The 71,927-nt window shown below is 34.8% G+C and overlaps 1 long non-coding RNA gene across 1 annotated transcript; it reads right to left on the reverse strand.

The window, feature by feature from the left end:
* Nucleotides 1–9,106: 9,106 nt before the first annotated feature.
* On the reverse strand, nucleotides 9,107–39,492 carry LOC102014821. Its single transcript, XR_261675.1, has 4 exons — nucleotides 39,377–39,492; nucleotides 38,893–39,099; nucleotides 14,722–14,919; nucleotides 9,107–9,355 (listed from the first exon to the last, which is right to left on the reverse strand). It is a non-coding gene; the product is annotated as an uncharacterized LOC102014821 (long non-coding RNA).
* Nucleotides 39,493–71,927: the final 32,435 nt, after the last annotated feature.

Genomic DNA, 71,927 nt, shown 5'->3' on the forward strand with positions numbered 1-71,927 from the left:
ATTTTGTTAGTAGTAAAAGGAGAACAGAGTTTTAGGGAATGCTTAGTATTTGTCTAAATTAATTCTAAAATTTTCCCTTAAGACTAATTGTCTAAAATTATTATAGGTGAATTAAAAACTTGAGTTTTATAAATGTACAGCTATTACCTCAGTAATGAATCACAACTTCCCAAAGTCAATTAGTGTTTTTAAAAAATACATAAAATAATGCAAAATTTATCAGATTCTTAATATTCAGAGTTGAAGAAAAAGTACAAATAATTGATATAATCTTGTTGAGTCTACAAATGTAATAGTGAAAAAACATGTTCATAATGCTATGTTTCATTGTGGATAACACATTTTCAATAGCATCTCATTTTATTCATATGATTGGTTTACTTTAGGGGTCACACGACTTAATTGTCTTTTTTTTTTTTAAAAAAAATATAACTCAGCATAGTTATATGGATTTTTTGCCATTTTAACATTATTGTAAAATTCTGTAATAATTCATCTAACTATTGAATTAATTAAAGCTGCTTTGTTTTCCACTTTTTCCTGTAGAGAATGTATTTCTTTACAGAGAGAAATTGAAAAACCACCTTATAGCTTGGTAACTACTTAGAATTCAAAAAAGACTTTCACCTCTGGTGTATAGCTTCAATAATATCAAGTACTGTTTTGATTTCCTACTTGTACATGATTAGATTCACAATTATTAATTTCTTCTTCAATGACAAAAGAAAACCATCTGTGACTCAATTTTCACCCACATTTTGTCCAGTGATTTAACTCCATCAAATAGATTATTTTTTAGGGGGTCTGATAATAGTAAAGAACTCTTTAAAAATAACCTTGCAAAGTACAACTCTATTAAGGCAGGAGAATTGTTCTACCAAGGGCTTCAGGAAAGATTCTTGTTCTCTTATCCCCACTCAGTTCTCTGGATGTTAGTTTAAAATGTGCAGAATATGCCACTAGAAAATAGGAGATTGTTTTGCTCCTGCAAGATAATGAGCCAATCCTTGGCTTTGGATCCAGATATCTGCATCAATGATTTTCCTTTAGGCACATAAGGAGGTTCTATACATTCCTAACTGTTCTTACATGAATCAAAGTCTCCGTTATTCTATGGTTATCTAGGAGGTTGGTGTCCTCCTTTGGCTACCTAGGAGGTGGGAGGGAAATATATTCTTTACTGAGATGTTTTAGTCAGACACCCGCATGGATCCTTGCTTTAGTAGACAAGGGAGTAAAAGATAAAGTAAATATTTAAAGAAGAAAAACATTAATTGCTAACATAGAGGAAAAATAGAAAAGGATTCTAATTTAGAGAGGTGGAAAGGAAGCATTCTGTTACATGGGTTCCAACTGGTTTACCCACACAGATGGGAAGCCAAGTTCCAAGCATTAGTTGGTGGGTTAAAATCTCAATCATGAGTTCTCTCCTACTGTTATAGTACTGGATTCCTTCTGTTGAAGAATGCTTCAATTTCTAGGAAAGAATAATCTCTCTCTGAGGAGTCTCAATCACGTGGGGCTCTACTTTGTCTGGAATACAGGTGATCACAAGTTTGGGGTAGCTGTTATCAGACACTAAATTTGCTAATGATCAAGTGGTCCTGGAATTGTCAGGCTCTAGGACTGTGGGTGATAGATTATCTTACTAAATTTATTGGTATGATTTAGATATATATAATGATCACATTCATCATAAGGAATTTACACCTATACATGATGTATCTTGGGTTTTTCTTATTTTTTTTCCTATTATACTGCCCTCCCTTCAACTTCTCTTCCCCTCCTTATTTACAAAGCTTTGTTTGCGTTTTACCCTTCTCAACTTTTATTTCCCCTTCTTTCCTTGTCCCTCCCCTCTCCCTAGTTTCTCTTTCCTTTTGAACAATTTATTCCTATTTCATATTATCTGTTACATATATGTAGTTCTTATTGACACTTTCAGTTTTCACACTAGGGAGACAATGCAATATTTACACAAGTGTGTCCTATTTATTTCACTTCAGAGTATGGTCTCAAGGTCCACCCATTTAGTTATAAATATCTTCTTTCTTTGGGAAAGAATTCTTTTGGAATTCTTTGGAAAGCCATTCTTTCCAGAGGGAGATGGAATCTCATCTTTGTTTTAATTTGTATCTCTTGAATAACCAATGAAGTTGAACATTTTTTCATGTGTTTATTTGTCATTTATACTCCTTCATCTGAGAAGTGTTAATGCATTTCAGATGCCCATTTTTTTAATTGGGTCTTTAAATTTTGGAGGTATGATATTTTCAATTCTTTATGTGTTCTACATATTAGTTCCTTGATAAGCAACTGATTCATAATGTCTTTCCCACTCTGAGGGTTGTCTTTTAGCTATGTTGGTGATTTCTTTTGCTGCACAAAAGTTTTTAGTAAGATAGGTTTACCTTTGTTGAGTCTTTGTAGTGCATCCCCCGCAATCCGGGTTTTGTTCATGAAGTCTTTGCCTATACCTATGTCTTCAAGAGTTCTATCTAGTTTCTCTTCCAGCAGATTTAGCATTTCCTGTTTTAATATTTAGACTTTGGATCTATTTTAATTTTAGTTTAGTGCATGGTGATAAGCATGGATCTAGTTTTATTCTTTGACATGTGGAAAGCCAGTTTTTCCAGTACCATTTATTAAAGACAACACCTTTCTCCCTCTGAAGGTGTTAAGCTCCTTTGTCAAATGTAAGCTGGGCTGAGTGTGCTTGAAGTTGTTTCTGCATCTTCTAATTTGTCTCATGTATCTTCAGGGAATTTTTTTTTTTTTTTGCCAGTATCCTGTTGTTTTCTCACAGTAGCTCTGTCTCATAACTCCAAGTCAGTGATTATGATGCCCCTGCTTGCCTTGTTGCTCAGAATTGGTTTTGCTATTCTAGGTCTCCTCTGGTTCCAAATGAATTTTAGGATTGTTTTCTCTAGTTCTATGAAGTATGCTAATGGTATTTTGATTGGGATTGCATTAAATCTGTACAACAATTTTGGGAGTATGACCATTTTCACAAGGCTGGTTCTTCCTATCTAATAAAGTAAAAGATCTCTACACTAAAAACTACAGTACTCTGAATAAAGAGACTGAAGAGGCTATCCAAAAATGGAAAAATGCTTTGTTTTTGAGTCATCCAGACTAAGATATTTTGTGTAGTGCACTGAGTAGAGTAAGAGGCCATTTTAACAAGTATCATGTTCCCTTTTAATTAATTCTCACAGGCACTCCTTATTCATTCTATTCTTACTCTTTGTTTTCCCTAATCACTAACACTCAATATGAGGTTGTTTACAAAATGACAAACATTAGCATATATAATTCTAAAGAGAATTATTCATAGTTAAAAGATTTAAAGTGAAACTTCTGTCATTCTGTGGTATTGTTTCTCCAGGGAATAAAAAGACCTTTCCTTTACAGAGTGCCTACAACTTTGTACAACTAATGAAGGAAAACACCAGCATTTTTTATATTATAGTTTATCTCGCTAATGAAATAAAATTGCAAAGAAATAAATTATCATCTCCTGTCCCCCATTCCACAATTAAAACCTTAAGTATAACCTAGGTATGCATAGAAAATTATTTGTAGGTATGTTGTGGCTTGTGTTTAGATGTCCTCCCAAAGTCCCAGGCAGCCATGTTGGGAGGAGCTCTTCAGAGGTGGCTGAATCTAGTGTGCAATTGTTTTGAGTGCAATGCGGAGATTAAGGGTGGTGGAATTAAGGGTAGGTGATTGCTGGATCAGTCTACTAATTAGATTGACACCTCCCTAATCCAGGTAGACTGGATGCTATATAAGAGACAGAAAGGTGAGTCTTGTTCAAGCTCTTGTTGCTTTTGCTGTCTTCAGCTGCCATAAGGTGTTGCTCTCTCGGCCATGTGCCACTCTGCCTTGGAGCCAGCCAATTATGGAATGAAATTGCTACAAATTGTGAGCAAAATAAACCTTTCTCTGTTTAACTTTGGGTATCAGGTTTCTTTCTCTCAGCACCAAGAAAAGTAACTAAGATCGTATGATTAAAATAAGGATTTCTAGGCAGGTGCAATCCTGCCTTTTCATTTGCCTTTGGAAATCTGAGAAATAGGACAATTGGATCTTGGACACATTTAGTTTTGATCCTTCTTTCATAGGAGATTTAGTATAAATGAATCTTTATTATAATTTCTACTTGAAATTACCTAAATTGCTAAGAGCAGAGAGTCAGATCTTACTTCCTCTATTAGGTTTTAACATTTGTAATATTAAGTTATGTTTCACAGGACTATAAATCTAACTTCTAATGACAGTTGTACTGTTTCACATTTCAACTCTGATTCTAGCTACAGTATAACCAGTATGTAACACATTTGCATGAGAAGACAATCTACAGGCCCAAATGGATATTTACATTAAGTTTAATAAGCCAAGAATACAAAATTACATTGGAAATAACATGGGCATTAAAGCATAAGAGAAGATGCAGAATTTTTTAACGTAACTTTCCTGGTCGAAAATGTCTATAATAGCAGAAAGAGAGGATATGAAAAGGTGAGAATTCTAACTGCCAAAAAAATTGTACAATTGAAGCTGTTCCCTTCCATATCTGTGATGTTCCATTTGTGAACAATCATCTTTTTATATTTGGAGCTCACGTTGTCATTCCACAATAAGGACATAAGTTACCACATCTATCTATCTATCTATCTGTCTACCTATCTATAATCTATCATCTATCTATCAACTTTCTATCATATACTAATTTCTATTTTTTTCTTGTTTTTATAATGAAAGCTAATGTTCATTTATTTTCCTGCTCATCTTTATACTGTACATTTATATATGACTAGTTATGTATTATGATTAAACCCTATACTTTCTAAAAATTTTTGATGTAGTTCCCTTGCCTACCCCTAAGAACTCCTTTAAAATTACAATAGCATTCACCAAAATGTATCATTAGAAATATAATTTGATACACATAATATAGTCTAAACAAAAGCAACAAATTTTTAGAAAGTAGTCTTTCTAAATAATATATCACTGAAAAAATTTAATCTTAAAGAGACAAGGTAGCACTGAAGAAAAAATTTAACAGTGAACATTTCAAGTTTGACACATTTCTAAAGGAGAAGTGTTGCTGATTTGTACTTTCAGCACTCCTCAGATGTGTCAATAGCAGGTTTCCAACTATACCTATGAGGTACATCAAATTTAAAACTAATTTAGGAAACCATTATTTAAAACAATTTCAACCTACCATAATTATAAAAGTATGAAACTGGAATTCAAAGTTTAGATAAAGATTCATCACTACACTATATCTAAAGTACTAAGGTGATCATTTTCTCTGTGAGAAAACTGGCTAATAGTCTAGAAGAGATATCAATAACTTATATGCCAGGGGAAAACTATATAGCAATATTTATTCTAAGTAAATTAAAATATTTAATGTAAAAATAAAAAACATAAATAATTAGATAGGAATATTAATACATTGATTAAATCTGAAAATGAGCTTTGCAATCATCATATAAAGTGTAAAAATTTAAATAGATTAATAAATGTTATTTTGTACAAATTAAATTTTGAAATCAATTTTTATAAGACTACAAATACTGAATGCATTAAATTCACACTACAAAGCACAATACATTCATGATGTGTTAGAAACAAAGTTTTTGTATTATAAGATTAATGATATTGTAAATTAGAAGTAAAAAGACTACTGATCCACTATTATATTTTAGTATTGTTAAACAACTTACAAAATAAAGAATATTTAAAGGTCATTATGAGAACATATTCATTTTTTGCTAGTAATAAAACAGTTGCAAATTGAACATTAGAAGTCCTTTTCCTCTGGGCAGATGTTTATGCTAATGCTTAATGCTGATTAATATGCATGGAAAGAGTCACTTGTCCTTGCAACAGGCTCTCACTATGTAGATCCAGGTCATGAACTCACTATATTGCTTATATTGGCCTTCAACTGGCAATTTGTGGCTCAGCCTTCTGAGTGCTAGAATGGCAGACCAGTGCTATACATTCAGCTTGTAAGTAAACACTTTTGTATATGTACATAGAGTACAGTATTTGTACAGAGAAGGATATATTTATATATTTAATTTATTATTTTATGCATAAAATTTTATATAGAGTATGCTAAGGGGGTACTTACAAAGTAATGAGTGTAATGTCATCAGCATTATTCCCATAACTGGATAACCTTAAAAGTAATTTTTTATCACCAATCTTTGGGTTCATTAAAGGGGATCTATTGGGCATTCCTTATAAGCGAGACCCAGAAATAAAAGTAGTATTTTCTGTGATTTGAGGAAACTTAAAATTAGTATTTGTGTGCATGTGCATATGTGTGTGTGTATGTGTGTGTGATAGAGAAGAATATAACATTATACTCAATTATGTTCGATAAATGTCTGCAATAAAATGAATGTATGCTTTAGGAAGAATTAATTTAAAAATAAAAAATTCTAACAGCCTATTTGACTCATAAAGTTTTTATTTAATGGCTTTGCTATTGTTTTGCCTATTTTTTATGATGTCCTAAATTCTCCATCACTGTGTGTAGGATGCAGTCTGCAAGATGCTACAGAAATACCTGCACTTCCTTCCCATTCTGAATATGGCTGCTAAGGTATTCCCATTTCACACAAAAGCTATGAGAGATATTTCACTGCAAAATACACTCTCAAAAACTAGTGGAGAATGTGACTTGTGAGATAACAACCACTATTTCCCCACAGTGGTTCATGCTTATTTAACACGCTCACACATAAAACTCCAGTGGTCCCAGAGATAAGAGATTTATACTCAACAATATTGCCTTCTCTACAAGGTTCTTACAGCTTCCAGGACTGCTAAATACTCAATCTGCCTATAGAACATTTCAACTTTAAAACCACACTGATGGCTAAAATGCCTGGGGAAACTGTGTCACTTCAGCAAAGTCAGAGAAAGGAGAGAGGATCTGGTGATTTATTAATATTCCACTTGTCCAACAGGTCAATGAAGAAATGCAGAACGCCAGTAAAGAGCTAACCACCATACTTTCATTAATTTCCTACAAGAATAATTCATTGGATAATTCACAAGCATAAGAATCAGGATCAGATGAATATCTGGTAGGGAGAAGGAAATTTGTAAGGAATAAATAAGTAAGCAAACATGGCATTCTTAGGCCGTAGAAACTATTACAAAACCAAAGACAGTAGTAATTTAATTTGACAACTAGTTTACCCTTGGCCCAGTAGACATACTTTCTTCACTAATAAATGGCAGTGATGGGTAAGATTTCAAGATTCTCATGCAGAAATATAGCGTAATAATACCTTGTGATAATAAAGTAGTTTGGGGGGCATGTTGCCCTGTATTTGTAGAAATTACCTTTGAGTGGATGACAGATGAGAACAGGGCTTAGTAACAGAATGAGTGGGCAACGCTGAGTATCTTTATTTGCCTCGGTGTTGAGCCTCTGCCCTCTACCTTGGTCCGCCTTCCGGTTAATGCGGATTGCATCATAGTGGTCTCTTGCTCCTGGCGTTCAGGTAGATACAGTCCTGGTCAGCCCTCTCGGATGAGTGGCAGAAGCATCGTGGTCAGTGGCTTTGACCCGACTCCCTCCCTGCCGGGATACAGAAGCCAGGTACGTTCTTCAGATAGACATCACAGACTCAAATTCATCGGGGTTTCTTTCAGCTACTGTTCTACCTCTCCTACATCTCTAAAGCAAGTGTATTAATACAGCTTCTAGTAGCCCCAGGCCACGTGCTATTGTGCTTTTCTTTTCAGACCAAGGTTGTTAATACATGAGTAGTTTTTTCTAAATGAAAGCCTCAGTATTCAGCTTTAATTGCACTGTGTGACAAGTAAGTGAGATTTGAGTTGTAGTTTGACAGTCAGGCTCTGGAAGGTTCAGCACACCGCCCTGCAGTGCTAAGTATTCTCTCAGCTTTTTTTTTAACCAATGTAAATTATCTATTCCAGAAACCTCTATAAATCGTTATTTCTGTTTTGTAAGTTTTCCCAGTGTGGGTTCTCTAGGGTGGCAAGCAGCTCTGCTCCCCGTGGTCATTCAGCCACTCAATTTTTTTTTTTTTCCCCGCGCTTGATCTTCATTCATTTAGCTTGACCTTCATGTACGATGTCCTATCTCTCTAGCGTACTGCCCTTCACCATGCAGGAAGTCCCACGAAAGCATGCCTAATGTCGTGTGACTAAGGCTAATGTGCTGTGTACAGCTGAAAGCTACATTTCTTTAGTGAAGCCCGATGTAGAAGTGTAGGCATGTGCCCTGTGCCGTCACACGGAATTGCACCCTTACAAGGCCCACAGGCTTGGTTTGATGTTTTTCTGTCACGTTTTGAATTTCTTTTTACTTTTTTGTCTTGAAATTTTGTTAGTGACACTTCATGGAACCGCATATGCACGTGAGAAGAGGAGATGAAAATAACTGGTGTACACGCGCATGTTCTCCTCAGCTGCTCCATTCAGATAGAGCCGTCACAACACTCCATGAGCAGTTATTTTGGATCCTTGATGTGTTCTGTATCAGCAAAACTCAAGTCACTTCTAAATAAAGTGAGGCTGAGGGAACACAGGTGTTAACTGACCAGGGAAGCAAAACTTTTCATTACAACCAGAACTTCATTGCAACCAGAATTTCATTTCAATGCAGACTGAGTGTAATATTTCAAGCAGCAGAACAACCAACAAGCGCTGCTTCAACCTTTCTCACTGTGTTACTTGTTTGCATTCTCTTACCCTGAAAATTAACAAGTGTCAGCAAACAAGAAAGGAATGGCCCTGGAGTCACTCCATTTCCCTCTTTTCTTACTCTTTATCAAGACAAGATAGAGCTTACTGGTGGAATATATGCATATCAGAAATGAGATTAATAAAAACAGTTAATTTTGTGAAGTGTTTTCGCAGTTCTTTTTTTTTATTGTTGTTGTTGTTTTCCTGTACCGGGAATAGAACTCACCACCTTGCAGCTAGCCAGGCAGACACTGTGCCGCTGAACTACATCCCCAGCCCTTGTTTTTGCAGTTCTTAATCAAAGGAAACACTAATACATACAAGGAATTGTGTATTTTCTATTGTTATTTGTAAGAGTAAGTGCTCTTACCTTTCCATAGAAAGCGATAGGAACAAAATAAATATCAACAATAAAATTTATATTAATAATTAACAATTGTTTGACAGTATTAATTTAGCAAATAGAACATTTCTCTAATAAATCAAAACAGGTATTACACTGCTAACTTCAATGCAGCTTCATGTTTTGGTCACGGAACACCCTCCATGCCCCTCCTCTCCTATGTGCATCTTACAATGGACTCCACAAAAGATGTAGCCAGGCCTGAAGGACAACATAGTAATATCACTTAGAATGCACAGAAACCTAACAAATAAATACATATTATATTGCATACATATTATAAACCTAACAAATAAATACATATTATATTGCATACCATCTGGACATATTTGATGCTGCAAAAATCTAGACCTCAGAGTTTAATTAAGAAATACCAGCCACTACTGGAAGAGTTCACTAAAATGCGTTTGTTAAATTATTCTAAAATGTCATAAGTGTGGTACAAGATTCTTCACTTAAATTTTTTGAAAATGTGTATGATCATAATTCAGTAACTGGACCGATTACATATGCATCAGTTTCTAACATATTTGTCATTATGCTCTCGACCTAATGAATCCTGTTTCCTCTTTCAACATAAATGAAAAAGAAAACAGGCTGCTGTCAACCCACAGGCAAGTGAGATGCACGTGGAGCAATGAAACCTCCACGCATCTCTTGCCTTCAGTACAAATGTGTGACTAGGCTGTGCAGTGAAGAATCTTTGCCATGGTATTATTTCAGCAAAGTGCTAAAGACTGCTTTCTTATTCACAACCACATACTCTTTTAAGGACAGCATAAAAGTCCTTCTAAGTCAAGGGCCAAGCTTTGTGTTTGTTATGTTTTTCTTTATAAAAAGTATTTTGCACTTACTAAACATTCCCAAAATTCACTTGGTATTTACTGTCAAAAAGCTATTTTTTTTGTTTCTGAGGTTTTCAACAAACAATGTCAGTCTCAGCTGAGGAAAAATACAACTCACAAAAAATTTTTTAGAAAAATGAATGTCCTCTATAAGCATTCACACATACACATGTGTATTACGTGAAAAATTTTCACATTTTATTAAAGAATGGAGAATTTTATTTCTTTATACTATGATGGGTTTAAATTATTGTTTTAGTCTGATATCAGGGGAGACATTCCAATTCCCAAGCTTTGACATCTGTGCTCTTTGCAAACCTTTGCCCAATGTTTTTATTAACTCAATTTAATAGAACCTTTTTTATGGTGACCTTAAGAATTTAATAACTCCTCGATGCGAGGACAATACCACCTGCAGGCTCCACCGGGATTAAAATGTGAGAGTTCAATATGTCCGCTGGAACACATTAAAGAACAGAAGAGTGGAGGAGGAAGCAGCTTCACAAATCAGTCACTTTCCTGTAACTGACAGGCACTGCTACTCTTTATGATGGTCAGTCGTGGACATGTGTAAAAATTTTGGTGGTTGCTAAGGTAATATGCAGCTCCCTTGCAGTTTCTCAATAATACTAATCTAACTTTGATCATGTCAGATATACTAGCAATCATCCATTCCAAAGTGTCTCTCCACTTGACAGACATTCTGCATATTTTACAGATACGATCGATATGTTATTAGTCAACAACCTGACACTGGCCTGTGAATTAATCCTTTTCTGTCAACCTAGCAGTTTCTAGTCTTTTTGTAACCTCATTCCCTCAGTATAGATGGGACCTGGCTTAATCCAATTAAGATAAAATTAACTTTTCTTCCTTGTGGTACTCTCCGTCTATGTGAATTCAAATCTCTGAGGACAGCTGCTCCAAGCAAATAATTTTATGCTTGACCTTTTATGTGCAAGATTAAAGTGGTATAGATGTATGCATGGGAACTCAATGAGCTGTCTCTCCATTTTCACCCTCCTTTAACTTGCCAGTAGTGCTGGAAAAATTTGAAATGAACACAGAGGATTACTAAATGACAGTGATATATTTATTTGGGTTGCAAAAGGAACTCGGTCACTAGCTTGTTATTTAGTATATATGGTATCTTTGTCTTTTTGAAAGGTAAATTAATAATGTGGATTGACAGTACTATGGGAGTTATTGTAGATTTGACAAGTAAATAATGCTTTAACAATCTGTAATATGCAAAATTAATCTTGTATACTCCTGATATTCATGTGATACAATGCCATTACCAGCTTTAAAAAAAAAAATGACAACTGGAAACATTATTTCTCTACCCATGAAGGCATCAAATCTAGGCTTTTTCTGTTATGTGATCAGTACAAAGATTAGGTTAAGATAATGGAGCAATCTCTTAAGGACTCAGTATGCATACCTTTGAGGCGCATGACTGTCATGTTTTAAAGATTACAGACCTAGTCATCTTCAGGTTAGCACTGGAAAGGAGTTTGTCCCCTTGGCAAAATTGTTTCCATTTTCTTTCTTTCTTTTTTTTTTTTTTTTGGTTTTTCTCCAGTACCAGGAACCGAACTCACGCTTGCCAGGCAGGCGCTTTGCCGCTGAGCTAAATCCCCAGCCCCTGTTTCTGTTTTCTATCCTTCCTCTCCTCCACTAGCCTACTCTTCTCCTATCTGTCAACTGCCTTTGGTCTCTAACTTCTTTTAAGGCATTTGCAGAGATCTTACTTTTCCTCTCCAAATAAATCTCATTCTGAAGAAAAGATAAATGACAAATCATCTCCACTGCTGCGTGAATTTAAAGAAGTATATTGTCTCTTCCCAGATTTATGACAGTGAAGGTCCTGGACACTGCAACAGGGCAGTGAAATATTGGTAAGAAAGCAGTGGAATCCCTTTTCCTGCACAAACACCCTTTGCTGGCTTTTGATTACTTCTGACTACATCTGGGAATAACCATAAGTAGCAACAATTGCACTGTCAGAGACCAAGAACAATGGCAGACAAAAACTAAAGAAATGCATTGTTTTATATTTTTGATAAATTAGTAAGCATTTATGCATTTGTCACACTGTCTTCATTAGCAGAACACTGATATCATTGAAATTCCCTGTACTACCCTCTGTAACCCAAGTTTCTGCCGTATAAGTGATACTGTTCCCGTGTATCTCATTTCAGTGATTTTCCTCACTCATGTACTTGCTAAATAAGGGGAAAGCAAGCATTTTTACTGGCCAGATATTCATCACTTTCTTTAATAATTCTTCTTTGTTGTATCACAGTCTTTCCATCTGAGACTCTTATTTTATCTTTTCTTTAGTCTAAATCTATTTTTTCAGAATTTCTTACATAAAACATGTAGTAGTAGAAAAGTTTTTGTTTTAATTTTTATTATTTTGTTGACATGCTAGTCTACTTTGGAAAAGTTTGATTTGAAAGTCATTTTCTCTAAGGCCGCTAAAGGTAACTTATCTTGGCAATTTGGTTTCTATCACTGCGGTTGAAATTTCCTTCAATGTCTTTTGTTCACTTAGAGATAATCAACATTTTCCTTCTAAATTGTGACAAAATCTATTGCCTATCTACATTTCCATAACTGATATTTATTTTATTTAGTTTATTTGAAATTCCTTAGGATGCCCACCTACACTTTTTCTCATTAGTTCTACAATATTTATTTTTGTCTTTAAAGATTCAATTCTGTAGTACCCTCAAAAATTTGTAATTTCTTATCTACTGCATTAATCTGTTTACTAGAGTGTTTTCACAGCAGTTTCTTCTGCAGGTATCTGGAAGCTTTTGGGAACCTCAGCCACATGTAAATCATCAGTGCTGACTAAGGAGCAGGGTAGTCCTGTGCTAGCATTTGAGAGGGATTGTCCTTGCAGTATCCTGTTTCCTCTAGGAATTGAACAGACTTACTTCACCCTTAGGTGCTGTTTGAGTCTCATGATGGGTTTGCTATGAAGTGAAATAGTACAGAGTGATTTCTGCTACATTAAGAGTGGAATGTAACCAACAACCAACTCACTTTGATGAGGCAATTTTCCTCCAGAGACCTAGGAACTACTCTGATGGAGATTCTTGTTTTTTTTTTTTCCCAGTATTGGGAATCAAACTCACAACCTTGCGCTTGCCAGGCAGGTGCTGTGCCGCTGAGCTAAATCCCCAGCCCCTGATGGTGATTCTTGATAATCTAAAAACAAAGCATGAGTTTTGTGACTGAAGAAGGACCCTAGGAATTGTGTCTGTGTGTCTTGGACGTTTCTGATGTTTGCCTGTACTTTCTTCCTCCTTTTGTAGCATATTATCTTGTCATTTATTGGAGCCTTATGGGTGAGTATCCCCTATGGAGGATTATGAATCTCTTCATTTGCTCACCCTGTGGAACAGCAAGATGGATATTTGTCAGATCTTCGGAGAGCAAAAGCGACTTTCAGAACACGCTTGCCTCCTGCCCACCCTTCCAATTCTCCTACTTGTTTTTAACTATTAGAATTTCCTATTTTCCTGTAAGATCAGCTTTCCATTTAAAAGTATTTTAAATACTTTATTGAGTAGTTTTAGGTGCTTCTGTAAGAAATCTTTTAGGATGTCTAATATGCCTCATTGCCTGTAATGAAGCCAGTGAAAGTTAGTATAGAAAGATAGAAATTCTAATTAAAGGACATACTACTTTTTATCTTGTAAGAATATTAAGAATTGGTTTCTATGAGGAACTTCCAAATTTCATCCTGCATATCACCCCTAGCACCAATACCATAGACACACACATGCACATGTACACATACACACATATGTACACACACATATCCCTACTTACCCATGTTTTCCCCCAAATGTAATCAGAGATCAAAACTGCCAGTCCCAACTAGGCTATCCTTGCCTTGCTTGCTATTACAGAGTAGCCACCAAGCAGGAGATTAGTGAGGTATAATCTCCTGCATGACCCTGGCCATCAGCATAGAAAGGACCAGCTATTAATTACTGCTAAAGTTTATTTATTTTCTTTTATTTTGGTACCAGGAATTGAACTCACGACCTCACACTTTCCAGGCAGGTGCTTGTTTCACTGTGTTAAATCCCCACCCCTGCTAAAGTTTATTTTACAGCTTGGTTATATTTGGGAGGACATATGTGATACTGTGTATTTGTGTATGTTTGATTTGTGTAGTGAAGAAATAATTCTTAAACATTAAAAATATTCAGAGCTCACAAGCTTTCCAAAATATTTGCCTCACCTTTCTGATGTATTTCATATCATATGTCATTCTACTATTTAAATGTACTTTGTTTTCTTTAGATTTAACCCATACAATATGATAATCAGCTACAAAAACAAACAAACAAAAAACCACTAAGAGGTATCTGTCCTTTCCATCTCTATGTCAATTGATGACTAGATCAGCTTTTTCTCTGATAACAGGTTTTAGTATGAAAGGATCAGGAAAAGAATGAGGACTCTGGTACACTGAAAGAAGTGGTAAGGGATGATGTGTGTACCAGTCCAGTACAGGGTGGATAAGAAGAACCCAGCTTACCCAAGTACCACAGGGAGGCTGGCCGAAGGCATTTAGTTCTGGCTGAATGTTCCTTAATAAACTATGAAAAGAAGCATCAGAGGTCCAGCTGACGTTTTTCTTTGGCAGGCTGTGTCTCTCTGGCAGGAACAAAAGGAAGGTACCTCACTGCTTACCTGCGCACTACCTGCTTGCTTCCTTTTAATTGGCGCCTGCCCCTTGTTCAGGTGCTGGGCGGCAGAGGCGTGGTGCGTGCTCTGCAGCTGGGTAGTTGTGACCAGACGGTCACCTTCAAAAGATTCTAAGCTTCATTTCTGAGCGTAGGACATTTTAGTTGGTTTCATTTGTCGAAAACCAACAAGTAATCCTTTCACCTGCAAGAAGATAAAAGACAGTTTCACATAGAGAAATCATCCAGGGGCCCAAACAAGAAGACAGCTGGAGATAGGCTATTTAAAAATCTGTTCTGCTGATTCTGATAACTTAAAAGAAGAAGAAGAAAAAATTGTGTAGAGCTCTGAGAGGTTGAAATAAGGCATAGAATATGGGACTTTCTTCTTTGGATCTGTGACCTTCTCCTTAGTTGAAGAGATTTTTTTTCATAAGTAACATGTTATGGTTAACTAAAAATATAAAAACTAAGAAAAATTCAAGAATTGAAACAGGAAATACCTCAGTGTAATACTCTTTAAAATAGAAAATTCTGTCGTTTTAAGTAATATTTACATTTAAAATAAAATTCTGTTGACATGAATGTTTTCATTTAGTGCTTAATGGTGATATGGTTAGTGAAATATATCCATTAGTAGACATTCACAATTATAAATACCACATAAGACTGTTCCATTTAATATACCTGAACTAATAGCTTACATAAAGTTGAAAGCTAAAAGATTTCTTTTAATGGCTTACAAAAGTTTTTCTAGCCACCCTAAACACATTCAGCCACCTGATCTTTGAAAAAGGAACCAGATAAATTCACAGGAAGAAAGATAGTCTCTCTAATAAATGGTTCTGGAGGGCCAGGGATATAGATCAACAGCACAGTGCCTGCCTAGCAAGTGCGAGGTCGTGAGTTCAAGTCCTGGAACCTGAAAGAAAGAGAGAGAGAAAGAGAGGGAAAAAGAGGCAGAGAGAGAGAGAGAGACAGAGAGAGAGACAGACAGAGAGAGAGAGAGAGAGAGAGACAGAGAGAGACAGAGAGAGACAGAGAGAGACAGAGAGAGAGAAAGGAAGGAGAAATAAATGGCTCTGGGAAAACTGGCTTTTCAAATTCTGAAGACTAAAACTAGACCCATGTATAGCAGTATGTACTAAACTAAAGTTAAAATGAATCAAAGATCTAAATATTATAATAGAAACACTAAATTTACTAGAAGTAAAAATAGATAGAAATCTCCAAGACGTGTGTGTAGGTAGAGACTTCATGAACAAAACCAAGACTGAAAGGGAAATGCTACAAAGAATCAATGAATGCGATCACATTTTATTAAGAAGCTTTCACAACTAAAGAAATCATCACCGAGGTGAAAAGACAACCCACAGAGTGGAAAGTTGTAGTCAGTTGTCTCTCAGACAAAGGACTTATATCTAGAATACATAAAGAAGTGAAAAAAAATCCGATCCCCCAAATGCAAAGACCCAATATGAAAATGGGCATCTGAGATGTATACACACTTCTCAAATGAAGAAATACAAATGGCAAATAAATACATGAAAAAATGTTCAACATCATTGGTCATTCAAGAAATGCAAATTGAAGCAACACTGTGGTTCCATCTCACCCGGAAAGAATGCCTGCCATCATGAAATCAACCAATAAAAATAGGAACTTTTCTCCACTTTTTGTGGGAGTGTAGACTGGCGCAAACATTGTGGAAATCAGTGTTGCAATTCCTTACAAAACCAGGAATAGAGGTTCGATTTGACTCAGCTATTCCCCTTGTGGTATCTTCCCAGAAGAATTAAAACATCATACCACAGAGATATATGCACACCCAAGTTTACAGCAGGACAATTTGTAATAGCGAACTCTTGGAAACAACCAGAATGCCCATCAAATGAGGAATGGATAAAAAGACGTGGTATTTGTACACATTGCAATAGTAGTCAAACATGTAGATGGATAAACTGGACACTTTTATAGGTAAATGGATGTAGCTAGAGACCATACTCATAAATGAAAAATATCAGACCCATATGTGTAAATATCATATTGTTTCACTACTGTGAGAAATTGAACAAATAAATAAGATTAAAAATGTACAATAGATATTGTGAACTTTGAAGAAACTGTTCAAAAGAAAGGACAAACTGATGGAGTAAAGGGAAAAGGAAGAAAGAGAAAAAGAAAAACTATATTTATGCACAAGATAGTTCATGTAGTTATACAGCTAGTTTATCTCAGTTCATTGAAAAGAAAGGTTTGTGCTGACAATGTTTGGATAGATATCATGCCTATGTTATGCTCTTTGAATAACTACTGTGAAGACAGTGATGCACAATGTATTGATTGTTGTAACTCTCCTACTAAACTGTTTTGCAACTCCACTTGACTGTTATTTTTATTTTTTCCTCTTTAATAATAATTATTTTTAAAAATCCAAAAGTATTTTCTTTTTTAACTTGTAGATTATATAATAACCTTAAATGTTAGACATCTTTTCTTTAAGCTTCTCTTAAAAACCTATCATTTATTTTTGTGAATTGTGAATATTAGACTGTAAATTAATTTTAGTAAACAATTAATAGGTTGCATGTCCTCGTGTAAGGTTAGAGTTAGGGTGAAATTTCTCCCAGTTACTTATTCAGTTTTTTTGGGAATGGGAGACAAGGGGGCACTAGAACTTTACTATTTTGGCCTCAAATCTGTTATCATTTCCCATATGAAATTCTATATCTCATTGAAGTCTTCAAGACCTGGGATCAAAGTATCCAAATCACATGCCAGTTACTTTTGTCTTGACCTCTGAAGCAAGTTTGTAGCATTTACTACTTTCATGTTCTTTTTATTTAAAATGGATGCAGTGATTGTATTGAATTCATAGAGTACATTGCAGGAATCATTGACAGAGTTTGTGTCAAACAAATAATGTGAGTGACTCGCATAAGTTAAAGCATAGTATTATCAGCAAATATAAATTATTACTATTATTATTGCCACTCCTACTACTGCTACAATTATATAAGAACCCTCAATAATCTATGAACTGATTGAAAAAGAATACCAGAAAGAAACATTTAGAAATTTGACCTGAAATATCTATTTGTCCCTTTTAGGACAAAAAGACATTTAATTTAGTCTGTGAACAATTACAAACTGTTTCTAAAAGTTCTAAGGATAAAGACATAACTCATATTTTCTTCTACATATATTATATAAATATGGATTTTATTATTTATTCAAATTATTTTGCATTAAGGAAAATAACTTTTAAACTGTAACTTGGGAGTGTAATAGTTGTTGACTGTATTGTATAAATGCAATCATGCAACAACTATTATTAACAACTAGTGGAGTACTTGTTTTCCTATTTTACAAGATTTAGAATTTTATCACACAGATCAAGGAAATATTTTTTTGAATTTAAAATGGATGATAAATGTAATTTTATAACTGTTTTTACATATATAGATAGATCTTGTAATGCTTATTATATATTAAAAGACCTACAAGAGATGTTATTATAGTTTTATCTTTGTTACTATTAGTACAAGTATTATTTTCATGTACTAGTAAAACTTACTAGTAAAAATGTACTCATATCTGAGTATTCTTATTTTTGAAAAACACAAATATGAACTCAAAATAATGAGAAATGCAGCACACACCAAGTCTCTGACATAACAAAATTATCTATTCTGCAGCCATTTATTTGATAGATTCATGTGAAATATACATACAGCTCTTGATTATTGAATAAAAATGTTGCTTCTCATTTTAATTTCTTGTCAACGTATTTAAATAAATCTTGCTCAGTGTTCCCAGATATTGTCTTTTCAAATGTCATCCTAAACCATAAGAATAAATCTGAATTTGAGAAATGATTCCTCCTTGCCCTGTATGGGTACATTATCTTATTATACTTTGAAATCGCTGAGAAGGTCAGAGGCATATTGATTAAAAAATGTTGCAATATGCACAATAACCCATGACCTTACATCCCCAAAGCTGTCATTTTGAAATTTTATTTTTGAGAAAGAAGTATCTATTGAAGATGTCATAGAAATGACTCCATTTAGTTTATAATATTTGTTCATTAAAATATCAATATTAAAATGTCAAATTTTAATCTTTTTAAAAATGTTGATTGACATAATAATGAACATAAATAAGGTGAAACCTGGTACTTCCATTCATGTATCCATTGTATAATTATCATACCCCTCACCTGGAATGTTTATTTACTTATTTGTGGCGAGAACACTCAAAATCCTGTCTTTTAGCTATTTTGAAATACGAAATGTATTCTTGCTAACTAGAGTCACCTTACTGTAAGAGAACACCAAAACTTACTCCTTTTTCTAACTGTAATGTTATACCCATTCACTAACCTGTCCTCACTTCCTTTCCCTGCTACGCTCCTCCACCTCTAGCTCTATTCTATCCTTAATTTCTATGACGTCAGCTACTTCAGATTTCACACAGGAATGAGCTTATGAGTGTCTGACTCATTTTCTTTAACATAGTGTTTTTCAGGGCGCTCTCATGATTACAAATGACAGAATCTCTTCCTTTTGTGGCTGAATACTAGTTCATCACGTGCGTGCGCATGTGTGTGCGTGCACATGCGTGTGTGTTTCTTTTTCCATTTAGTCAGTGGTAGATGCTTAGGTAAATTTCACGCCTTTCCTATTATGAATATAACTGGAATAAACATGAGAATGGATACATTTCATTGATACATTTATTTCATTATTTAGTGAAATTGCTAGATGACATGTTCATTCTAAGAAGTATAAGTCCACATTTACTGTGACACAAATCATGATGGATAAAATATATCAGCTTAGATGCCCATGAATAAATGATTAGATAAAATGTGGCACAAATTAATATTACTTTTGATTTTTGAAGAATCACTACAGTATTTTTTTAAGGTATACTTCATAAAGATGTGTACCTCATGGACTAAACTATCACATATGACTTATTAATATCTACTGATAATTCAGTAAAGCATAATTTGTATGCAAATACTCTTGCGAATAACACATTATTCAACTTGAAAAATCTTGGTTTATGGTTGTTCAGAGTTTCAATAATCCATTCTTTTTAGAATATATATACTTATTTCTATTGTTAATAAACCAATATGGTCATATACTACGGTATTGTTAGCAGCTGGGGACTTTGCAAAGGTAGTATGAATGCTTCTTGCAAATGTCTTGTTTCATTCCCCTGCAACAAAAGTCACCCTCAGCTCCTAGAGGAGAACCTTGTATGATTCTCTAGGACATCTTTCACTCTAAAAGCAATGTATAAAATCACTTTTGTAGCTTTGGGGTAATAAATCTAACATGACAATGAACTTTGATTCTAAATCTTGAGATCAGAGTTTCAAGTATTTTTCTTGATATTTCTGTGACTTGGGAAAATCATCATAGGTCATAATCAGTTTAGGCACATAAATATATACTTACAACTTTGTGAAATTTGTATACTATGAATACCAATAAACACTGAGGAATAATAATCACATGCTTACTCAATAGAAAAATATCAGTGAAGAGATTTCAGATAATTAGAAAATTTCTAAACTACCATCTTTGCTATTATGTAACAATTACCAGATAAAGAGTTGTTCTGAGGAATTGCATACATCTAATTTATGTTTGTTCTCCCAGGTGATGAAGTTGTTGAGGACAATGGAATTCGGCTTGCCAAATTAAAAATTGTCCTTCTCATGTCAATGCTAAATAAAAGAACATGCTGGCTAAAGACAGTTTCACATATTCACATTCATTCTCGAATATTTCCCTATCGTTTCTCCTTTATGTGTAAGTCGTGAGAGGATATGACTTGAGGGTTCCCCGGAAAAGAAGAGAATACAACGAGAGCTAGAGAACAGGTCACCCAGCACAGCAGAAAGATGCTGTAAGTGCCCAGAAAACTATGAGGAAGATTTTTGAATAATAGTATTCAAGATATGTCAAAGAACTTTTTTGAAATTAAGAATTATATAATGGAAAGTAACGAACAAAAATATACGTTCTTGTATTACAAATAAAGAGATACTAATGAGCAGCTCACATTAAATTAAGCTAAAATTTATTTTAGACAAGAAAGTGATTTTAAGGATGTGTACTCTGATTTTATCCATTAGATTAAGTGTAATTATATAATTTCCTAGAGTTAAATAACTTCTGAATTTATATGTTCCTATAGCATTCAGTGATACTTTTACTTTCATTAGATAATTTTGTATAAAATCTCTGGCATTTAAATGATTATTTTAAGATGCAAATTTCTATTCTTTTCATTAAATTTTTCCTAGCATCTAATGGACATTTCCCATAAATATGTGTGGCATTTGCTTAATATGTCATTTTTAGAAAAATGAGACTCAGGCAGTTGTATCTGTGAATATATACTTAAAGTACCATTTTTATTTTGCTAAATCATCTGCTGTGTAAATCAAAATGTTGAGGTGACAGATCTATCATTAAAGGAGCAACCTTATGTTTTGTTTACTAATATTTTATCAGTTAAAGCTGCCAACTAAGGCATACCTTGTTGCCTACAGGAATACTGATACTGACTTTTTAAATAGTTTTATTATAAATTTAATACAAATAAACGCATAATACAAATAGTAAAGAAACTGTAGAAGGTTTATAAGATTTATATCTAAATAAGACTAAAATCTCAGTGAACACACTGTTACACCTCAGTCACTTTACAGAATAAAGCACAACTATCAAACCTTCACGCATGCACCTTTCTTCGTCCTGTGCCACGCCCTCAAACCTCAGGATACTGCTCTACAGAACTTTAAATCTGCTATTCACTTATAGCTAAAAATCTCAGCTCCATGAGTCCCAGGCCACTGACAGTCAACAGAATTCTTTCTAGGTATCATACTATCATACATTTTTGTAAGACAATATTAAGTACTCTCTGGACTGAATTTAATATAGAGCCAATTGCAGCTTATGTGATTCACATGTGTAAGCCTATAATAACTGCAGTATCTGTAATAGTCTTAAAATTACACGAAGATAAAAAATAGAATTAGTCACATATTTTATTTCTTAGGGATATTTCAGAAATAAATCCCGATTTATTGATTTAGTGTTCAAAGTCATGATTAGATCTGCATTCCCTTTGATTAAGAATACACAAACAACTGTTTCTGCCAGAACTCCACGGCTTTCACAAATTCTTTTCTAGGGCACGTTGCATCTTTATCATCCAAGAAAAATCAAGAGAGGAACTGAGATTATTAGTTCTTATTTGAGATTTTCCCTAAGAAAAAGCTAAGCACCCAAGCATGTGCTCACACTTGTGCGCTCGTGCGTGCGCGCACACACACACACAAACACACACACACACACACACACACACACACAGACGAGGAGCGTGAAGGAAGGAGGTGGGAGAAAGAAGAAGAGAAATGAGATAATTAGCAGGAGAAAGTGGATATTTGCTATCTAGACATCCGTAGCAGGCAAGAATAGACAAGATTCAGACCAAGAAGGCATAGCCCGTGAGCACCGAGGAAGATTCTGAAAGGAGGGATACGAATAGGTAGAAGCAGAGGTAGTTTAAAAACAAACACTCTGGCACGTGGGAAGCATACGTTTCCACACTCCTGCGAGAGAATACTTGATGATAAAATCCCCCATGTGTTCAAACACAAGAAGTACCCTGACTGTGCTACCGGGATCAGTGGTACAGGGAAGGGAGAGGCTGACCCTGAGCGCGTGTGGAGAAGGACCCACCCTGGGTAACCACTATCTTTTGGAAATGAACCGCTGACCAAATTTCTGATTGAAAAACCATTGGATTTCTTAGTTCATCCAGTGGCATTTCAGTTTAGTGGGGGATATTCTGATACTGGGGGACACTTGGAGACTGGCGCGCAGGATCACAATACATACCAGTCATTCCTTAAGCCCAGAGAGGAAATCAACTGTAAAGACAGGTCAGACACAGGATCTAGGACTTAGTACACAAATCATGCCCAATTTATTTAACCACTAGTTCACTTCCAAATAATATGAAAGTGAACGTTTACTAGATTAATATTGCACAGCACGAATAGGGTAGTAAGTAATTTTTTTTCGGTGGTAAGTAATATTAAGTAATGTTGATGTATATATAGCTTAAGGTCTAGCATTAAAGACTAATAATTAAGAAAGCAAATATAACACAATTCTGATGAGTGGGGTGATTGGAAAGTGCACTGTAAGATGCTTACCAGTAGATAATTCATGTTTTATTGCTCAATAAAAATTTAATGTGAAATCCCATTGTTAAGAAATCGACAAAGAAGTGAATTTTAGTTCATAAGAAGAGTTACGGACACTCAAATACCCAGAGTGCTCTCCAAATACATAGATATCAAGCCTATAAAATAAGATTACTTTCAGATTTTAACGACAATCTAATGATCTCATTGGATTGCTTATGTCACTCAAAATTCATTAATGTTAACCTCACGCAGAATAACTGTTAGTAAATAAAAATAGAAAAGAATGAACCAGCACAACCAAGATTGACTGGGATGCATCAACAAAAGTACATGTTTTGAGGGCTACCGTGTAAAAATCAGGCCCTTAGTGGTAAGATAAACTGTCAGGTTTTCAACATTTGAAGATAAACTAAACTCACAATTAATTCTAATTTGTAGACGTTATTCCAAGTACATATCAGAAGGGGGCAGCAAAGAGCTATCTGGGCCGAAGAACGCATCTACATTCAAAAATGGAGAAAGATTAGCATGGATTAAATTAAATGAAAAATGCTACTCCAAATGGGTGTCAAACTTCATCATGGTTATGGATCCAAGAGCGTCTCTCACCCCTTAAACATTACTTGGCTTTGGTTTTCTTCCTTTCTCTCCGAAAATATCTTTAGCATTCTTGCTGCATTTTTTTTTTTTTTAATTCATCCCTTACATATTTATTTCCCAGGATTGTGGCCTTGGTCGACTTTATTCTTCCTTTTCATCCTGTCCATCTTTTTATTTGAGTCTGCGTGTTCTAACCCACTGTCACAGTAATAATTACCATCTTCAGGCCAACAGAGTCTCTGTTAAAACATGAACGCCAATAGGGTGTGAATTAGAAAATGATGCCATCTTACGAATTAGAAAATTATGCCAGGCAAATTAACTCCAAATAGCTACCCTGTCTTCACTGATGGAAGCCTTATGATGGTCGTTTACCACTTTGTCAAACCAGTTACTGTTTTTCTCATCTATTCAACAAATTCGCATAGTTCACATCACAAAAAGTGTCTAAGCTAAACATTTACAAATATCTAACACTAACTGCACTTTCTAGACCTCGACTCTCTAGCCATCTTTCCCTCTGATATTTCTGCTAGCACAGTGGGGACATATCAAAACACAATCCTGTTCTTTTATCAAAAATGTATTCTTCTGTATGGACTTTTACTTCATTACAATACTCTATCACCCACTGGCTAGAGTGGAGTGTTCTACTTTTTGTTTCCCTGCTAATTTCAGTTCCTAAACGACACCTCAATCTCAGACTCTGTAATCTCATTTTTTAACTCATGCCCTGAGACTTCAGTGATCTGAATCTTGAGGAAAGTAAGCAAAGTAATAAAAGCAAATATATCTGCATACAGAAGAGCTTGCCGTTTTTGTTAGCCCTTTTGTGTAGACTAGTTTTCACTTTTTCTTCACAATTCTTCACACATGATTTCATCATCAAGCCATTACTCCTAGTTTTCAGGCTATTATTGCAAGGAAACTACACTCCCCCGACGTGGTCATTCTTTACTCTGTCCAGTGCAGTTCGACACTGCAATATTTTAAAATACTCTTTTTTTTTTCCAGAACATTCTTCTATTTTGCCTTTAGCGACATGTCTTCATTTTTCTATTATTTCTTCTAGTCACTGGGCACATGCATGCGTGCGGGCAAGCAAGCATGCATGCACGTATACGTGTGTGTGTGTGTGATTGTATGTGGTTTCAGTTTCCTAAGCATATAGTATTAAGAAAAGTTAGCTTTTCAATGCTTTACTGCTTCCCTTTTTTGTCTGCTCCCTCGGTTCCATGGACATATCCTCAATTTGTTCCTCTGCGTACATGTTCCAACTCCCAGAATGTGGACCTGTGTTTGTCCATGTCACTATCCCCTTCCCTTGGAAGTCACAGAGTTGAAAATGGACTAGAATGGGAAGACGGTGGAGTAGGGACTGGCAGCGAAGTGCGGCCTCCCTGGGATGCAGAGTTAGACACCTGGAGAAGAGCAGCGTAGTGAGGAGCACGAAAAAGTGGGATATCAGAGAACGGAGGTAGCTCAGAGGAAGACCCCAAGCTGAAGGCTCTCCCTGCGTACGGGCCTCTTATCCCTCAGGATACGCCCACATAGGAAGGACAGTTCTATAATGTGACAGCAGCCACAGCTATAATAAAGTTCAAAAGCAGCATGGTGTTTTATTCCCAAAATGACTCCTGAAACACTGACGGGAGTTGGCAGTAAATCCAGTGCAACACACGTTATGCCTATGTGTATCCATTTCATACTGTGGGTATGAGGAGCCTCTCGGGAAGGGGTTAGTTTTTCAGACTGAGATGTGCAGCCTCTTGTCAGTAGCTGCACTCCAGGGTTTCTGGTGTTGCCCTGTCACAGAACCGGGTGAGAGATGGCCATAGGAGACGCTTGCAGAGTGGGGGTGGACTGGTATAGATTCCTTAAGAAGTTTGAACATGGCTGGGAGGAACGTGAGGGCACTGCTGTCTGGGGTGAGAAGTCACACTGAGCTTGCTTGGCTTTCAGAGGTGGCTGTGTCCAGAAATTCTAGCAGGAAGTCCGGCTGGTCCACATGAGCCCCTTCCCTGCTGCCTACATCAGGCGCAGAGGCTGATGGTCTGTTTGCTTTCCACATCTATCAACGTGAGCAAAGACGTGCCTCGGCTTTGACAGGTGCAGAGCCCGGGGCGTGTGAGCAGCGGAGCTGTTGAAGTCGGTGGTAGGGCCATGGAGGAATCGTGCATCCCACACACCCACAGGCTCCAGAGCTGAGCGGCGAAAACTGTGACTTGGGGTGCAAAAAGGACCCAGAAAGTGGTAGCTCTTCTTTCCACCTTCCCACAAAGGATCTTCCACAGAATGCAGCATTGTCCCACTTTTTTTCCCCATTCAGCAGAAGGATACAGAATTACTGTTTGCCCAAGGTGATGACTTTGGGACACTGTGCAATCCTTGCTAGGTTCCTTTTGTTCTGCTGTCATGAATATTAGAGAGAATTCTTGAGCAAAAGTTCTAATTACTAATTTTTTGGTTTCTGAAAATGATATACAGCAGATCCATTCACCTTTTGTTCTCTTTGTTGAGGGCACTTCATTCCTATCTGCTTTTTGATAATTTTACCAAGAAACACTGATTGTGTTTTTTCTCTACTTGTATGGTCACTCAACATATTATATACTCCATCATAATAATCTAAACACTATATTTTGTATGAACTCAGAAGATAACAGTATGTAGTATAACAACCATTATTAATTTCTTTTTACCACGTCTGAAATTCTGTATTATTTATATTTGTTTTATGTTGTTTTGTTTATGACTCTGTGTTTGTTAATATGCTTTGGTTCTTTTATCTCTAAAAATAAAATTTTGAAAAACTGTGGTTCAATGGGAGATAAGTTCTATAAACATATTATTCTAAGAATTTATTTGTGTGAAACGTAGGAAAAAATAAATACTGAATTGAATTGGTAATTAAAGGATAAAGATGACTGTATTCGCTTAAGGACAGGATATATGAGAAACTTTCACAATTTGTGTGTGTGTGTGTGTGTGAGAGAGAGAGAGAGAGAGAGAAAGAGAGAGAGAGACAGAGAGAGACAGAGAGAGAGACAGAGAGAGAGAGACAGAGAGAGAGAGAAAGAAGGAGAGAAAGAGATATTTGGGGGACTAAGCCAGGGCCTTTTTCATGCTAGACAAATAATGCATGACTGAGCTATACACCCAGGCCCATATGGCTCTGTAATTTTTCTGTATTAGTCTATTAGAATGGACAGCTTGTCACATTTCAGAATATGACTTAAGCACATGTTTGCTTCTACTCTTATATGACAGCCTGTACTCAGTAGCTTCCATAGTTTAAGTTATCATGTGCAGATGTAAGCTGAGTTTCCTATTAAGAGCTTAATAGATATAATTTCCCCAGAATATCATCTTCCATTTGGAGAAACTTACATTAAAGCAATATTTGATGTCTTTTGTTGTTATTGATATTGTTCAAAATGGAAGGAAAAAGTGTATTACTGGTGATTTGGAAAAGAATAACTAATTTTGCATAGACTCTTTTTAGGATCTGCTTTCTCAAAGAAGAAATATATTCTCATATGTTTTTGGATCATATGGTAAGCTTAGGAGATCAGGCCCACACGTGAGAAGATTATGTCCACCAAATAATACTAAAGAATGGAAGCTACAATTATCTATTTCCTAAATTTATTTGCCAGACCATTGTATTTATGTAATTTGTTCACATATTTTGACTTCGAAAACTAGACAATATTATTTGATCAGTGAAAAGCATCATATTTTGATTACCAACCATTTGCCTCTTTCATTTGTCCCAACTGAGAAGAGAAAAGCTAATTTCCTCATGTAGAAACCAAAAGTTTCAAGAATTTTAATCATGTGATCTGTAGCCCAGAGCTCTCCTCTGAACTTCACATCTATGTACTGGTACACAATTTACACAACCCTGATCTCAACAATCCCACTCAAATTGTTCAAAAGTTCTTATATTCAACACTTTAAAATTGTTTTATCTCTATATCCCATAGAGCAAACAAAGGAAAAATTTACAAAGATTGTTTGATTGAATGATGTTGAAAGATAATAACTAGCCCCTTAAGACTAGTTATTCTTACTTCTGATTCTCTTTCCAGCACACTGACATATCCTGAAGTTTAGGTGGCAATGTTAGCACAACAAGTCCGATTGGCTGTTCAATTTTGGTAATGTTAAGAGATAAAAATAAAGCTTTGCATGATTTAAAACATCCCTGGTCATACTATTTAACTCCTATTATTCTTTATAATTAGCATATCATCCTAATATGTGCTGTGGCACATTTTAGAGTTTCCTTTATTATGAGCTTTGTAAAGAAATTTTATCATACCCTTACATTTTTCCATATTTTTAAACTTCATGAACTTCTTGATAGATTAACTTAACTGAAATATAATATTTTAGGTGTTAATCTGTGATCTTCTTCAAGATCATTGAAAGCTATTGTATCTTCTTTAATATTATATTCCCAGATACTATCATCTCTCCTAAAAAAAAAATCTATAATGAGTAAAGATTGGCTAAATTTTAATTAAAGGTCTTAAATTTTCAGACACAAAAGCAATTAATAATACATTTAAAAATCAGAATGAAAAACAAGCATTTTTTTTCTTTTTAATTTTTTTTGTTTATGTTGTTTACTTGTATATATCAAATATAAAGATCAAGTATGTGTCATAGCGAAAACATTAATTTGCAACAAAATAACACTGGAAATAATCAAACACACTGCAGTAACCCTACCAATATATTTCATGGAGCATACAAAATTTAATATTATTTTATAGAGAAAGTTAGAGTTCTAAAATGTGTAGCAATTATATCTGAAACTTAATAAGGGGGATATGATATCCTCTTAGAAAAGTCAATTTATTATAATTGAAAACAATAATAAAAATATAAGAAATTATAAATTAGTTGTGCAGAAAAAATATCTGGTAATAGAAAGTTTTGTTCTTATCAATAGGTAAAATTTATTATAAAATAAATTTATGAACAGTTATCCCGTACTACAGAAGGAACATAAATATTCTCTACCACTGATATGTTTCCTAGACATTTTCTAACATAATAAGAATACTATAACAGGACCTATAACAGCATAGATAAAAAATATTTCACAGTATTGCAGTTCCTTTGTATTATTCTCTTGCTTACTAACTCTGTTGAATTATTGATTAGGTTCTCAAGTCCTGAAATAATAGAACAGATATACTCCACCTTGAACTTATAGAAAGCAACAAATCTAACAAAACTAATCTTAAAAAAAGCCAACTACCCTTTTGGCTTACAGATCAGCTTGATTATTTCTAGGTATTTGAGTCTATGACTTTGCTCTTCTATTGCCCAAAAATCTGCATGAGCAGCCTACAGCTTGCTTTAGCAGGTCAATATTTTAACACTACAAATTAGTAGGAAGTGTATAAAAGGTTTTAATGTTTTTCTCTTATAAACTGATCATATAACTCATATTGTAATTCTTCATCATTAATTTCATTCAGAAAAACTTGAAATACATCTAAAATGACCTACATTTTTATATTTCAAATAAAATAGAAACAATCCTAAGGGAAACACAAATTTAGAAAATACAGAATGTTAATTCCCACAAAGTAGACAAACATATATGTAACCTTGAAGATTCATTAGGCCATTGATGTATTTTAGGACATAATTATATCTTTGAAAATCAGTTTCATACTATTCTTTAGAAAGTGAAATGTACAATTTTGTTTATAGTAAAATATCTTTTTGTCAGCTTGAAAATTTATATATAAAAATTTCTCCATAAAATTACAAATTTTTATGAATTTGATTCAATTAAACTACTTATGATGCTTACAAATTAAAAAATGTAATAGAAGTTAATTATAATAATCCTAAAAAGTAAATATATTACACATGTTAATAAGAAATAATTTTTGTGCAGGTGTCTTGCAGAATATTAATCAAGATATAATATTCATGTGAAAAATATGCCCAATATGAACTGAATCATACAAAATGGAAATATTTTACATAGTTTTTCTGTATTTTGAGTGTTGAAATTTAAATATTTAATAAGATAACATCTCTGCTTATGTATATATTTTTTGTCATATTTCCTATAACTTTTAGTCATAATTCTTCTCACCAGACTTTTATTCTGTCCCTCATGAGAAAAACCTCATGGATTTCTATGAGCCACTAAAAATGAGATTGCTGTCAGCAGGTTACAGTTACTCCATAAATGAATCACTTGGTGAAATGCTAGTAAAAATCTGTTTATGTTTCGTGTAGAGTATTCAAGGCTTAATGTAGTCAGCAAAGGAATAGACATTTTTGTGTACTTTGAAATGCAAGTGCAAAGTTTGAATATATTCCCCAAAGTTCATATTTGGTAAACTTAATTTCCTGTGCGGTAGTGAGAATGGATAGGGTTTTAAAAATGTGATTAGGTCATAAGGCCTCTGCCTTCATAAAAGGATTGACGCCATTTTTGCACAAGTTGCTCCAATGTTCAGACAGGCTTGGTGCTTTTGTGCTCGCTCTCTCTCTCCGCCTCCCCTAAGCATATACCTTTGCCATCTCATTTCTGCCATGGAATGACTCAGCAAAAACGCCCTCTCCAGATGCAGGGATTTGTATCTGTCTTGCCAGCTTACAGAATGACAAGAAACCAATCTCGGGTTCTTAATTAACTGACCAATGTCAAGTATTTTGTTAATGGTAGCAGAGAATAACTGAGAAAGTCTCACACTGCCTTCTCTTCTACAAGTCAAAATGCTGAAAAGTTCAGTTAAACTAATGAGTATTAAAAGAAATGCAAAATCTTCGGTTCTTTTGAAACTATATGTAAGTTATATGTGTATTCTTATGATGCAGACGTTGTGTGTGGACATATCAATGTCTGTACATTCTCCTTCTCCACATTTAGGATCATCCAAAAAGTGTTCATACATCAATAAATGCAATTTTTATGAAGTGCAGTTTCTGACTTAACTCTAGCCATTTTGGAATTCAGATACTACATAGATCAGCTGTCTCCATACATACAAGGCTCACTCTGAGTAAAATAAAATCTATTCCTCTGGCTTCAAGAACTCTTTCCTAAGCAGACATTGAAACCTGTGATTGTCATTGTGTTTCTGTAACACTTAACCATATTATTCATGGTTTCACACTTAATTTTCTTGTCATTTTCTCTCCTCAGATTATAAAGTCTGTCAGTAAATCATAATTTTACTTTAGTCCTTCAGATATTAGTATATTTCCTTGCATGTGATAAACTATCAAAATATAATTAGGTGACTAATCCAATGCATTGACCTCCATTCTCTTTAGCCAAGTTTTATTTCTTAAAGAATCACACAATTGCCTGTCTGAATCCATTGCCAAGAAAGACTGTCACATATTTTCTTCTTTCAACTCATTTAATGCATGGATAGGAACATCTTTTAAACTGATACAAATATCATCCAAGTATTCAAAAAGAGACAATACTACTAACACTCATATAATTTGAAAAGCACTGTTGCACATATAGTAAATAATGCATAAGAGTAAATAGTGTACAAAGTCTGACTAAAACTTAAGGTGTGTGTTTCACTAAAATATTATTACAGTAAAAGACACATTGCCATTGATCTTGCTTAATATACTCACCCTCACATCAAACTCATTTATTTCACTTTTCTTGTCACGAACCTGTTCTGAAGGACCACTTTCATGGCTCTCCATGAGACGTAATAAAAAAGTACTGTGACTCCTTCTTCCAAGAACTACCCAATGAAAAGATAAGCTCAAAAATAGCCTGGTCTTTACTGTCTTCATTTCTATGGACATTCTGGTCTTCTGAGGTTAGACCAAAGGCTCCTAGCAAGTTATACTTAAGAGTACTCTAGGGCTTCTTTAGCTAATATCTCCACACTTTTCAAAACATCTCTTATAAATCACTTCCAACAGTTTCTAAACCACATGGTCAAGTATGGTCACAGCCACAGCTGTGACCCTGGTATTGAAATCTTGGTCATTGTCTCATTGATGGGGAAAAACACCAAAACAGAAGTTCTTCTCAAACTGGGCTTGCAGCATTTCAGAGCTTTGTGAGACAGCATCTTCAAAACTTTTCCAATTTCACCCATAAACCAGAGACAAAAAGTTCTAATTCATATGCTCTAGGACAGCCATAAAATTGACCTCACTTGTCCAGTACTAATATCTGTCTTAGTCACTTTTCTCCTTCTAAGGGCAAAACATCTTGCACACCTAGGACTTAAACAAACAGAAATTTATTCTGACTCATTGCTTTTGGAGGATTCAGGCCATAATCAGCTGACTCTGGTGGAGAGCAAGGGTCTGGCAGAAAAAAGTTGTTCACATCTTGGTGGCCAGGCAGCAGACAGTGAAGGGAGGAAGCAGAGAGGGAGACCAGGTAATGCCTCCAGGGAATCACCTTTTCTAATCAGGTAAAACCTCCTAGTAGCACATCCAGCTATGGATTTATCAGTAGATGAACTGTGTATTGTGTTTTGATCACCTAATACTTTCCAAAGCCACACCTCTGAGCACAGGGGGCTTTGGGTTGACATTCTAGACAGAAACTCTAACAATTATTTTAAGTCATTATGAACCCTTATTATCTAATTAATTAAAATATTACAACTTATTTAGACTGAATCTTTAAGCAACACAAAATGCATGTTGTATAACAAATAATTCCAATAATTTTAAAAATAGAATATTTTCTACAACATATGATTTCCATCACCTTTTGAATTTTATTATATTCCATTTGAATTTTATTGTATTTGAATGTTATTTAAATTTTATTGCATTTCTGACCTGAAACTGAAGCTAAATATTCTGAAGATTTCCTATAGGAAGATTCCATTAATAAAAAAGTAACATTTCTTCATTCATGATGAGAGTACGGCAATTATATATGTATTCATTCCAGTTTACAGCTAGAACTCCAGCATTAATCCAGGGTCTAATTTTAGGCAATTTTCAGCTATACTTTGTTAATAATAAAGATTATTTTCCATGAAATGAATTTATTATCTCTTTCAACATATTAACCTCAAATTTCACTAAAATTTTAGAAAAAAGCAAGTTTTTCTATGTTTTGAAAATTAGGCTTTAAGGATAAAAACTTTAAACCTATAAGTGTTAGCATACATGTGAAAATTTACCCTCACTCAGACTAAATTTGAAAATATCTGCATATCAGTCTATCAGACAATTCATTAACATGTACTGCTTTCGGTTGAAAGTATATTTTGCACATATCGCTGGAACATATCATAAGGATAATATTTTCTGCCATGGGTCATTCACATGGAAAATTTATTGTCTTATATTTAAATGGTTCACGATAAAGAATGACTATGAAAAATAATGCTGATAGTTTGGAAATTTCTTTGAAATTAATTTTCCTCATTTTGGACATGGTTTCAAATCTTTTTTAAAAAATGTGATATTGGGGCTGGGGATTTAGCTCAGCAGCACAGCGCCTTCCTGGCAAGCGCAAGGTCATGAGTTCGGTTCCTGGAACTGGAAAAAAAAAAGTAATATTTATCATACTTAAAAAATTGAAATTCAGTAAGGGTCAGTTAGTATAATAAAATGTTGGTCAAACAAAATTATCAACTTGCCTCCATTACATTTCTGTTTAAATTATTCTGTTTAAACTAATTTTTAAAATAATATGCATGCTTTATAGCTTACTCAAGAAAGAAAGTATAAGGCTCAGTGATCCATACACAGCAAAAGTAAAACTGCAATAAAAATTTAAGTAAAACCTAGCCACTGCTTCACATGAAAACATGTAAAAAATAATATACTAAAACTCTCAGAACTCTGGTTTCCCTTCAGATTGAATAAATCTTTCGCCTTTTAAACCTCTCACAAAATACAATTTAAAAACCACATTTACACTGAAAATTTCTTAAGTCATTTGCAAAATTCATAATTACATTGAAGTGTTTCAAGACTGGAAAAATAATAAATGCCACAGGATGGAAGAATTGTGTCTTTTGAAATCATCCACAAAACACACCCACACCCTAATATTGGGAACACATAAATGCAGTGCTGCATAATGCAAATGGAACTCTGCGGACATGACACATTTGAGCATACAGAGAGAGGGACATTGCTCTGAAATATCTGATGCGCCTAATTAATCAGGAAGTGATTAGAGGATAGCAGAAGAGTCCTACACATGGAAGGCATTTTGTTGACAGATGTACAAGTATGAAAATTCCTCTCTGGACCTGAAAATGGGGAAAAAGGTATCTTGAAGAATAAGGAGGTCTCTGTAAATTTAAAAAACAAAAACTGATTTTTCTTCTAGAACTTACTAGAGGATACACTGTTTCTGAATCAGTTTTAGGATTTCTCACCTCCAGGATGGTAGTGCAATAAATTTGTCTTTTTTGAGGGCACTAAATTTGTGGTAATTTCTTATACCACAAACCCATCATGAAGTTGTAATAACATTGTACAATTGTATGGTAAAACTTTCATCAGATATGAAATAGAATGGAACACAGAACGAAAGTATTGACTTATGGTGTGGAAATACTAGGGTAGTGGGACTTATCAATTAGGAATTCAGTGGAACTGGATATCTCCTACTGAGTTCTATTGATTTGCTGGGGGGAAAATGAATGTGAAAAGTATAGAATCATTAATTTAAGTCAAATATAAACATAAAAAAAACCCTTCTTATATTCATTTTGTGGAAAGAAGACAAAAAACTGAATTTTAGGTCTTGTGTTCACCATAATTGTAAGAATTTGGGAAGGATTTGCATTAACTTTTGTATGTATGACAACATTCACCAAGCTTCTCTGTTGAAAGATGACATTGCCTCACCCAGGACCTGCTCTTTGGAGGTGGGACTTTTGGGAGGTGATTCGGTTGTGAATGTTTGCTTTCATGAGGGGAGTTATCACTTTTATGAAATAAGCTTTTCAAGCTATGTCAACAGGTTTGAAGACAGAGCAAGAAGGCATTATTATATGTGAACATTAATAGAGGCCCTCAACAGACAACTCTGTCAGAGCCTTCACCTTGGACTTCTCTGCGTTTAGACCTGTGATAAATAAATTTACTTTATTTAAAGTGACTAACTTCATTGTGTTCTCCTTTCTCCCCTCTTTTTTCTTTCTCTGTCCTTTCTTTTCTGTTGTTCTCTGCCCCTCTTTTTTGTAACAGTAGCCCAGTCAGAACACACTGAGAGCGAAGGTGTTTCAGTCTGCTTGTTTGTTATGCTTGTTCTGATATGTTCAGATTTCTATGCCTGAATTATTAGATTTTTGCAGACTGTACACATCTAGAAATTTAGCCATTTGTTCTAGCTTATTAAAATACACCTGCTCAGGTAGACTACTGATCATTACCTAGCTTGAGATGCCTTACTAAAAATAACGCTTTCGTTTCAGAAGACTTACATACAAAGACTCATACATTAGCCTATGAAGAACTTTTATTTTTCCAGGGAAAATAACTATGAAACACACGACAGGATCTAGAACTCTTGGGTTCTCTGTTGCAATGCTTCACAATTTTCTTCTTCTCTCTCCCTACCCATCAGTCTTTTGTGCCTCAGTCTATGCTGATAAGAAGAATATTCTCAATCAATTTTTACGTAGAAGTCACCGCCTCTGATTGTTGTCTTGGAAACTTGAGTTCAGGCAAATAAACAAAGTCTGGGGAGGCCATGACATATTTGACGGGAATATCAAATAATATCAAGAAATTCTGGTAGATGTTTTCTCTTTCACACACTTCTGATGATGAACTGTACCAGACACTTCTATTGCGAAGCATTTAAAGTTTTCTCAGTTAGTCAATAGTTTGGCAAGTGCTGTAACAGAAGCAACCATTTCCCTGAGCAAATTACCTGTCTTTTTAGAGAAGCAGCCCGTGGAATTGAAGTGTAATACTGACAAACCAATTTTTCAAAAGGATTTGCAGAGATGTCATCCAAAAGTAAGACAGAGGAAAAAAAATATGATTTGTACAAGAGAGAAATAGATTTTCTCCTTTGTCTATTTATAAGAATTTAAGGTGATAAATGAACAAAGTCTCTTACTATGGGGGACGTCTCTCTGTTTACTGGTTTATTAACATATTTAGGATATTTAAGTAGTATTTAAGAATCTATGTGCATAAGTGCAAATTATGTTTTCTCCTTTCTACTATATTTCACAAATAATACATGTTATGATATGGATGTGCATAGACATTTCATCAGTTTTAATTATAGACAATTTTATCCTTCACATTGGATTATTTATACCAGTTTTCCTTATATAATTATTGATTTTAATTTTTCTTTTCCTCATTTATATTAATTCTTATGTTAATTACTTAACATGTGTATTTACTTATGATTAATTATAAGTTCCATATTATTTTTCTTTTTATGGTCATGTTTTTAAAACCAATCTAAACCTCTCAGCAAAGATGTCAGAGTTTCTATAGTTCAGTTCTGGCTTTTCATTTAACACTCAGGACTTGGTGGCCTGAATTTTTTTCTGATACTATCAAACATCCACACAGTAATGGGTCTGTGGTTTTGCTCCCTCAGAACTTCTTGCAATTTTTCTTTGCTGTACTTTAACTCATATATGCTCTGGGTATTCCTTCTCTCAAAAAAGTTTACTGACTCATCTAAATTATTAACATCATAGTATACAAGCATAAAATAAGTTCTCTTTTTATATTTTTGTACTAACATATTTAAAATTATGCATTTTTATTCCAATTAGAGTTTTTAAACTAAAAATAAATGAGAAATACAGCACAAGATATATGCATAAATTATTCATAGTTTTCTCAGCAATTTGTGTCACTTCTAGTTTTTAACACCTCCTCATCTAAACGTTTGAAACATACAAGATCTAATATAATTCTATTTCTTTAATTATTTTGGTAAATTTTAGTAGAATTAGATTTTTTGAATTGTGTGAGGTAATTATTAATTCTCTAACAATATTAACCCAGTGTTTTAAGTATTGTAAATATCACCTTCCTTTCATAGTCATTAATTTTATATTTATACTTTGTCTATGTTTCTGTGGACCTTGAAATCAGTTTTGGAGAGTACATCTTTTCATTTCCCTCTGTTTCATTCATATTTACAAAGATTTAACGAAGTCATGACTTTGATACCTAAATAACAAAATGCTGAATGGTTGTTAAATGAAAAGTTTCCTTCTGTAAAGTGAGCTAAATATCTATGTTTAAATCTCACTGTAAGAATGAAATGTGAGGTGCTGGGGATTTTGCTCAGTGGCACAGCACCTGCCTGGCAAGTGCAAGGTCATGAGTTTGATTCCTGCTACCGGAAAAAACAACAACAACAAAAAAATGAAATATGAGTTATTTGAGTTTTGTCACCAGAATGAGAGAATGATCATATCTACTGGTTTCACAGAATACCTGTTTATTAATCTCCAGTTGGGTTTCCAATGCCTTGCTGGGCACTGAGAAATATTAGTGAAAGACATTTTTGAAAGATGTAACTTCTACTCTCTAAGACATCCTGATGTTTTGACAAGGGGATCGAACAGTCACGTTACTGTTTGAGAAATCTAAGACAGAAGCTTTTCATTTATTAAAGAAAATGAGTGCAAGTAACTCCTTTCTCCCAGAGAATGTTTAAAAGACCTGAGGCATGAGTTGAAATATGTAAATTTGAACAAAATTGCACCATTGGGCAGAGAGATCTAATTCTCTGATAGTCAAACCCACTCACATTCATGTGAAAGACATTATGAAATTCTTTTTTGTTTGTTTCTTTCTTTTTCAGTACCAGGAATCGAACTCACCATAATAAAAGGGCATTTGCTAAGTAACGAAGATCTAACATACTTTAGTACAAACTGAAATCAAAGAGGGGCGCACATTTTCATGACAAACAGATGAATTTCTGCCAATTACACATTGTCAGCATAGGTCAGTGACAGAGAGCCGATTGTTCCCATGCAAACAAGACAGTTGAGTAGCCAATTCAGTCATTTCTCTGTTGTCCTTTTTTTGTTGAGGTGATAGAATCTCACTGCTTACACTGCCAAGCAGAACTCTCTGAGCCCCTATGACGTATACATTTAGTTTCCAAGTACTTGCATGTCAAGAATTCCCACATTCCATGTATATTTACAATAACGAATCAGATGTATTAGTTAGGTTCCATTACCCACATTTTTTTCTTTTTTCTTTTTTTTTTTTTTTTCCAGTAATGGGAATCAAACTCACGACCTTGAGCTTGCCAGGCAGGTGCTGTGCTGCTGAGCTAAATCCCCAGCCCCCCACCAACATTTTTATACAAGACATCTTCAAGCATCTTGCTGCTCAACCTAACATCTGACATTCAAATACTTACAAAGTGCCCCAACACAGATGTTTGAATTTTCTTATGAATTTTTAAACATATATTTTCATGATGCACTAAATTGTGCAACATACCTTCCTTCTTAAGATGTAGGAATACATTTACCCTTAGTGACAGCATTAAAATTTGTTTCTTTAAGGTCTGTAATCCCAAATACTTGGGGAGATGAGGTAGGAGGATTGGAAGTTTAAGACCAGCAGAGCAATTTAGTGAGAGCTCATCTCAAAAGAAAGAAATAAGGATGGCTAGGGTTGGAGTTTAGTGATAGAGTAGTTATGCTTCATCCCCTGTACTACAGAAAACATAAAATTATGGGGATATGTTAATGACTGTCAAACTTGAGGACTGTCTATATGATTACCTATCATAATTTTTCAGGGTTTAAATATGTCAGTATAAATTACAAATCATTTGGTTTTCCTCTTTCACTATAGTCTTTTAGCTTGTCCTCTTCCTTAAGTAATTAATCCCAAATAATCTTAGCAGAAAACATAGAAAAGTCTAACATACCCATTCCTTAGAAAAGTTAGTAACATCATTCTAATGAAGTATTCTCAAAATCTGCAGAAAAAATGCATGCTCTGGGTCCCATATGTTGATAGCAGAAAAATATCTTTGAGGTTTTTAGCAGAAAAATATCTCTGAGGAAGATATTTAATGTAACTCTTTTGTCAGATCTTAAAAATAAAGCTACAGAAGTCAAAACAAACCAGAAGCAGAGGTGGAATAAGAGTTACTGCGTGGCGCGTTTTTAACTGTAGATGATACTTACAGACAATGTTGCTTCTGCTCAATTTGGATAGAAGTCCCTCATCAGCAAAACACAGCTCCCTTGATGACACTGACCCGTGCTGTGATTGCCGGTGGGTCACGGTGCTTAGCTTTCCAGTTCTGGGCTCTGAGTGCCGCTGTCTCTTGGACTTAGTAGTCTACTCCTATTACTGTACCTCCTCAGCAGTCAAGGTTCCTAGCCCCTTCAGCAGCTTTCTGGAGCCTTCTGGAGGTTTCTGTTGGTTCTCTGGTCTCTTTAGATGTCCCCAGAATTTTCTGTCTGTTGCTTCAAGTTTCCTCCCGTTGGTGACAGTCACTGTTGCCTGTTACTGCTGTTCTCCACCCATTGCCGTTGGTCCCCACCGCTCCTTCCTGGAACACTTCTAGAAAAACAGTGCCCAGTGTTACCACCTCTTTTAGTGCAGTCCGCTCAGGTAATAAGAGCCATGAGTAGGATGAGGGACCACTTGATTGAGACTCTTATGGGACTCACACTGCACACAGGGAGTGCCGCCCTAGGGGAGCCTTTGTGCGCTGGCTTAAGGGTTGAGGGTGCACTGCTTGTACAGAGCAGGAACATTCCCTAGAATGTGCAGGTTTGTACATTTTGTGGACCTATTTGAGGACTTTCAGAATAATGACTAAGAAGGGCAAGATCACCTGCAGTGGGCAGGGTGGAATCACCAGGAGTACCCAGGGCAGAGCTATGCGGGGTAACACTGTGTTCCAACACGATTCAGCCAAGGGGAATGGTTCCCGGACAGTTACTGGGTTTCCAGGACAGGCTTGGCTGCCATGGAAACAGCTCTGCCAAGCTTCCGGGATAAAGGCTGCTTGACTGTTGCTGCATTTCCGGGAAAATGGCAGGTCTGGTGTGACGACTGTTGATGATTTTAAAGAAGTTTTCAGAAGAGCTGGCTGTGCTGTTCACGGCCCTCTGATTCCTGCGTGATTTTTGTCCTGTCAAGAGTGGTTTGCTGACTGCTTCCCAGAAAGACAGCAGTGACCGGAGGAGGCCCCGGGAAGGTGGGGCTCACGATAGCCGTCAGCCAAGCCCTGCATCCTATCAGAGGGGCCTACAGGGTCAGGAATGAGGTAGCACCAGGGTGGCAGGAAGACCTCGGTGCAAGGTTTTCTAGGCCATCCTTGAGGATGCGAGAGGTGTGTGGGACGGACATGACAGCTGTCAGTCAGCTCAGGCTTATGCCAGAGGGAAGAAGGAGGAATCAAGCCTCACTATTTTCTATCTCAAATACATCCACATGAGAGATTTTTTTTAAATATCAAAGAAGTCTCACTCAATTTATATACTCAGTGTTCCACTAAGTGTTTCAAAATTATCTTTGCTCCTAACCTAATGTGTTCCTTCTGTTTTTGTATTCTGGTGTGCACCTTAAGTGCTATTTTCAATATTTTTTGTATTCTTTATTTTCATCTCCATCAGTTATTGATTTTAAACAATCTTCTTTTTGCCTGTAAAATGAAAATATCACTGGATTTACATTATTACTTTGATTTTCTTCCCCATTAACTTTGTCTGTATTTCATTTAAATTTTACATCTTTCACAAAATTTTATCAGATGAAATGTATTTGTATCCTATTTCCTACACTGTCGATATTTTTTATATTTTTATTGTAACAAAATGTAGTAAGTTAATGAAGTGTTACTAATTGTACAGATGAGTAGGTGTACATTCACGTGAGGCAAAGTGCAAGGAATAATCAGGTTGGCATGATGTTTTCTCTTCATTCAGGGTTTGTAGGGTCCTTAAAGAACATTAGCTAATAAAAATTATGCACAATTTTGCATCTTACTTTTGTATATAATCAAAAAACATATATCTTTTTAATCTATTACACTATAAATACTTCTCTCTAAAGTGCTCATTATTTTTAAAACTAAGTCTTTGTATTTTACTATCAGTAAGCCTTAGTTCTCATATGTCAATGATAACTGCACATTACTATAAATCTTACCTTAAAAAACTCACATTTTCACTTGGAGAATAAGTAAATTGTTAAATGAAGAGTGATATAATTTATTTCATCATTGCTTCTGCCTTTTAATTTCCAAAACTGGCTTCAACCCGAGTGCTTATTTTTCGTTATATTCAGCGACAATTGCTTCAGTATCCACCCCACAGCGTTGCTGATTTTCCTTCTCTGTTTTCATAATACTGTCAGGTTTTATTTAATCCTCTTGGGTAAAATCTGTGGTTAATATGCGGACCACCTTGCTTTGCAATCAGTGTTTCTGAAAGGTTGTTACCCATGTTCTCTACGGACCCTACAGATCCTGAGTCAGGAGAAAACATCATGCCAACCTGATTATTCTCTGCCCTATGACTCACGTCAGTGACAAAATTGTACACCTACTCATTCTATCTATGATTAGTGACATTTCTCTAATTTATTACATTGTTTGTGATGGTAGTACATATACGTATGTGCATTTGCATATATATAATGATATACAAAACTGGAAATATTCATCCTATAGCAAGTCCTATTAACTTGGTTACCTTTACATGTTTCTCAAGGAGGTGCTCTATGTCGTTACTCAGCCCTTCTGGGCAATCTTTACTTATATTTTTCCTGGAAATAATTATAACCCTGATTGCTCTGTGGTAAATGTGGGATGCTTCATATTATTTGAAATATTATCACAGGGAAGTGTAATCTGTTCAAAATCCTCTGGATCCTATGCAATCCTTAGTTAGCCTCTTTTTTAAAAGATAGCGAAAGTAAATATACATTGACTGAATAAATTCCTGAATTCTTATTAGAAACTTATACACATATAATTCCTTCTATTTAATGTAAAGTTTTGTGAGTGTTACAAAGGAAAAGTGATTTCACAAAAAGTGTTTGACAATGGACAATGTAAGTCATAAATTCTACAGAAATAAAAATTCAGAGGTTATCTGTGTCTTATAAATTCAAAGCCAACACATAGTGTTAAGTAGGCTAAATCTGAAATGATAAAAATAAGATGAAAAGCATCCCTGTTTTGGGGTAAATTGAGATTCTATAGTTTTGGTTATGTACTACTATTTAACTTATTAATAAAAATCTTCCAATCATTTTCTTATACAAGTTCATAGTATCTTCATGGTATCTTTCATATTTTCCAAAATCCAAGATTATAAATAAATATCATGATAAATCCTAAATTCTTTATTTGGGGGAAAAACATACTTGCGAGGCAAACAAACAAACAAACAAAACAACAATTTTTTAGTTAGGAAAGCCCAACAGGATAACTTAGTTCATAACAGAAATAGTGCAAATAACCACTATGGCTGGTTAGAGGAAACAAGCATGTACTTCAGCCAAGGTGGAAACACAACCTGGAAGCAATCATACTTGGCACGAATGGTTTCCTTTCTCTTAAGGAGCATAAATCCTGAAAGCTGAAAATAAAAGCTGCAAACCTAAGTAAATAAATGTTTAAGTGTGACGTTGAACTTGTTTTTCTTTTTTGTCATCTGACATCTTATCATTTAACAAATGAAACATGTTTTAAAGAATTAAATGGAACTGTTTTCATTAAAATTACTTTTTCAGTTAACGCTATTTCACAATACATGGAGGAAAATTTACCTTGCATGTGAGAAATTGTTAAACGATGTCAACTTCTATGAATTTACTATTTAGGAATTAGTAGCTATGAGAAAAGGTATTTCCTTAAAATTCAACCTTTACTTCAGCAGAAACTCAGCCAATTATTCTAGATGATTACATTAGTTTTTCCAAAGTTTTCAACAATATGCAAAGCATTTAATGTGTGTCATGTTGAGTTTAGAAAATAAATTAGCAGAGTCTGAAAACAAGTACAGTAAAATGTAATATTTATTGTACATTAAAACATGAAAAGAGGGCTGGGGATTTAGCTCAGCGGCAAAGCGCCTGCCTGGCAAGCGCAAGGTCGTGAGTTCGGTTCCCAGTACCGGAGAAAAACAAAAAAACAAAAACAAAAACAAAAAAAAAAAACATGAAAAGAACAAATTTTAAATCCTCATTAGATTATCTTGACACTGTCTTAAAAATCAGTATACCAGCAATATAGATCATAAATGAATTTTATATTCATATAAATTTATATCTGTCATATATGTTCATATACATATATATATAGTCATCTGTATTGTCAAGAAAAATGGTGAGTTTTGCTTCTTGTAGGGTAATAAGTGATTTTCATACTTCCTTTCTTTTCTGTTTTCTAGTTTTCTTTGTTTTGACTTGCCACGTGACTTTCCTATACACTCTATTCTTTTGCTTAAAATAGCTAATTTGCTCTTTTGATGTCAATGATCACATCACCAAATCTCTCCTTCAAAGTCAAATTCATGACACATTAACCTTGTTTTTTGTAGGTATTTTTAATATGGAGACTTCAAGGTAAAATCTTTAAAAACTTTTCCCACAACTGTTAATGTTGAAAGAAAAATTTAAGAAGATTAAAGCCGGGATGGAATAAAAACTAGTATTAAACCCAGACACCATACTGACAAAGAATATCATTTGCAGGAAGGGTTCCTGTTAAAAGAATCTCAGTAGATGGTACAACCTCTGCATACAATAAAAACAACAGATATAATTATTTAATACTTATAGTCCAAGTTTAGAACCAAGTTGTTTTATAAAACCAGAGGTCTTCTCTGAAAATAATTTGTTCATTTTCACTTGTCCTTAGAATATAGTAAAACTTTTTTAGAGGCACTGAGGGTTAAATGTAGCATATCACACATATTAGTCAAGTACATCTCCCACCTGAAACAGTGCTTTAAATTACTTGGTATTAGGTAATGAAGAATTGCACAAGATATACTCAAATTCTCAAATTCTGCAACTACTTTACTCCATTGTTTTGATACATTGTAAGAACAAAAGTAGTCTGGATTATTAACAGAAAAAATAAAAAGGTGAATCATCATGTAGTTTTGGAGCAACTTCTTTTGAATATAACCTTAAGGAAATGACTGCAACTCTGTAATTTTTTTCCTTATTAAACAAAAATCTGTTATAGATAATTTGATTATAATTAAGGAATCTGTTTGAACCAAAAAACTTAAATTTAAGTTCAGAGATGTTAATGTTTCATATTGGTATTACAACATCCCCTAATGGTGGCTGTTAGAGGAATACAGGTTCACCAGACATTAACTTGTCTTGGTCACAAATAAAAAAGAAGAGACGCTTAGTACATGGGGTACAGTGCACTATCATTCTTTCTAGAAAGCATCCGTGCAAAAGCAGGAACAAAAAAGGAACCACAAAAGGCCTTAGCAAGTAAGTTAGGATATACTGAATATGTGGCCCTGATTATCAGCTAAATATTTTCAATATCCATACATAAAATAATTCGACTGAAGGTTTGATTGATTTGTTCAGTCATCACAGTATTCTTACCATGCACACTCTCACTGCAGACTGTGTCTCATGACCTTAAAGATAATGACTTAATGAAGCTTCCACCAGTATCTACTCATCTGTTTATTACAAACTGAATATGGATATAAACTATAATTGGGATATTTTCATTACATATAGTACTTGTCTAGTTTTTACTCCACTTCTGCAATTAACTGAAGAATATTTCAAGTAGTTTAAATGACTTTTTCATTACTGAAATTTTTATTTCTTACCAAATTGAACTACATGATTAGAATGGAATGTATGCATATATATTAATCAATCATTAATAATACCTGATGATTGCTCTCCATTATGATCTATATTAACAAAAATGTAACATTTTCCAAACTCTCCAATTGTTTCTGTGTTTGTGAGCTTCACTGCATTATTCCTGTGTCTCTATTAAAATATAAGCAGTGGATACAAGGCAAATAAAAACTTTAAAGAGGACAGAACTTGAAGTTGGGTAACCTTAGTCCACCTGCTGTCTCTGCTTGTATTAGTTTAATGAAACCTTCAAATTAACTCCTTTGAATATCAACATACTCATCTATAGAGTGAAATTTTAATAAACTGTTCTGTATCTCTGAAGGATTTTCAATTATTTTTAACATATAAAACTCTGACACTATTTCTCCTTGTTGTTATGTCACTGGGAAAGTCAGAAAATTCCTAAATCCCTATCTATATGTATAAGGCCTAGATATACAGCTACTTCTGTTGGTTATGTATGCTCCCAAAATAACTTCAAACCTCAATACATTTGAATTGAATCCATTTTACAATTTCAACTTCTTACAAACTGTGCACGATCTCTCTTCATCTAACCTGGGTTTTAGAACTCTGATGCTATCAGCTGTGCTAATATGTGCTCATCTATTTGAGGCTGGTAATTATACTTTAATTATCCTTTTCCACTATCTCCGTATCCCTAGTCCTGTTGCTACTTCCTTAAATTGATTTGCTTTAGTTATTGCAATAACTTAATTTGCAGGTTTCTAATAGCTCCAGTAATATACTTTCCACATTTTGCATTCAGTAATCTTTCTAAACTTTTCATCTGATTATATATGCCCCGCTAATCTACAACTTTATGATTATCTATTATGTTAAAAATAAAATATAAATGAATCAACACCTTAGAACCACATTTTCTTCTTTCCAGCTTTATGTTGTAGTCATGCAGGGGTTTTCACTGCATAGAATTATTTTAGTTCTGTATATCTTTTGTACATGTTGCTTTAAATAAAATATAATTTACTTTATGTTTTCCATATTTGAAGGTTGTTTAAATGCAAATTAGAACAACACTGAGATTCCATCTCACCCCAGAATGAATGGTTATCCTCAGGAAATTCATGAATAACAAATGCTAGCAAGGAAAAAGGAACCCTTCTCCACTGCTGGTGGGAGTGTAGACTGGTACAATCATTGTGGAAATCAATGTGGATATTCCTCAAAAAACTAGGATTAGAGAACCCATTAACCCAGCTATTCCCCTTCTGTATATTTTTCCAGAAGAATTGAAAACATCATACCACGGCTATATTTGTGCATCCATGTTTATAGCAGCACAATTTGTCATAGCTAAATCTATGGGAAACAACCCAAATGTCCATCAACTGAGGAATGAATAAAAAGGATGTGATATTTTTATACATTGAAGTATTACTCAGCTGTAAAGAAAGATAAACTCTAGGGTTTTATAGGTAAATAGATGCAACTGGAGACCACACCCATAAGTGAAATAAACCAGACACATACGTGTAAACATTACATTGCTCCGTTAGTGTAAAAAAATGAACAAATAAGACCCAAGATGTACACTAGATATTGCAAATTGGGAAGTAACTGTTCAAAAGAAAAGATGAACTGTGATAGGGAAAGGAGAAATGAGGAAAGGAAAAATTATATGTATATACAAGACAGGTAAGATTGTTATACAGCTAATTTCTCTTAGTCCATTAAAAAGAAAGTCATGTGCGAATATTGTATAGACAAAGGAGCATATGTATATCTTCTACTCTGAATAACTACTAGGAAGACAACAGTACACAATGTATTAACTGCTGTAACTATCTTAATTCATTATTATGTTTATCTTTTTTGAAAAGGAAAGAACAACTGGGATAAAGGAAAGGAGAAAAGGAGGGGGATATGTATTTATAAAATAGAGAAATGTATATATTAGCTAAGATAATTGTACCACTAATTGGTAGTGATTTACTGAAAGGAACCATTAATGTTTAATTGCTTGATCAGTGTTGCATTCTTACATCTTGTAATCTGAGCAACTTCATTGAAAATAACAATATGTAGTATAGCAACCATTGTTAATTCGTACCATTTTTTTTTTTTCTGGTACGGGGCATCGAACTCACGACCTTGCCATGCAGGAGCTGTGCCGTTGAGCTAAATACCCAGCCACCTCCTATCATCTTATTTTGAAATTCTGTATCATTTTTATTGTTTTTGCATTGTTTTATTTTTGTGTTTGTTATTGTTGCTTTGTTTTTGATTTTCTTTTCTCTTTAAAATACAATAAAAAAATTTAAAGACAGAAACTCACTTGGGGTGTCAACAACTTTCATAAACAAATGTTCCTTCTCCCCATTCTCCCTTGCTCAGTAATAATTTTTTTTTCTCTTCTTTTTCTGAGGGCAGAGGTACCAGGAATCGAACTCAGGATCTCATGCTTGCCAAGCTGGTGCTGCACCACTGGGATAAATCCCCAACCCCAGAGTGTTTTTGATTAGATATTCTTTCCTTACTTTTCCATAAGTTCTTTATAATTACTTGTAATTCTTATTCCTCTATATTTTATTGATTCTTAGTACTAATGCAGTTGTTGACTACATAGGTCCATATCATACTTATATTCTATTTAAGATTAATGAAAATTAATGTTGAATCAATCAAAAGACAACATAGAAAAAATTAGAATTTTAGACAGAGTATTAAATTAGTTCAAGGTACTCTGTAAACATTTAGAGGACAATCAGGCTTTTAATATGAAACCTCATAAACTCGATGTAAACAAAATGGAGAAATATTGTGCTGGAGAAAAAGTAAAAGAGCAATATTCTCATTTCTGACTTCAACTGATTAACAAATATGTTCTTAAGTGAATAAGTTAAGCGCTAATCATAATCCAACCCTGATTTATTTAATTTAATTTACATTGAATCAAATATTTAATTAACCTAATTAAATATTGATGTCAAATTGGGCATCAGTCAATACCAAGAAGACGTGCCTCAATGAGACGTAGTAGTGTCTGAACTGAATTATGAGTCAAGAATGTGAAAGATCTGACCTGGTCACCACAAGCTCTCTGAGAGTTGGCACAATCTAGAATAAAGAGAATTCTGTGATTCAGGATGATTTGAGGATCTGTGGGGTATCACTGAGGTCTTTGCCTTTACGCCTCATAATGCTTAAGTGGACTTATAAGGAAAGGGGCTAAAAATGAAGTACTATTACTGATTAGTGGTATTAACGGTATTTAATTCATAGTCATATTAAGGAACATAGGTTGTCTATATATATGTATACGTAGCATTTTAATGGTTCATAAGTAGTGGATATTTGAATTTGGAATGGATACAGTGAAGATTTGAAAACACAAGTTTTCAAACAGATGTTCACCTTTAAGTATAAGGTAGGCTTTGGGGATGAGTTTATTCCATTTACAAAAATACAGTAATAGTCCACTGTCAGAGAATGGCACAGGGAATTGTACATAGCTATTAAACTTTACATAACACAAATTCTATTTTTTATTTCAATTTTGAAAAATACATTCTAATTTCTTCCAATTCCATGGATATTTTTATTTTAAACTATTTTATGATGCTTTGTAGCAATTTATAATGCAAAACAATTACGTTCTTGGGGGCTGGGGACTTAGCTCAGCGGCAAAAGCACCTGCCTGGCAAGTGCAAGGTCGTGAGTTCGGTTCCCAGTACCGGAGAAAAACCAAAAAAAAAACCAAAAAAAAACAAAAAAAAAAAACAATTACGTTCTTGGCAACTAGCTCAAAGTTCTGGGTGATAGAATATCAGCTGATATATCATTCCTTGAATATGTATTTGAAAATAAGGACCAAGTAGTTTCTACAGAATGCAGTTATTTAGGTCTATGAACTTTTGCACTGGCAATTTCTGGAAAATGCATGCATGACAATGGAACAGATTTTGCACATACTATTTGTTATTATTCAAAGACCTTAATTTCACAAAAGAAAAACTATCTGATAAAAGCATCAATGCTAAGATTGTTGAAAAATATTTCTCCTCTGAACATTATGTTTTAGTTGTTCTCTCATGAACATATTGCTTGATTATCTCAGCTACAGAATAAGATACAATGTATTTTACTGTGATTTCCGTACAGAGTCTAATTTATTATTTGCCATCACTTAGCAAAACGTTGTAACCAACAAATCAACCTAATTGCACACTAAGGAAATTTGCATCAAAGTAACAGAAACGTTTTTACATTCCAACTGTACAATAAGAAAGATAATTGTTGCAAAATGCAAAGAAAACCCTCTCAGTATGATTGGAAAGGCCCAGATGATATCTCTAAATTGCTGTTACATTGATTTTTGCTGTTCAGTATTATTCCTCTGTAATAATAACTTTTGTTTTGTATTTTTTTGGGGGGCAGGGTCTTGCTTTGCAGTCCAGGATGGTTTGTACATGGTATGTAGCTGAGCATGGCCTTAAGCTCATAGTGATCCTCCAGCCTCAGCCTCTTGAATGCTGGGACTGAAAGCATATGCCACCATGGCTGGCTTGTAATAATAAATTCTTTATAATTTTCAATTTGATCAAATTTTAGTTAATTTTATTCAATCACTAACCCTGAAATGTAACTGATAATTTATTCTGTAGTCAGTTTATTTTGTGTTTTCAACATAGCATTGTTTAAATTTCTGTTCAGGATGTTCAGACAAAATTAATATTCAGAGATAGTATAGTAGGTTATGGCAAATGCCTTACTTTGTAGGTTATTTCTATGTGCATATTTTCTATTGTGAGATGAAAAAAAATTAAAGTAAAAAAATACTTAGGTTTAAGAATCGTATTGTTCTGTTTACAATTTTGGAACTTACTGCTAGTAAGAAAGCTTCCAAATCTGGGTCTTGCAACCTATAAAATGGAGGTGATAATACTAACTTTTGAGGTATTCTCATGATGAAGTGAAATGCTACTTGAATAACTTTTTTCAGTGAATTGGTTACCCTGGCAACCTGTACATGCAGAACCTTTTCACCATGATCACACGGACCACACTCTGCCACCGTCTGTGTGTATGCTGTTGTGAAATTACTCATGTGTAACCATGGGCATTTTTCCTTCCAAATTTGTTGATCATCTCTGGTGATTTTGTAAATTTTATTATCTAGTAGGGAATTAACTACACCAACCATATAAAATTACTTTTCAGATTGAAAAACAACCCAACAGTTAACAGCCACTAATGCTTTTCTGTACAATTTCCAGTGACTGTTTTTTATTATTACATGATGAAATATTGAGTCTAAAGAATTTATTTGATAATAGTAGTTGGTTAAGATTTAGTGTACAGGGGCTGGGGATTTAGCTCAGCGGCAAAAGCGCCTGCCTGGCAAGCGCAAGGTCGTGAGTTCGGTTCCCGGTACCGGAGAAAAACCAAAAAAAAAAAAAAAAAAAAAAAAAAAAGATTTAGTGTACAAAGATACCTTCAGGAGGGAGGAAAATAGAAGGTAAAGGAAGAAAAAGGAAGGGGCGGTATCACAATACTCAAAGTCTCGATACAATTTGTCCAGAGTACAGTCTATTGAGAGTGTAATGGGGAAAGGATTGAAGTAAAATTCCATTATATTTCCTCGAGGACACTGAGGGATCACTGCTTGAAAATCTGTGCACCAGAGGCTCACGGTGCCCTCTGAAGTGGATAATACGATGTTCAAAAATATGCTGTGTGACTGATTAGATTTCATTTCATTCTGCTTATCACATGTGGACATTTTAGAGCATGTCCAGTCAAATAATTGCAGGACAGGCATATTTTGAGCTTTATAAAGTTATTTCTCTTACCATCTTACATATTACAGATGTGTGGTCTTCTGTTACATCTTTCTCAGCAGAAAACAGCCTTGAGCGATGCTAGGCCCTTTCTGCATAGTAAATTGTTGTTTACTTCTTCTTGTCTGTATTTTATCTTACTTGAAAATACAAAGCTGCAACTTCAAAGTCACTAGGACTAGAAATCTGTCCTGCACTTGAATATCCTTCATATGAAGTGCACTCCAGAGGAAGAATTTAATGATTATAGTACCAGACTGATGTTCTCAACTCCCCTGAAATTCTGATGTGAAGGTCGTCTACAAGGAGCGACTGGAAGCAGAGACACAGCTCAGCTCAAAACTTAGAGCAGCTGCTTCAATCGGCTGCTTCCAGAGGTGAACCTGAGTTCTCGTCTTGTATCCTTGTCAGGCGAACATCTCTTTAGTTTTATTTAAATTTATGTGTAGCAGGTCTGCGGCAATCAGAAGGCTATAATACAGATAGAACAGCACCTTCACCCAAGGCAAAATCCACCACAGTTGCAGTACTGAGCTAGAAATTAGTTTTCTAATTTCAGTCTTGCAACTAATTCGGAAAATTGATTGCTCCCCTCTCAATAAGCTTCTTCCTCCCTCTGTAGTGTAAATGTAAAAGAATTATATTGACTGCTGAGGTAGGGGCATAGGATTAGTGCGGCTATCATGAAGAAATGTGCTTTGCTGAGCTTTACTGAAAATAGCTATACTCTTGTATTTTATGCCTTCTCCTCATTATACAAAGAAGCCATAAGTTTCCCTGTGGTATATTTGAAGATATTTCCAATAATGTTGTTTAACTCATTATCTAACTGAGTTAAACAGGATGACAATTCCTTAAGAGAAAAGAAATTTACAAATTATGATGCTACCAGGGGGGGAAAAATAGCTTATGAAAGTTATCAGAAAAGACGTAATGTTACTGAAAATATTAGAACATTGTTCCAAGGCAGACTGAGGAAGACTTGAGGACACAAAGCCAAAGCAGAGAAGAAAATAAGCAAATATTCCTAAATTCTGTCAATGTTGATAATCCTAAACTAGTAACTCCAAGTGAATTTGCAGGTCTACTATCTTAATTCTGACCTGAAATTATTGGATGCTAAAGAAAATCACATTCAAGCACACAGTAACATAACTCTTAAACATATAAAATCCTAGAAAGACAATCTTTCTCTTTTCTTCCTCGATAAATGATTATTCTACAATCCTTTTCTTCTTATTTATATCTTAGTCTAGGTGATTACATTTCACCTCACTGAACAGCAGTGAATAATTTAGTATTTAACCACATCCATAGTTCTGTGATCTTTATTCTTTCCAGTCCACTTATTAATGAAATAACAGAAAGTCATCAAAGGATTTCCTGTTCAGGTGTCAGGAACACAGAGACATTGTTACTGAAATGACAATGTGAGCACACAGTTGTTGGCAGAGCCATTACTTGCTGGTCTTTCAAACCACAAGTAATTCTCAGTGTTTGAACACTACTTGTTCACATTTGCGGTTTTTGTCAGTGTATGTTGTTGTCAAGTTTGGAGACTTTCTACTAAACAGGTACTCACCTAAATTTAAATTCACTAGAAAAACATTCTTGATATTTAGTAATTTCTTTTAATCTCTCAGAAAATCAGTTTTCTCATCTAAAAGATAGAGAAGAAGATTAGTTTACTGATCTTATAGGTGGTATCTGTGTATTTAAATGAAATACTTTTATAAACATCTGTCATCTGCTAACTACTATGCTCGTAATGGACATGGGTTGTTTGAAGAAATTACTTTGTAGTTCTCTGTCATGTAGGGGCAATCAATTTCCTTTACTGGTAGTGCATATACAGATCTAGTATTGGTAGACTATATCTATCCAAATGGACTTTATATCCACTTTATCTTCTATCCTATTTTATGAAGCACTTTAGAGTTTACGTAAAAGATTACATTTTACTGGAGAGCTATAGAATTGCATGTTACTTAGTACTATTCAGAAAAGGGAAAAGAATTTCTAGGATAGCACCCTTGGAACCTCAGTGGAACTCTCAGACTCATGGGTGGGTAGCCCAACAGTGCCACAACTGTGGCTCCACACCCTGGCTCAGCCACTGCCAATTTGGAGCTGGTTCAGCATCGTCTTCCCTCTGTGTGAGACAGCAGTTCTGCCAGCCAAACAGTGGAGCTGATTCTAGAAAAGGTGAAAGTCTGGAACAGAGACTGACATGGCTGACTTTTGGAGGAGTCCCACCACAGAAACTGAGGAAAGATCCATGGATTGTTTTGTTTTGTTTCCGGTACCGGGAATCGAACTCATGACCTTGTGCTTGCCAGGCAGGTGCTGTGCTGCTGAGCTAAATCCTCAGCCCCAGAAAGATCCACTGAGAAGGGAGGATCTGGAAGGTCCAACATGACTGAGTAGAGACATGTTGGCGAGGCTCAGAGAACATCAGCAAGAAACAGAGGGAGGGAATCTATCATAAAAGGAAACAGACGGAAGAGACGGACTAACCAAACACAATGCGGTGACAATATCTAAATTCTGGTTTGAAGATTTCAACCCAAAGAACATTATTTGGAAACCACTGTAAAACATTTCACCAGAAAGAGAGAACTGAATTGGGACAATCAGTGGCAGTTGGAACCTGCAAGGAAAGCACAGAACTCTGCTCCCAGAGTGGCCTTCCGCAGTAAACTGTCAGTGAGTGACCTTCATCCAGTGGCTGCTGTCACAACTGTAGAACAAGATTTGGTGGGAACATAACTGAGGGAAGGGCTCACCATTTAAACCTGAGTTCCAGAGACCTCTTGGCTCTGAGGCATACTCAACACTCAAATTTCCAGATTGGAGGAGGGAAGGACAGCCACAGGAGACAGCTGGGGGTTGGAGAGCAGGATGGAGCTTGTCCTGCTGAGGAGCTGGAGCTGGTGGGCATGGACCCAGCTCATGGAGTTGGAGGCCAGGTTCAGCCTCAGTTGCACAGGACTGGTACCCTGACCCCGTTGTACGCAGTTTTCTGGGCCCAGAACCATTCTGAGGGCACACAGCCAGCTTCGACTTCCAGTGTAAGCATAGTCACACTGCTCCTTATTCCAAGGATGTGGAAAAGAGCCACATGTCCAAAACAATAGAAAGTTTCTTTTATTTCTGTTTTTCCCTTTTGGTTCATACGCCCAACTTTTATTCCAATATTTTTCCTTTTTTATTTTAAGAGTATATGTGGTATATAAGTGCGTATACTCTTCCTCTTGACATTTTCTTCTGACACAGTTTACCGAGGGCACTTGTCCCTTTTCATTCCTTCTTTTACCCATGTCTTTGCACCTGACCTTTTTCTCTTGTTTCTTATCCTTCCTCTGTTTTTTTTCTTTGTTTTAGCTTCTCTTCATCTGTCTCCCTGTAACTTTTTCTCTAATAATTATATTAGCCACAGAATCCTTTCTCATCCCCCTTTCTCACTACTGATTGTGTATCATTTTCCTTGTTACCCTAACTCTATAATGTACTTATATCACCATTAGAAACCTTTGCCCCCCACCCCTGCAGTTTCCTCCTTCAATACCACATAGCAGAAGACTTTAAAAAATACTTGTTTTTTTCCTTTGCTAACATCCTCCTGGCATTGCCCAATCCACAGTCTCTGGGTTTTAGATAATTGGTTTTATAAAATTATGTGGAATGCCTTTTTTTAGAATAAGGGAAGACACAGCTACTGCATTTAGCATACATTAGCTGTGGGTCAATACTTGGGCTATTATGATGCTTACACTGTAATTGTAGATTTCTTCTCTAGGCTAACTGGAGATCTAAAAGTGAGTCTCATGGTATGTTCTCAACTTCCCTGTGCTGGGCCAGCGATATAGCTCAATGGCATAAGTGCCTGCCTGGCAAGTGCAAGGGCCTGAGTTCAATTTCCTGTACCAAAAAGAAAAAAAAAAAAAAAGAAAAAAAAGAAAGAAATTCAGTATCAACTTCCCTGTGCAGATACCAGTGTAACTCATTAGCCTGTTATTACCATAACTTATTTCACTGCAGAGGAATACTCCAAACTCAGCGGATAATTTTCTGTCAGTGAAACAGCCTGTCAATTCCAACAGCATGTCCAGACAGAAGGACAAAACAATTCCTAACCCAGTGACTCAGACTGGATCAGATGCTGCAATAATCCCTGCAACCTGGAGGAGAGGCCTTGAATGTGAGTTACCATCAGTACTGCAGTGAAAGATTCAGAGAGGTTATTAGGGTGTGAGCACTTGGACTCCAGCAAAGAAGCTACATGTCAATCACATATACACTGTCTTACTGAAATATTTAGTGTGTTCCCATTGGATATTTAATAGGTTTGAGTTTTTGTTTGTTTCTTGATTTACTTAGTAGTGTGTGGTTATGCTATGCTCTTTCATAGTTGTTTTTTGTGTGTGTTTATTAAGATTTTACTTCTCTGTATTTTTCTTCCATTGGTCTACTTTAATAAGTGTCTATGATCTCTCCTTCATGTCAGTTCCCTGTCTAGGTTCTCCACCTCAAATCCTGAAGGCAGTACTATTATCATAGTCCTTTATTCGTACTCCAAATTCAAAAGCTCCTTCTCCCAAGTTTTTGATTTCTCATACACAGCTCCCCAGTGTCACTCATTTCTTCTTTCATATTAACCCTCAATCCTCCACTTCTACACCTGGGGCTCTGCCACGTTTTACTTCCCCTACTGTCATCATCAGCTGCAACATTCTGACAAGTGCGTAGCTTCAGTCAGTCACAAAATAAACTTCCTCCCTCACATACTTCACCATTGTCTCCTTAAGTATCCCCTGAAAACTCTCTTTGCTAACCCTTCTACTCAACTATAAGTGCTCCAAAAGAATCAGGGTCCACCTCAAACTTTCTTCTCACCTGTCACTATCCCACCCTACAAACCTCTCCCTTAGTGTCCTGCACTCCACCTCCAACCCCTTTCCATTCTTCTACCTCCCTTTCACCCACCTCACTGCAGAACATTCATAAATAATAAATGATCATAGTGTGCATCTAGGATACACAAAGGATGGAAGTGTAACTTTGAGGACTATTATGTAGAGTGTTGTATGATTGAATCTGTTAATACAATTATAACAAGAATTACTTTAGCAAAATATGCAGAGTCCAAGTCACTTAAAGTAAATTACTGATGAAGTAAATAATTGCACCAGACATACAAAGCTGGAAATTATTCATGGAGAGGCAACATCCTAGTAAAAATCTCCATACAGTACACAAATACTCCTCAGTTTTCTAGTCCTCAGCATGCAGTATCCCTCAAAAAAGTAGGGGGAAAAGATAAATATAAGAAAACAAAAGATATACGTAAGAAAGGCAACAGAAGATCCTCAAGTTTATTCAACTCTCCCAAGACAGAGCAAGGTGTCCCAAAGGAGAAGAAACTAAATACTATGCGATGGAACTCTATGAAAAAGTTTATATAAGGGATGAAGAAAACACATAAGTTCACAGAGGAAATGAACAAAAATTCACAGCAATTTCACTCAATATAGTCAAGGTGAATATCAGGGATATAGGTAAGTAAAACTTGGTGAGTTAAACAAAACAGTTCAAAATTTGACTGACGTATTCAACAGTGATATGGAATCCTTGAGAAAATGTCTCACAGAATATCTTACATAAAAGACTATATAATCCATAAATTGCAGAAACAATAAATATAAGGACAGAGTGTCTGATATGGAGGACATAATAGTGAATTATGATGAAAAGTGAGCTCACATGAGTCAAAAAGAAAATAAGACAACAAGAGAGGATTATCTACCTGCTACTAGATGACAACAAGAAAATCAATCTAAGGTTAATTGGAGTTAGAGAAAACTAGAAGATAGCAGTATAATACTAACATGCTTTACAGAAATTATAGAAGAAAATTGCCCAAATGTAAGAAAATATGTAAAAATATAAGTAAGCAGAATTTATAGAATGCCAAATAATTATGATGACAAAACAAGCTCACCAAAGCATATCCTCATTACATAACCAGATACCCAGCAAAAAACCAAAATTTTGAAGAAAAATTTTAAAAAATCACATATAAATATAAATCAAATAGAATCACAGGGGCTGGGGATTTAGCTCAGTGGCAAAAGCGCCTGCCTGGCAAGCGCAAGGTCGTGAGTTCGGTTCCTGGTACCGGAGAAAAACCAAAAAGAAAAAAAAAAGAATCACAGCACATTTCTCAACACAAACCCTAAAGTCCAGGACAACTTGGAGTAATCTATTGCAAACAATAAGAGTATATAACATCCAACTTGAATTAACATATCCAGAAAAGCTACACTTCAAAACAGATGGAGAAATGTTATTTCCATGAAAAAGATCAACTGAAAAGATTTGTGAATGCTAACCCAAATCTTGAGAAAATGCTTACAAATATTCTCAGTAGAAATCACAAAATTCACACAATTATAAACACAGAGGAAATTAGTGAGCTCGGTGGACAGGTAACAACAAAAATCATGAAAAGAAAGAGTTTTTGAGGACAGATAAAGAAAGCAATGATAGTAAATAACCAACACATCTCAGTAATATCTCAATGTTAATGACTGCAATTCTCCAATCAAATACACAGACTGGAAGATTGGATCAGCAAACAGAATCCAACATTCTGCTGCATTCAAGAATTTCATCTAATAAAAATATTTACAGATTAAAAATTAAAGAATGGAAAACAGCATTTCATGTGCCAGGACCACCAAAAAAAGCAGAGTTAAAAATTCTAATATCAGACATGGGAAAATAAAGCTAAAACTGGTGAGAAGGGACAAAGAAGGTCTTTTCATACTAGTTAAGGGAGCAATTTCACAAGAAAAGATAACTTGATAAACACATATTACTGAATACTGAAGCATGTGTCTTCATCAAACAAAAACTATTGAAATTAAAAGATCAAATAGATAGATAGAATCACACTACTGTACAAATTGATGCAGTCTTTTCAGCAGCACATGGTTCTTTTTCCAAGATAGATCACACACTTCCACAAAGCCTGCCTAAGTAAATATAAAAATATTTTAAATTACGCAATGCATACTGTCAGACCACTATTCAAAGAAAATAAGTATTAATAACAGAAGACATTTCAGAAAAGGAAAAGCTCCTGAAAATTAACACCATACTACTGAGTAACCAATGGGTCACAGAAGAAATTTCCAAATTTCTGAAAGTTAATGAAAATGAATATAAAACTCAATGAAACTTCTGGGATACCATGAATGCGGTTCTCAGAGAAAATTTGTTACAATCAATGTTTACATTGGGAAAACAGAGCAAGCCAAAATAAATAAACTTACAAGAAATCTTATAATACTTGAGAAAAGCAATCCAGTTCCAAAACAAAATTAAGGAAGGAAATTATAAAGATTAGAGTGGAAATCAATAAAATTGAGACTAAAATAACTGTAAAAACAATAACAGATTAAAGAGCTAGTTCTTTGAAAGAATAAATAAAATAGATAAGCCCTTTGCCAGACTCACCAAAAGAGAGAAAACACTTATATCAATGCTTTTAGAAAGGAAAAATCACAAATGTTTCAAAATCTAGAAGAGAGTAACTATTTTGAAAAAAATATTCAAGCAAAACACTAAATTTTGAGGAAATGGCTAGATTCTTGGACACACACAAACTACCAAAGTTAACCAAGAAGACATAAGTACGTATAACAACCCAATAACAAGGAATGAAATTGATTCAGATGTAAATAATATACCAGCTAAATATAGCCCAGGAATTTATGACTGAATTCTACAAAAATTTTAAGAATGTTACATAACTAATGCTCCTCAAGCTCTTCCAAGAAATTGAAGGGCATGGAGCATTTCCAAATTCATTTGTGGAAGCTAATATCACACTGATCCCAAAACTGGATAAAGACCCAATTAGAAAAGTAAACTATGGGTCAATCTCCTCAGTGAACACAGACACAAAATTTCTCACCAAGATGTTAGTACATCGGGTACAGCACATTATCAAAAAGGTGATACATTATGATCAATCATTATCCCAGATAGACAAAGATGGTTCAACACGTGTAAGTGCACAAATGTAAAACATAACGTAAATAAGAGCAAAGTCAAAACCATACAATCATATCAATAGGTAGAGAAGACTTTTAACAATATCTGACATCTCTTTATGATCAAAATACCCCCAAAAATACGTATAGAAGAACATAACTGAATAAACTATGATAAAACTATGATAAACTATGAAAAACCAACAGCCAGCATCATACTAAATGGGGAAAAACTAAAAGTATTCCTCCTAAAGTCAAGAGCAGGTAACGGATGTACACTACCACTTCTTCTAGTCAACATATTACTTGAAACATTAGCTGGAACAATGAGGCCAGACAAAGCAATAAAAGGACAAACATAGGAAAAGAAAAACTCAAACTATAACTGTTTGCAGATGTCATAATAGTGTACATAGAGGACCCAAAGAAATACACAAAAAAACCTTCTAACATTAATAGCAATCTTTAGCAAAGTAGCAAGATTCAGCATCAACACACAAAAATCATTAGCATCTGTATGTACCAATTAATGGGATGAGAAGAAAATTATGAAAACAATACCATTCATAGTAACTTCAAGGAAAATAAATATCTCAGCATTAACCTAACCAAGGAACTGTATTTCTTCTATGAAGAAACCTACAGTATTCTGAAGAAGGAGATTGAAGAGGACATCAGAAAATGAAAAGATACCCCTTGCTTCCGAATAGGCAGAACCTATATTGTCAAAATGGCCATACTTCCCATAGTGTTATACAGATTCAAAGCAGTCTCAATGAAATACCAACAGCATGCTTTACAGACCTAGAGAAAACAATACTACAATTCATACAGAGGCAGAAAAGACCCAGAATAGCAAAAACAATTTTGGACAATAAGAGCAAGGTATGAGGCATAGCAATATCTGACTTTAAACTACTTCAAAGCAATAGTGATAAAAAGAGCATGGTATTAGAATAAAAACAGATATGTGCATCAGTTAAATAGAACTGAGGATACAGAAACCTTCCCAGACATACTCAACTCTCTGATCTTTGACAAAGGGGCAATAAGCACATGGTGGAGGCAAGATAGTCTTCTCAAAAAATAGTGCTAGGAAAACTGATTGTTTATTTGCACAAGATTGAAACTGGATCCTTATCTCTAACCATATATTAAATTAAAATCCAAATAGATCAAAAATCTGAACACCAAACCAGAAAAGTTAAACCAACTGGAAGATAAAATACGTAAATCACATGAAGACATAGCTGTACAAAAAGATTTTCTAAATAGGATATCATTTGCACAAAAAAAGCAGTAACAACTAACCATTGACATTATACCACACTAAAGATCTTCTGTACACTAAAAGAAACAATCAGTAGAGTGAAGAGATAACCTGCGAAGTGTAGTTTGCTTTTGGTACCGAGAATGGAACTCAGGACCTTGCACTTACCAGGCAAGCGCTTGTGCCACTGAGCTATATCCCTTGCCCTGAGAAAACCTATAAGGTGGGAAAAAATTTTGCCAGTTACTCCTCAGAGGACTGATATCTAGAATACAGCATACACCAACTCAAAAATAAATAAATAAATAAATAAATAAATAAATAAATCACCTGAAGTTAAAACTCAGTCAAGAAATGGGCAAGAAAAATGAAAAAAATAAATAAATAAAACACTTTACAGAGGAAGAAGTACAAGTGGTAAACAAATATATGAAAATAGTTTTGACCTCTCTATCCACAAGAGAAAGGCAAATTAAAGCAAAGCTAAGATTCTCTCTTTCTCCAGCAAGAATGGCAATCATTAAGGAAGCACCCAATAACAAATGTTGGCATGGCTGTAGTGAAAAATGAAATCTTCTTCATTGCTGGTGGGAATGCAAGCTAGAACAATCATTATGGAAATCAGTATGGAGCTTTCTCAAAGAACTAAACTTAGAAATTCCATATGACCCAGATACTGCATGCTAGGAATCTTCCCCAAAGAGCTTAAGTCAACACACTGCAGCAATACGTGCATATCAATGTTTCAGCAGCACAATTTGCAATAGCTAAATCCTGGAAGCAGCTTGTATAACAATTGAGATGACTGGGTAAAGAAAATGTGGTATCCATGTACAATGGAGTATTACTCAGCAATAAAAATGAGAAATATGAGACACTTATAGGAAAAGGGATATACCAAAAAACATAATGCCGAGTGAAATAAACTAGACTCCCAATCTTAATTACCATATGATGGTTCTCATTTGAGTGAGACAAAGTACAAAGAAAGAAAATGATAAAGGATGGATCAGAAGGGACAAGGGGTGGGATCTCTTACAATAGGGAAGTGGTCCACAGGAACAAGGGAAAGCATGAGGAAGAGAGGAAGCAGAAATAAGAAGAAAGATGTACAGGAACCTAATAATCACGATTAATGTTAACATTACAGACGATAACATGAGCTAAGACAAAGAACATCAACAAGAATGAAAAATGGGGTGTGGGAACCTGAGAAGAGAGTGTCACAGAGGGTGAAGAAGGGAAAAGAAAAACAGAGAAACATGCTGTAGTATGTACCTGTATCCACTCCCCCAAATGATTAGAAGCTTCATGAACTGTGAATGTGCACAAATAAAATTTTTACAAATTGACATTTTCTGGGGCTGGAAGTTTGGCTCAGCAGCATAGTGCCTACCCAGCAAGCTCAAGGTACTGGGTTCAATTCCCAACACTGGAAAAAAAAAAAAAAAAAAGATTCTATACTCAATAAACAAGTAATCAGATGAAATTTCTTCCCCTTTTCCTAATTTTAATATACCAGCATGCTAATATGGCATTAATGTTATCTGAGCTTTATAAATTATTTTTCATGGAAATTTTTTTTCAAAGCTTTTAAGTCTACATAAAGACAAAAAAATACCATGAAAAATTGTATTGCTTCTTTCCTTTAATAGTTCCTCTTAGAAGACAGTTAGCATAGACTGCTCATTACTTCTGCATCCAGAATTCTTGTTTTGAATCTTGGCATGGTCAGTGACTAATTTGCTATCTTTCAGCAGCTACCTAAACTAAAATTTCTTTAATTTCATTTTTGTCAAAAGAAGATATTCAAATGATTTTTTCATGGAATTACTTGAAAGTTAAATATGTTACAATGCATAATATGACAAAGTTACATTAAATATACCAGCATCACTCTATTGCTTAGAGTGCAAAAATGGAATGTAAGCCTTTTAAAGAAAATTCTGCTGCCTATTATGTAAATTTATTCTTAGCACTATTTCTCCCAATTAAGAATCTTACATTTTTAAACTCAGTGTTATTGTTTAAAAGCATAATCAAGCAGCAGGAATTCTTCCTTACAAAGCTATTCAAGGTAATATAATAAGCTTATTTTCAAATATAGAAAAAAGTTATTTTAGTTAATATATGCAAGTTATTAGAGGCAGAATTCAGCTCACTGAAACTCCTCCCTGACCATCACTGACTTTTTAAAATGTATTAGTTTGACATGGTGTGCAGGTTCTGGCTTCCTCCGCAGACAGAAAACCTGGAAAATGTGTCACATCTACTCCAACAGCAAACACAGCCAAATAACGTATAAAATAATGAGTCCAGAGAGCTGAATTTTCAATTCAATCACTGCTTATAATCAAAAGAGAAGTCTGTCAAAGGAGAGACTTCGATAATGAGAGTGAGGGAGTCTGTCGATAGGAGGAAGAAATCATCTAAATGCAAGTTGATTAGAAAGTGCTTCCAGTGTATGGTTTTGATGAATTACTAAAATGCAAAGGTCTCAGTGAGTCTTTATAGAGTCTGTTTGTGTTGCAGACACACGGAGAGTTTTTCTGAACTCACAGACTGTCCTGCGAAGTCAGCGGGTTCTTGCAAAGAGGTGTCGGGTGGGGAAGGATGCACGATGACGCTGTCCTCGCTGTGATTGGCTGGCTGAAGCCAAGGGATACTGCTGCTTCACCTGGTGTCTCCTCCACCCAAGCACAAAAGCGTTCGGTTAATAAGGAGCACCCCGACAGCACGTATGAAGACCCTTACAGCCAGAATAAGGCTGCTTCTATCTGCGGGGAAAAAATCTCTTCTGAGCTCAGACCGCTGGGGATTCCATACCTCTGTCCTGCGTGTTGAAGCAAGAGCGGTTCCAATACTGCTCATTCCATCATGTCTTCTGCTTTTATAATGAGAGAAGCCCAGAAATAGCGCATCTCTAACAAAGCATCTTTTCCAACACTAGATCCTTGAGTGCATGTATAAGGAGGTTGTGCATTTGTTTTCATCTTCTGATTGCTTTCTTTGAGTTAGTGATTTACTGGTTAAAGAGTTTGAGTGTTAGTTCTGTATAAAAGCAATTATAATGGCTTTTATATTTTCTTTCTTGATCATAAATATTAAATTCTGAGATGTAGCACATTCTTAGAAGGATAATTAAAAATATTGACCTTCAGTGATCATATTTCATGGACAAACCCCAAACTTTGGTTAAGTCCATTTGCTTTCAAAAGACTATATATTCAATTAAAAACACCTTAAACCATGTTAATTATTTAATTGCATGACCATCCAACTCATTTTGACTTTGAGCATTTACAACAATAAATTCTTTTTTTTTTTCTTTTTTTGTCTTTTTGAAACAGGGTCTTGCTATGCAGTTCAGGCTGGCCTTGAGCTCACTTTGTAGCCCAGGTTGACCTTGAACTCATGGTGATCCTCCTGCCTCAGCCTCTTGAGTGCTGGGATGACAGGCGTGTGCCACCATGCCCGGCTTCTCTCTATTTTTTTTTTTTTGTTAATCTTTTTGACTAAAGTTCTTTCATGTGTGTTTTTCCTCGTACTTTACATAACGCTGTAAATCATTTTTTCTAGTCTTACTTTTGATTTCTGATGCCGATACAATCTCTAGTTATGCACAAATTTACAAAGTCTGCTTTGTAAAGCAGATGACTTTCCAAAGCAGATGAGTAATCCGTAGTTCTGAGAGCGTCTGTGGAGATAATTTGCGTTTTGTGCAGCAAGCAGAGGGGGAAAGCTGCACTCTTTTGTGCCTCTCACTGACCAATACGCTTTGTGATCCGGATTGAACTAAAAAGAAAAGAGGAAGGAAACTGACCCGTTTTTAGAGCACCCGAGTCTTCCTGAACAGATACACCCTTTGTTAACGTCATCTTTGAACATTGGCCGCCAGTTATTTTTCCCTCTCTCTGTTATCATTTTCTGTTTCTGTTTTAACTAATGGAGTTTATTGCTACATATTAGGTAGACATACCGATCACATTCGTCAGCGGGAATTTATACCTGCACACGATATATCTTGTTTCTTTCCCTGTTCTCCATTCTCTTCAACCCCTCCCCCTCCCTATTGACAAAAGTTTGCTTCCGTTTTGCCCTTTAGTTCCTCTGCCTTCCAGTACCCATTTGCAGTCCAGTGAGCGTCCAGGCTTCTAGACTTGGAGTGGGGCAGCATCATTGATCTCTCTCGTTCTGAAGTTTCCATCCTCTTGTGCTTTATGCCAAGCATCTCCTAAATCCTCTAGTTCTCCAGCATAGAAATCACCACTGTGTACCCTCCTACCTCTGAACCTATAGGCCTAACTAATAAATATCCTAACATCATTATCTATATATTCTCTCACTTCTGTTACCTAGAAAATCCTAATATAACTTGGAATGACAACTTCTTGCATTATTGAATAAAAATAACAGAAATCTTTTGGAAACTCATGATAGTTTCTGTACCAAAGCTGATAATAGACACAGATAAGCTGTATGCTTAAGAGCATGTTTTCTGGAGCTCACGTACTAAGGTTTAAATCCCAGCTATGATAGTCATCATTAATGCAATATTTAGTAATTTGTCTTTTTAAATGTTTGTTAGTTGCCCTGTCTATAAAATAGGAATCGCCCTTTCTGGTATCAAAGCAAGAAGTCAGTTAACATGTGTGTACCACAGAAAGCATGGTGTGATTTTTGATAAATCAGTAGTTGTGTTTGTTAAATAAATAAAGATTACTGTGACTGTACCCACATTCTATTTCTTTCTATTGTGATGGTGGATGGAAAAGTGGCCCTCTAAAAGGTCAACTATTTTTCTTAGCTTTGGATCAGCCCCTGCATAGTTTATAGAAAATTTATGTTTGCAATTTTTCCTTCTCTCTGCTATCATCAATTTTATCCATCCTTCTGGATCATTCTGAGTCTCAAAAAAACATTCTTTATTCTTTGCAAATTAATAAAATAGGGCTTTCTCACTTACTATCCCTTCCATCTACCGACTTAGTTATCTTCTCTTGGCATCAAATTCATGAGGATAACTGCTGCAAATATTACTTTTCAGAAATGCCATAGCAAGATTTCTTACTGTACTGTACCCCTGTATTACTGGTCTTATCAAGAGAAGAGATTATTTCACCTTTACTTGAACCCAGTAGAATGTTATGAGCAAAATGTAAGAGTCATTTTTTAACTTTCTCAAGCTAAGAGCTAAAGAATGATTTAGTTTACTCTCTTTCTGTCTTTGTCTCTCTCTGCTCCTGTCTCTCTGTTACTCTGTTTCTGGGTCTCTGTATCTCTCTCTGTATCCCCATTTTGCACTCTCTCTCTTTCTCTCTCCCTCTCTCTCTCTCTCAGCTACTTACTATTATTATCCAGCTACCAGCTGTGAGGAACTCCAAGGCATATGGAGGTGATGGAGATTCCAAATATATCGGTTCTGGGGCTGGGGATTTAGCTCAGCGGCAAAGCGCCTGCCTGGCAAGCGCAAAGTCATGAGTTCAATTTCCGGTACCGGAAGAAAAACGAAAAACAACAACAACAAAAAAAAAAACAAACCAAATATATCGGTTTTGACCAGCATTCCCAATTAATATCAACCTGAAGTCTTTTCCATACTCTAGACCTCTGAATAAGCAAGCATGTGTATAATTCTGGCTTGAAGTCTTTGGATCTTCCAGTATGACTGTTTTTTTTTTTTTTTTTTTTTTGGTTTTTCTCCGGTACCAGGAACCGAACTCATGACCTTGCGCTTGCCAGGCAGGTGCTTTGGCCGCTGAGCTAAATCCCCAGCCCCCAGTATGACTTCTTACAGATTAAAGAGCAAAGACAAATTGTCCCTGATCTATTCATATTCTTGAACTACAAAATCTATGAGTATACTAAAAAAATTATGCATGTATAGTCAGATAATATTTATGCAGATATTCTATTGGAACTGTTGTTTAGAATAATTATGGCCATTCTGTGACTTCATTAAAATTAAAAATTTAGTAGAGAAATAGCTAAATAAAAGTTGATATCCCCTAAAAATGGAGGAAGGCTTTTCATTTAACTGTGATGCATTGATATAGCCATCATTATTGCCTCAAATTATGCCACTCACCTAGTCAGAAATTGTATTAATTGTAACTTTCTTCTTTTTTCCATTTTAAAAAGTTACTTTAAGTTTTGTCAATAATCAAAATAAATTAGACATGTAACTAAATTGTTACAATTTCAAATGTGTTTTGATGCTTAGAAGTTTTTATACAGAAATTCTATGTGAAAGTTTCTTTCTTTGACACATTGCCAAGTACATTATTGCTTTATTGATTATGAATGTAAAACAAAAGTAATATGTTAAGAATTTTACCTGTGGTATTAATATTATTTCCTATGTTCTTTAATGGCAATGATAAGAAAATTAATTTCAGTTTTCAAAAAGAGGATATTATCTATTCAAACCTTTTTATTTTTATTTTTTCTAATTTATTTTGAAAATAAAAGAAGGAAAACATTTTAACAAACAGACATCCATTTACAAAATAGCATGAGAACAATACCAGCGATACCGAATTATAGACAAAGTGGTAGGAAATTAACAATTGTCGTTGTATTATTTATTGATATCTTCAAAGTGATTTCTCAGGAAAACAAATAGAGACATGGAAGATTGATCAAATAAGTAATCATTAACTGTTCCTTTCAGTAAAGTGATAAAAGTCAGTAGTACAACTATGTTAGCTATAAAACAGCACTGAGAGTCCATCTCACCCCAGTAAGAATGGCTAGCATTAAGAAATCAACCAATAGGAAATGCTGGTAAGGCTGTGGAGAGATAGGAACTCTTCTCCACTGCTGGTGGGAATGCAGACTGGTGAAACCACTATGGAATCAGTTAAGATTCCTCAGCAAACTTGGTCTAGAGATCCCATTCAACTCAACTAGTCCTCTTCTGGGTATTTTCCCAGATCTGAAAACGTCATATCACAGAGATATATGTGCATCCATGTTCATAGCAGCGCAATTTGTAATAGCTAAATTGTGGAAGCAACCCAAATGTCCATCCACTGAAGATTGGATTAAAACATTGTGGTACTTTTATATGATGGAATATTACTCAGCTATAAAGAAAGATAAACTGGAGGCTTTTAGAGGTAAATGGTCACGACTAGAGACCATACACACAAGTGAAATAAACCAGACCTCCATGTGTAAGCAATGTATTGTCTCACTAGTTTAAAAACCTGAAAGAATGAATAAAAATTAGGAGGTATGATAGACATTGTGAAATGAAAGAGAAAAGAAAGAAGGGGAAATATTTCAAACCTTAAAAAACATTTTAGTTTAGGCTTCAAAAATTTCATGCCCATATCTTGTACTCTGAACAACTACTATAAACGTAACAATATGAAATATATTTGTTATTGTTGCTCTCCTACTATTTGATTTGAAACTATGTTTTGTTATCTTTACTGCTTTTTCTGTTTAAAATAAAAAATTAACCTTAAGATAAATTATTTAAATTTATATAGTTCACTATTTACTTATTTTGGTACCAGGGATTGAATTCACACTGCTTATTTTGAATAATCTTTTTACATTAAAACTGAAGTGCAAGAATTACACATTTTTGGTAGTGGTAGATATGTGCTGACATTATTCTTAACTTAATTTGTTACACCTCCAAGATTTAAAACTTTATAAATTCATAATTAAGTGATAATTAAAACGTCATCCTCTTTTGAAATGACAATTTCAAGATTTCCATATTGGTCTAATAGTGTCAGTATCAAAAAATGATACACACAAAACTGTCATTTTTAGTATCTCTATTTTTAGATGACTAAATTTTTAGTGTCTTTGTATTAATAAGTACAGGGAAATAATTCTTTGACCTTGATAGAAACCCCAGTCCATTGAACTAACTGATGTTTTCTTTTTCTTCTTTGCTTTCACATTCTTTCCTGTTGTTCATAAGATTACATTTCATATTTCATCATTATTATCACTTCTGCTTGTATTGTATCACTCTGTCCTCTTTATTCTTCCATCAAATACGCAAGGTAGCTCTTTGTGAATATTCTACTAGCTTAACATCTATATTGATTGGTTCAATTTTGTGTATGGAAAAAACAAACACACAGGGAGACTGATCTTTTTAAACCTTAACCACCTCTCCAGTGAGTCCTCAGAAATTACACCCTGTGCTACTCCGGTTCCCAAAAATAGTGCAGGTTCAGCTAACGGAAGATTTTCTGTATGTTGTCATCTTTACCAAAAGTCCAGGGTTCCTGTTGTTCTCATTGCCATCTGTGTTCTTGCTTCTCTTTTCACTAAAACTTAAAAGCATGGAATGAATGTTCTCATCTTCACATACCCGCTACAGTAAGAGTAAGATAGTAAACACGGTAACATGTTTTAGTAGGAAAATAGAAAATAGCACATTTCTTTAAAATGAAAATTTAAAAAACTGTACTGACCATATTGAATACTTACTTACACAGTTATTTAAAAAATAACACATGGTCAGACTTTTTTTTATTATTTTGCTTATGACTATGAATTAAAGAAAATATGGAGAAGTTTATAATAAAAGAATAGGTTCCCTGTTCAGTTGAGTAAGAGCATAATATAATAAGTAACAGTGAAAGAATCATTTTACCTTTATGTTAGAACCTATTCCAGTTAACTTTGAAATATAATAAAGTCAATTATCATATAAAGTAACGCTTGTACCTCTTAATTTAGCTTTAAAAACTATGCTCTCAATTCAGAGTTGTTTAATAGAGTGGTTTCCAGACTGCAATTTACGTATGTTTTAAAATGTAGCAAAATAGACCAGAAGCCAGGAACCTTAGTACAACTTATGATTTGATTAGGTCTGGATAAGGCACCAATGTCTTTATCTTAAAATTCTTCTAGCTAATACATATGCAGTTGCTTAAAGAACTATTATTATTATTATTATTAGTTTTTTTTGGTACTGGGAACCAAACTCAGGGCCTTGTGCTTGCTAGGCAAATTCTATGCCATAAAGAAGTATTCTTAAAAAAGAATCATGATGGTTTTCTCAGGATATAATATAAACAATCCCATTTAGCAGGTATGTAAACTAGTCGTTACATTGCAATTCATCTAATGATTGAAGATGTACATAATGAAACTTAACAGGAAAGAATAGAGAAATGTTAAGCTTGGTTTCTTAATATTTTTAGATAATCACTATCTTTGCTAGGTTTATTTTAAATTTCTTTGAAAGGCAATGAACTTTGGACACACACTTTGTAATTATAAACTGAGAAAAATAATTGAAAAATATTATTTTCACATAGTTACATTAGAATCTTTGCCAGTCTGTCATTGATTTAAAATGCTCCTCTAAATATGTTATATGAAGTCCATCATCAATCCTCTTAGTTACACAGCTTGTAAGAAAATTGCTTTTTCTATTGCACAGTTAATAAGAACAGCCATTGTATGTGTGTTTAACAGGACAGAAAGCCTGCACTACAGAGAAAATATAATTGAAATATAAGTAATTGAAGCACAACAAAAATAACTGGTAAGGGTTGTTATCACTGTAGTGGGGCTCAGTCTAGCTTTCAATTACTTTGTATAATTTCTGTATATAAGCCCTCACTCACCCTCACGCTGTCTCACGGGCAACGTTTGTGATGTCAGAATTGCCACCAGAATTACTGCCTGAGGTTAGAGCACTGCGACATTTTCAAGCTCTTCAAGGCTTGTCAAGCACAGTAATTATATTTACTAGAAGTCTCTCACCTCTCATACTCATGCACCTTAATCATACACACAGGGGAAATCTTTAAATTGTGCAGCCTTAGAATAACAAGAGTGTGTTTAAATGTTACCTGTAGGGACACACACTTATTTCTACAATTTTGAAAAGAGGGTAATTCTAACACGATTCTATGTTGCCATTTTTAAAGCTAGCATGATAATATAGTTTTTACATTGATTGTGATAGCTTGAAAAATAAGCTATTTGAAGGTTCCTAGTCAGTTAATATTCTAATTCAGTGCACAAACATTTCATATATCATTTAGAAGTAATTTTTATTTTCTGTAATGTCATATATCGAAGATTTTTCATTGTGATTTTACTAAGAAACATTTTAAGTAATTCTGAGGGAAATTTGTCAATTCTTAATGTAATGATAGTGCATAGATACATTCTGATATACGGATTTCTAAAATATTTGCCAAATGTCTCAGAAAAATATGCAAGTAGCAAACTATTCAATTATTTCATTAATAGAATGGTATATTAGGGCTGGGGATTTAGCTCAGTGGCAAAGCGCCTGCCTGGCAAGCACAAGGTCGTGAGTTTGGTTCCCGGTACCGGAGAAAAACCAAAAAAAAAAAAAAGAAAAAAAAATAGAATAGTATATTTCAAATAGTATCTATATGTAAATATACAAATGTGAATGAAAGCTCTATCTTTTACAAAATAAGTAGTCACTTACATGCTGTTCCATGTATAAATTCTCTCATGTTTCTTGTTATGAATGAAAATTCAAAAGTGTACACTATATACTTGTATTATATTAAAAATATAATGGAAATATATACTAAAATATGCATAAAATAACATTACTTAAATATTTGAAAAGACACTCAAATATTTATTTCATTATATATATATTTCATGACATAAAAACACATGTAACAGGAAATTATGACATAGAATTTAAATTAAAAATTTTTTCATATAAATTACAAATGAAACCTCTGTGAAAAACACTGTTAAGAAAACAAAGTGTAAAGCCACAGACTGGAAGAATATAGCTACTAAATGCTGATTTCATAAAGATCTGTATTCAAAATGCTTAAAAGGTGGTTGAAACTCAGTAACAAAAAATTTGTTTAAATAATGGGCATAATATCCGAGTGGATACTTTGTCAGTAAATAAAAGGAAATGGAAAATAGGCATAAGAAACTGGCTATGAGAAATTAAGAACAAGATAGTAAAGATGTACAACTACACAACTAATAGAATGACGGAAATTTAAAAACTGGCAAGAGCAAATGCAGTGAGAATAAAAAGCAGCACAAATTCTAATTAATTGAAGATTGGAATGCAGTACTAAACAGCTATTTTGGAAGGTAGTTTAATAGATTTATATAATATTTAAAGATATTTCTGCTAAGGATATAGCTCAGTGGCACAATCTGCCTGCCTGGCAAGTGCAAGGTCCTGAGTTACATTCCCATACCAAAAAAAAAATATTAAAAAAAGAGAGATATTTCTTACCATGCAATAAAAAATTAATGATGCTAGGTACTTACTCCATTGATCTAACAAGTTGTATATAAAAAACTTACATCTGAGTATTTATAACAGATTTATTCATTATTTATCAAAACAGGGACAAATAAGATGTTTCTGAAAGCTGAATGGATAAACAAACAGGAAACTCATTCAGTGCAGAAAATTTTGTAGATTGAAAAAATAGAAGCATGGAAATATTTTAAATATTTTTTCCATGTGAAAGAAGTCAAGAAGGGCAGCTCAGGAAGAGCCAGGGACTTGGCACCTGGCTGGCTCAGAGGAACCTGATGCCTGGCCCATCCCCCTACATCACAGGAAGGGCAGCCAGTACAGGAATCACCTGGGACTCAGCAACCAGCTTGGCCAAAGAAACCCACTTGCCTGACCCATCACCCTGCGTGGTGGGAAGCACCCAGGAATGAGCAGCTACCTCTGCCAGAGGAGTGCAGGGTAAATCCACTCTACCAAGGGGAAACACTTTGCATACAAAGTCCTCATTTATGATTGGTTCTGTTATATAACTATCATCTTTGTGCCTATGGTCTAAAGTAAAAAAATCCATAGTCACCATAGTTTGTCAATTTCTAAATTTTGCATGATGCTGTCATTATTGCTAATTGTACTACTGTAGATCGGATGTCAGATCTGTTGTAATCACTTGCTTTCCCTTGGATGACAATACTGTGAAGCACTTGGGTAGTAATCTCACCACAGCCCTACTCCTGAGGACTGAGGGCAGGGCCAAGCAGGAACCAATATCCCACACTCAATTACTTGGGAAGGTAGAAGCTTGAGGCAGACACAAACCAAGAATCTCCAGCACACAGAAGATACCCCCGAAGAACGGACTTTTCTTAGAGAAATGTTGATACTAGTGATAAAGTCACACACAAGAGTGACCCCTCAATTACCACAGGAGTTACTTTCCTCAGACCTCTGCAATAGGTGAAAATTAGCGAAGTAGAGGGGTTATATTTCTTTTATTATTCATATATATTTTAAGGTTTTATAAACACTTCACACTCTCCTATAAACCCGTCCCAGACTGGTGTGCACTTTCCAAGGAGACATGTCTTCCCAAACCTTGGTTTCCAGCTGGGGCAGTGCCTGGGAACACCCAGGAGAAT

Source organism: Chinchilla lanigera, unplaced genomic scaffold (genome assembly GCF_000276665.1).
Source record: "Chinchilla lanigera isolate Chin_1 unplaced genomic scaffold, ChiLan1.0 scaffold00034, whole genome shotgun sequence".
Lineage (NCBI taxonomy): Eukaryota > Metazoa > Chordata > Mammalia > Rodentia > Chinchillidae > Chinchilla > Chinchilla lanigera.